Here is a 72,089-nt window from a genome sequence, read left to right as displayed (position 1 = left end):
CTTAAAACTAAGTCACCCTTAACACACATGCGAAAAAGAGAAGCTGTGGTTATGTGACCATGTTAGCACACACAGCTCTGCATGCACTGCTGTAAATGTATCTGTCTACCTTTTAAGCAAAGTAGCTGAAAGCCCCTCAGGGTGTTCTTACGAAATGTAAATTCACTGAGTTGGAGACCTCAGCATAAAATCTCTGCTTATACTAGATAGTAGTTTAACACTATCCTTGCCTTAAGGAAGAGGAAAAGAAATACAATCTCCTGGTTGCTACAATTTTTTTTTTGGTTGGTTGGTTGTTTCTTTTTTATAAAATAGAAGCATTTTAAGCATCTACTCAAAGTTGGTCTTTTTCAGCAATAAATAATAAATCCTTAATGCCATTGTGAAAGAGCCTGCCAATAATTCATAATTGATAAGTTAAGATGGAATCACAAGGAAAGGGGAGATCATGTCTTTAAAGACAGACCAGGATTTAGACTGAGGTGGACACATCCAGTCAGGACTATCAATATGCAAAAATATGGACCAACATTTTCAAATCTGGGTGCTTAAATCACTGCAGGTCTTCTAGTACATATTTTAAATAACGTACTTATTAGACATCCCTCATTATGGTGTAAGTTTTTAGATATCTACATAGAAATGGCCTGACTTTCAGAGCAGCAAAGCACCCTCTTTTCTTACTGATTGCAGTAGAAATTGTGGGTGCCCAGCCACTTGAGAATGTAGATTTAACTGCCTAACTTTAGGCACCCAATTTTGAAAATGTTGGCCCATAATCATTTGTTCTTTCCTAAGTATAGATGCCCTTGGAGTGAGGAATGATTATTTGGAAATAAGATGCTAATCCTGAAGGCAGGAGACAATTATGGTGTTTATGCACCTATTTAAGTAGCTTTTGCAGAGTTAAGACTAGATATATTTTGCATACTGTTTATTTTGTTTTAATCTGAGTCCCTCTACTTATTCTTAAGAAATAATTGTTTTTAATGAGACCATCTATACCTTAGATTATTTTCTGGCAAAGTTGCTGTGGTATATCCTTGATAGGAGAACAATCTTCTGACCTCTTATGAAAGGCAATTAGGGAGAACATGCTATCTATCCTAGAACACTCTGTTGAGCCAAAGACCTAAAAAATGCTTCCCAGACTCTGGATGCAGTCAATAATGCCACTGCCACTGGAAAGCCAATGACCAAGAGGAGTGACAGGTATAGAGAAAACCTTCTTTAACAGTGTTACTGGCCTAGTGGATGGGAGGAAGCAGTAGATATCATATATATTGATTTTAGTAAGACTTGACAGTCCCAGTGACACTCTCATAAACAAAGTAGGGAAATGTGGTCTAGGTGAAATTACTATAAGGCAGATGCAGAACTGGTTGAAAAGCTGTATTCTGAGAGTAGTTATCAGTGATTTGCTGTCAAACTAGGAGGGTGTATCTAGTGAGGTCACACAGGGGTTAATCTTGGGTCCAGTACTATATTTTTATTAATGACTTGGATAATGCAATGAAGAGTATGCTTATAAAATTTGTAGATGGCATCAAGATGGGAGGGGTTTCCACTTTGGAGGACAGGCTTAAAATTCAAAATAAATAGGAGAATTGGTCTGAAATCAACAAGATGAAATGCATTAAGGACAAGTGTAAAGTATTTCATCTAGGAAGAAAAACAAATGTATAGCTACAAAATGGGGAATAACTGGCACTGCTGAAAAGTATCTGGGGTTCATAGAGGATCACAAATTGAATATGAATCAGTGAAGAAGGGTCATATTGTGGGGTGCTGTGATGGGGTGCTCTACTCACCTCCGGGATAGTACCTCCTCCTGGGGACTAGCTTGGTAAGGTTGATGTCATCTCTGCCTCTTTCTCTCTTCACAAGCTGCGGCCTGCTCTTTGTGACTCAGCCCTCCAGCCAGGTCACTACACACATTTTCCTCTTCCAAGGTAGCCCTTCAAAATCTTTCCTCAAGAATCTTAGGCAGTCTTCCAATTCACTGCCTCATAATGCCACTCCCCCAGTGACTGGCAGGGGCATCTAGGCCCACCCTCTATTCCAGGGTTCCAGCTCAGGGACTCTCTAGCCAGCAATCAAGGTCTGTTTCTGTCCAGACCTTGCTGCTACTTTTCCAAGGCTTTCCCTAGCTATCTGGTTAGCTCCCCACTGGGTTTGCCAGCCTTCTCCCAGGGAGTAGCTCTGACTATCTGCCTCTGTAGGCTCCAAACATACCTTCCCTCTCCCAGGGAGAAACTGCTTCCCTACAGCCTCCCTCTCCTATCAGCTTCCTGACTTTATAAACCCAGCCCAGCTTTTTCCTCTTCAGCTGGGGTCCCTCAATCAATCAGAGGATTTATTCAAGCCACCTATCTGGTTAATTGGCCCCCTTTCTATCCTACATTAGCACTTTCAGGGCAAGAGTGAAGGGAACACCCCATCACAGGTGTAATAACAGGAGTGTGACACATAAGATACAGGAGGTGAATGTCCTGCTCTACTTAGCACTGGTGAGGCATCAGCTAGAGCAGTGTGTCCAATTCTGGGCACCACACTTTAGGAGGTATGTGGATAAACTGGAGAGAGAGTCCACAGGAGAACAAAAATGATACAAAGTTTAGAAAAAAACCTAACCTGTGAGGAAAAGTTAAAAAACTGGGCAAGTTTAGTCTTGAGAAAAGGAGGAGGGGAGGGGGAGACATGATAGTTTTCCCAATAGGTCACAGGCTGTTAAAAAGAGGGCAGTGATCAAGTGTTCTTGACGTTAAATACAAAGCTGACTGAAGGTTTACAAAGGGATCTCACTAAACTGGTCAAAAGGTACAAAAAGGCAGATGAAATTAAAATAAAGTACACCAGAAAAAATAATCCCAACTACACTGTGATAGGACCTACTCACTGCTAGTGGCACCACCTCCTGGTCACTCTGGAGATTAGCTTTAGCCCAGCATTGTGCCTCCCTCTAGCAGTGTCTCTCCCATCATCTTCTCACAACTTCTGCAATGCAGGGTGTTCCCTCTTTGTGACTTGGCCTCTAGCCAGCTCCCTATGCATGTTTCCCCCTTTCAGGGTAATAAAGAGTTTCTTGACAAATGGGCTCAAGTAGTCTTCCTGCTCACTGCCCAGCTGGTGCTACTTCCCTAGTGGCTGGTAGGGGAACCTGCTGTCTATTCTGGGTTTCAGCTCAAGGGCCCCCTAATCAGCAGCCAAGGTCAGCACTCTTATTCCTTGCTGCTTTTCCCCTGAGCCTTTATCTTTCTGGCTCTCCCAAACTCCCAGGTAATAACTGTAGGCTCCTCTCTATAGCCCCAAACACACCACCTTATCCCAGGAAGTGACTGCAGTGTAGACTATTTCACTACAACCCCTTTCTGCTCTCAACCTCTGGGCTTTATACAGGCCCCTCCTGTTCCTGTCCAGCTGCGCCTCATGTCTAATCAATCCCTGCTCCCCGACTCCTCCTCCAGGTGCAGCCTGGGGAGTTAAATGGCCTACCTGGCCACCTTAACCCCTTCAAGCCTTGTATGGGGTGGACACCCCATCACATACATACAAAATGATGGTTTCTAAATTAGTTGTTACCAGCCAAGAAAGAGATCTTGGCATCATCATAGATAGGTCTAGACAAACATTTGCTCAATGTGCGCTGGCAGTCCAAAAAAGCTAACAAAATGTTAGGAACCATTAAGAAAGGGATAGATCAGAGGTGGGCAAACTACAGCCCACGGGACCATCCTGCCCAGCCCTTGAGCTCCTGGCTGGGGAGGTTGTCCCCTGGCCCCTCCCCTGTATCTACGCTGCCACATGGGCAGCATGGCTTGTGCCCACCCACCTCCCAGACTTTTCAATAAGCCAGTCCTGCCACTCTGAGCGGCATGGTAAGGGGGCGGGGAGGTTGGATAAAGGGCAGGAGTTCCCGAGGGGGGGCAGTCAGGGGACAGAGAGCAGTTGGATGGGGTGGTCAGGGAATGGGGAGCAGAGGACAGTTAGATGGGATGGAGGTTTAGGAGGTGGTGGTCAGGGGATGGGGAACAGGGCAGGTTGAATAGGCGTGGGAGTCCCAGGGGGCCTGTTAGGGGGCGGGAGTGTGGATAGGGGGTCGGGGCAGTCCAGGGACAGGAAGCAAGGGGGGTTTGATAGGGGGTGGGACGGTCAGGGGTGGGGGGTCCCAGGACGGGGCGGTCAGGGAACAGGAGGGTTGATGATAAGACTTGAATTCTGCATACAGTTTTGGTCATCCCATCTCACAGAATTGGAAAAGGTGCAGAGAAGGGCAACAAAAATAATTAGGGGTTTGGATCAGCTTCCATACAAGGAGAGATTAACAAGACTGGGACTGTTCATCTTAGAAAAGAGATGACAAGGGGCAATATAATAAAGGACTATAAAATCATGAATGGTGTGGAGAACATGGATAGGGTAGTGTTATTTACCCCTTCATGTAATAGGAGAACCAGGGGGTCACACAATTAAATTAATAGGCAGCAAGTTTAAAACAAACATCAGAAAGTACTTCTTCACACGATACAGAGTCAACCTGTGGAACATTGCCATGGAATGTTGTGAAGGCCACAATTATAATGGGTTTAAAAAAGAATTAGATAAGTTCATGGAGATAGGTCTATCACTAGCTATTAGCCAAGATAGTCAGGGAAGCAAGCCCATTCTCTGGGTGTCCCTAAACCTCCGACTGCCAGAAACTGGGTGTGGACAACTGGGGATGGATCTCTCAATAATTGCTCTGTTCTGTTCATTCCCTCTGAAGCCTCTGGCCATGGCCTGGGCTAGAAGGATCATTGATCTGACCCAGCACAGCCATTTTTTGTGTCAACATAAGAAATAATGGACTTAATCTGCAGCACTGGAGATTTAGGTTAGATATTATTCAAAACTTTCTATAAAAGTGTAGTTAAGTTCTGGAATCGGCTTCCAAGAAAGGTTATAGAATCCCCATCACTGAAGGTTTTTAAGAACAAGTTGGACAAACAACTGTTAGGGATGGTCTACTTTTACTTGGTCCTACCTCAGCACAGAGGGCTAGATTTGATAATCTTTCGAGGTCCCTTCCAGTCTTACATTTCTATTATTCTAAGAATCTAATATCCCCAGTCATTATTTTTATAATGCATACAAACATTACTGGGCAACAAGTAAACATACAAGAATATTAATTGCATGCAACAGTTCAATCCTCCATCCCTTACTCATGTGAGTAGATCCATTGTACTAACATATTTCAATAAAATGACTCTCTTTGGGGAAGTATGAACTGTAACCCTGAAACAAATATAGAAATCTGAAATTTAAAGTGTAGTTGTACTATGTGTAAAAATACCATCCTGGGGTCCCGTGTTTATTGCCTCACAATGATCTACAGATCATTTGTGCTCCATTTACAAGGAAAAAGATGATTTCCCCAATTTCAGTCCTGCAAGCTCACTAAGAGCTCTGAATCTCAAGCCTAGGTTCTTTCCATCTCATGGATCATCATCATTATTGCTGTTATTGTTCATTAATTTGCATTATGGTCATGCCAAGCGACCTCAACTGAGATTGGGGCCCTGTTGTGCTAGGCACTGTACAAACACAGAGTAAGAGACAGTCCCAAAGAGTTCACAGTCTAAAAGGAGAAGACAGACAAAAAGCAGTGCGCAGGTGGTAATAAGGTTCTACAGGGCAAATTATGGGCTCTCAGTGACACCTTGTGCCTTCAGTATATTTTGCTGCTATAGCTCAACAGTTTAACAAATAATTCTGTTGATAAGGCACCAGATGGAATAGAATCTGCAGCTTACTCAGGGCCAGATTGAAGCTGGCACTTACATGGAAGGCACATCTCATCCCCCTAGTGTCAGGGCCCACATAAAGCAGCTACTCACAATTGCAGTCCCTGCACTCAAGGTTGTTCAGGGACTGCTCCTTCTGTGTGCTCTTAGGGATGCACAAAGCCCAACAGGGTGTGGGAGGCTGAGGTAGGAGAGAAAGCACCAAACAACCCACCATATTAACATGCAGCATGGGTCACATGAAATGGGGGAACAAGCTGAACCAGCCAAATGGACCATGCAGCCTTCACACCTACATGTACACCAAGGAACCCCACCCCCCTACAAGAGCCATTGCATATCATGCACAATCTGTTTCTCAGCCTGTGCAGCAGGACTTTTGTCTCTTAAGCCAGTAAATATGACTGAATGCACACAGGGAGCAGTGCATGGAGTATGAGGATGCCATCTTTTATGTGGTCACTTTTCAGAGTTGAACTATTCTTTAAGTTGATAAGCACAGAGAGATATCATTAACTAGGGTGTCTGTTAATACCCATTAAAAATACATGGATACAATAACGTTTTCTTGTATTTCAGTCACAAAACTCTACTCAATATCTGCACTCGGTTTCCAAACACTGCACATTACTCATTAATTATGGCCACAATTTGCAGAAATTATTCTCTGTTTGGCCTTTAAAACATTCTGCTTTGTTGCTATCACATTTGGATAGTGCTACTCTAGCTTCTTATTTTTCATACAAGTTCTGTGCATACTTTGCCAAAGACCTTTGAACTTGTCATCTTGGCAGATAAAAACATGACTTGGGAGCGGCTACAAGAAATGAGATCACGTGAGACGTTTTAGAAGAATGAAATATCACTGTTGTATGTAAAATTAATGTGGCATTTCTATCTCATAAAATCTTTCCCACCAAATTATAAACCAGTTATACTTTAAAAAGCTAGAATGAAGATTACTTAATAATTTATGTAGCAATTGAGGAGTTTGGGTCAACTCCTCTAGAAAGTAGAATTTATTTGAACCAAATTGAACAATAACATAACAATAACTTGTGCATATATAGTGCTTTTCATCAGAAGGATCCCAAAGCACTTTGCCAGCCACTGAAATGCAGCCACCACTAGGGTGGAATGCAATGCCCATTCTGGGCTAGCTATTCACTATGGAGCCAGTCCTCCCGAGTGCTTCCTGTGAGGTGTTGGGTGCCCTCTGTCCCCACTGAAGTCAATTAAGAACTGAGGACACTCAGCACTTCAAATGATTGGGCCATACATTTATAGGAAAAATGAAGACTTATATTCTCCATGAAGAACCACAAGAGAGATTTAGGCAGGCAGAATGTTGTTATTCAAGTTAGATTATTTTCAGTGGGATCATTAATAACTACAAATGGTCAGGATATTTTAAATCTCATCTGAAGACACATCAGTCACAGCAAATAGCATCATGCCCCAATCACAGGGCCAGATTTCCATAAGAACTCGGTGCCTTATTTTCAAGTGCTCAGCATTCATATTTGGAGCCTGATTTTCAAGAAAGCTCAGCATCCAGCAGCACCTCTTTTCACACTTAGCTCAGCAGCCAATATGCTGAGCTCTTTGAAAATCTGGCCATTGTTCCGCTGCCTAAATGGGAGTTGAGCTCTTTGGAAAATTTAGACCCAGCTATGGATGCTGAGCCCTTCTGTAAATTCCAGCCACTGCCTGTTAGCATCATACCCCAGGGTTCAGGGTACTACATAAAAGAAGAAGAAAAAAACCCCACCATTGTTCCCATAGCTGAATTGTAAAGCTAGAGATGACAAACCTTGGGATAAAACAGTACTATTCCCAGGCCTAACCTATGCCTAACCCACAACCTGGGGGGGGGGGGGGGAAGCCCTTAAGCATTTATGACATTCCAGGGTGCATTCTGTCACAACATTACATTACACTAATGCAGAATTTAAGAAAATACAATTGCCATTCTCTTGAGATTCAATCTGTTCTGACTAGGGTACTGAATGATAACTTCCAATGCACAACTAAAGGCTGTGAAAGAGAAGTTTCAGGAATGGAAAAGAAAGCAGAATAGGAAGGGCTTTGTAGAGATCGGGGTAAAATGTTAAAAAAATGCCTAAGTTGCTTAGGAGCCTAAGTCCCCTTTCAGTGGCACTTAGGTGCTTTTACAAATTTTACCCCATATGTATGCCGGAGCAGAGTGAAGGAACTGAACACACAGAGCTATGAAATAAACCACATAATTCAATAAATATAAGTCACTGAATGTTCTGTTGACAGCCAGAGAGTTACATCTGATGAAGTGAGCTGCAGCTCACGAAAGCTTATGCTCAAATAAATTGGTTAGTCTCTAAGGTGCCACTAGTACTCCTTTTCTTTTTGCGAATACAGACTAACACGGCTACTCTGAAACCAGCCAGAGTGTGTTTGACCCATTTTTATGACTCCCCATTGGCTGCCTCTCCTCCAGCACATCAGACACATTTGCCTTTAAAGCACTTTACCATTTATAATCACCCTGTTTATCGGATCTACTATCTTCTCAAGCCACCAACTCCCACCTTCACTCTGCCAGGGATGGCAGCCTTGATCACCTACCTACTTCTTCAAGCACCTCCTCACTTTTTCCTGTGCTGTACACTATGCATGGGAACAGCACCCTATCAAAATTATAAAACAGCACCTTATCTTCCTTGAAATCTCTCCTAACAAACCTACCTGTGCCGTGATGCCTACAAATTACTGCCACCTGGCATTGCTTAGGCAAGTGACAAGCTGAGTCCTATGCTTTTAAGCTAAACTGCTCTCCAGTCCTCCCCGTTTGTTTGTTTTGCCCACCTGCTGACACCTAGATTGTAAACCCTCTAAGGGAAGGGCCATGTTTTTTGTTACATGTATGTACAGCACCTAGCACAATGACTAGGGTTACATTATCCTAATAACGAGGCTTTGAGTTATATAGTAGATACAGTAATGACTGATTTTGGCTAAAACTTTCTTCTGCATAATGATTTAAAAAGAAGCGTCAGAGTTGGGGCACATTACACAGATAAATATGGTGGAAGCTTGTACTGTTGCTGACTAGGCTGCACCTGACTTCCACCTCCTCGATCCAGCCCCATTCCACTTTATTTCATTTAAAAGAGAAGCTTTTCTGACAAATCTTTTGTAACAGACATGGAGGGTTGTTGAGCATTACATTGAAGTAAAACTGGATTCCAGCACAGAAAATCTAAACTGACCCTGAGGTGCATTAGGATTTAAGCTTTGGAGGTAGTATTTAATGAAAACAGGATCATCACACTAATTTTTCCAAACAGATCATTAGGATTGTAGAATAGCGGGTATGACTTCTAGGTGGATAAGCTTTGTAAGTTCAGGTCTATCTCAAAAGTTAAACATCTGAATTTTTGGATATTACAATAAAATACAGAGCTAGCTATTTGATTAACATACCTTTATATGTGGACATCTTTAATTAGAAACTAATGACAAATGGTGATCCAGGCTGGAAGACACAGAAACATACTAATGAACGAAGAACTGGAGTGACTTCTATTAATACTGTGATACTCAATGTAGGAAAAAGAATGTTTGTCCCCACTAAATTCCCCTAATGATTTTGGCAGTAACATTGAACTCAGTATTGCAAAGGCAGAAGTGTGGACTGAATCTGGGAATGATAGTTACCTGAATAGCTTAGCTGAAACATGGGAACACTGTCCTTTGTATTAAGTGGCAAAACCATGATTTGGGGAGACATCAATAAAATGTTGTCAGCTGAAGAAACGAGGTCAAAGTAAAAGAAATGTACTTTCTTCTAATGTTTAAGGAAGCAGAGCCAAAGTGGAGTTTCAAACTGGCAGGAGGAAAAAAAAAACAACAAAAAAACGAGGGATATAAACTGATACAGGGAACTGAATGAGGCTGCAGCTAAATCAAAGAGGTAGGAATTAATGATCTACCCAGAGGTATAATACACATGGCATAGTTTCGGTGGCCTAGCAGAAACAGAAAATCAAGCTTCGTGAAGGATTTGGAATCCAGAAAAGTGAAAAAGAAAAAAGTGAGATGGTCAATGTACTGTTGAGGGCAAAAAGTTTATAATAAATGGGCATTACATTATGGTGCAAAAGAAAATCAGTAGGATTAATTAAATAGACCATTTTCTCTTGGATAACATGAGTACCAAACATAAATAGTGTTGTAACGGCCCCCACTGCAAGATGCCATAATGAGTGTTGTGAAATACCAGGCCCCTCTGGCAGTGTGGCCCCATGCTCTGTGCACTGCAAACTCAGAGGCAAGGTCTGTCTGTGCTCAATGTTCTAGACTCTTTAGGCTTCTGCCCTCTACGGGCTCTAGTTCATGAACACCCACATATTTTGAGTAACAGAGGATTACTTTACTAGGGCTGCCAGAAGCTAAAATGGGCAAGGGCCTAAGCACAATAACCAGTGGTGAGCTGGAGCCGGTTCGCGCAAACCGGTTGTTACATTTTGAAGCAGTTTTAGAACCGGTTGTTAAAATTGTTACCACTCCCTGAGCTTCCAGACGGGGAGGCTCCCCCTGCCCCTCCCCCGCTTTCCCCCCCTCTCGCAGAGCCTCAGCCTGCCACACCGCCAGCGCCTGGACCGCTCCTGGGCAGCTCGGCAGCTCCTGCAGCTTTGAGCGGCTTAGTAAGGGGGTGGGGCTGCGAGCTCCTGCGGGCTGCGCGGCATCCATACTCGCTGTCCTGAGCAGCATGGGAAGGGGGCTGAGCCGGGGCTAGGAGGAGGGGTTGGATAAGGGGCAGGGAGTGGTTGGAGAGGGCAGAGGTTCTGGGGGGGCGGTCAGGGGACGGGGGGGGGTTGGGTAGGCGTGGGAGTTCCGGGGGTCTGTCAGGAGTGGGCGGTCAGGGGACAAGGAGCAGGGTGGGTTGATGGGTTGTGAGGGGGGCAGTCGGGGGCAGGAAGTGGGTGGGGGTCAGATGGGGGCAGGGACAGGCTGTTTGGGGGGGGGGGGGGACAGCCTTCCCTACCCGGCCCCTGATACAATTTTGCAACCCCGATGTGGCCCTCGGGCCAAAACGTTTGCCCACCTCAGTCTAGTTTATTATTTTATTAACAGGGGTCGCACTTGCCTCGTTCATTATGTTGATATGCAATTAATAAAGCAATATTTTGTTTCTATTGTAATAAACATGTAAAAATGTTTTTTATTTTTTTTGTTGGTAAGTCTGACTCCCAGTGACTCCATGCAGTGCCACTTCTTATGGGGAAAGGTACAAAAAATACACACTGTGGCACATCCCTTAAACCAGAACTTTTTATAGGGAACCGGTTGTTCAGATTTTGGCAGCTCATCACTGACCACAACTTCTCACACACTGTTATAATAAAAGATCAACAATTCTTAAACATGCCCCTATGGGCAACCCAAGAGCATAAATGTAGCAGAATCTTGTTGGGGGCCTCTCAGCACTGCTAATAAGAGTAAGAATGGATGAGGTGGCCTCTGTGTATTACCATAGTGCCTAGGAGCCCAAGCCACGCATCAGGATCTAGGATCATTGTTCTAGACACTGTACAAGCACAGTACAAAAAGATGGTCCGTCCATCTCACTGAAACATGTCAGAGAAGAGGTTACAGCTGCCAATACTCTAGTATTTTCATAATCCATTAACAGCTGTGATAGATTAATGTCGCCTCTAGTACACAGCAAGGTGACGGCCAGGTTCGTTTGAATAAGAGTGGGGTTTGATGTTAAAAAGTTTGAGATAGACAGATGGAAACCTGCTGGTATGGGAGCCAGTTGAGAGCTACATGGGACTGGGATGCAGCACAGAGACAGAAGGCCTCCACCCCAGTGGCCCTTGCTTCTACTGGATCTTAGGAGATCTGAGATGTCTGTAGACCAAACCTCCTGCCCAAAACATGGGGGTAACTCTGTCCCCTGCAGAACGATTTAGGCCAAGGGTTCTGCACCTTTTCCATACCATAATCCATGTTTCAACAGAAACATGTTTTGGGACGCCCTGCCTCCCATCTAGCTATTAAGAAAACTTAAAATCTGTTTGTAAATCCCACGGCGGTTGTTACATGCAGATTGAGAACACAGCACGTAGGGAAACCTCAGGCATCCTGATACAGGAGTGCCATACTGATGGGTTCTGAATGAACAGAAAGATGATCATAGTCAATAGAGGAAAATATGGAACAAGAAGCTTTAATTGAGAGGGTAACAGAACTGAAAGGAAAACACAAATTAAAATGGTCATCTCTTCTTTCAAATACTTAGTGATGAGTATTTCTTAGATATTTGATGAGTTTCATTAACTGAATTATGCCTCCCACCCCAACTGAACAACATACAAGAAGAACTTAAAGAATGGAATAACCCTCTATCCTCTCTGGGTAGAAATAATTCATTAAAATAAATATACAGCTATGTTTTCTATTCTAGTCCAACTTATCCTATGAAATTCAACTCCTTTAAAAATGTCCTCTCCTTTCCTATATATTTCATATTTCAGTATGAAGATATCATGTCTTTCTGATCATCCTTGGTTGTTTATGACCCAAGGAAATATTATATACACATACTTTTTCTTGGGTCATAAACAACCAAGGATGACCAGAAAGACATGATATCTTCATACTGAAATGGTAGTATTAGGATGCCTGACTTTTATAGCTATTATGGAGCCAGCAGGCTTACAAGATCAATCCTATTGGCTTAAAGCTCTGGAAGAATTAAGTGGTATTGAAGACATAGATATATATGCAAATTCAAAAGATGCTACAGCACCCCATGTATTCCAAGACTCTTTCTTTCAGTTTTGAAAACCTTCTACTATGATGCCTACAAGAAAGCAACCAACTGATGATGCCTGGGTTGAACAGCAGTCCAGGACAGCTGACTTTATTTATAAAAGAGAAAATATAAAATAGATACAAAATAACAAAAACCATTTTGTTTGATTCAGAACCACTAAGCAACCTATGTAACCACAAGATCTTACTGCTATTACCCATATTTATTCCCCACCTTCCCTATTATTGCTCATTACATTGCACCGTGTCTTAAATTAGACCACTGCTATTCTAGTCAATGCTCCTATGTAGACAAGCCCTAAGTTTTGCAGAATTGGGGCTTAAACTGTAAGTTTTTTGAAGCAGGGACTGCGTCTTCCTGTGTTTGTACAGCACCTAACGCAATGCCTTCCCAATCCCAATCGGTGCCTTTGGACACTACTACACTATTACTACTACTAACACACAACTACTAGAATAGCCACACACCCTATTCAAGCATGTGTGCATCTTCACTCGTGCTCTGGGAAGCAAAGGTTGATTGTGAGACTACTGATAATTTAAGAAAAACGAAAAAGTGTCTGATCACTTTGTCCTGAATAAGGGGAAGAACTGACTGCCTTGTTACTGAATGAGGATTCTGAAGATTGATTGGTGTAAACTGAGGTTGAAGAGGAAGGAGGCGCTGCAAGCAAAGCTACTAATGGGGCTGGACCAGGATTCTGGAGGCATTACAAGAAGAGGATCGTTGAATAAAGTACAATAGCCCCATGTTTGAGACTGGAGGGAGCAAACGCATGTTAAGGTACAGAGTTGATAACAGGCATTTAAAATGAGTTGCTATTCTCCAAAAAGATCCGCCCCCAAAACCCCTTTATATGGGATGCAGCAGGAAATCAAGAGGACTGATATTAATTTTAGGTGGAAGTAGTGGAGATGATGAATCTTACGTGGTATGAAATGACATGTAAACTTGCTTCCTACGGTTTAATATTTCTGAAAATATACATCTACACTCAAAAAGCTACAGTGGCACAGCAGTAGTGCTTCAGTGTAGACACTACCTCCACCAATGCAGGGGGTTTTCCAGTCAGCATAGGTAATCTTTCTCCCTGAGAAGCAGTAGATTGGAAGAAATCTTCCATTGACCTAGCATGGTCTAGAAGGGGACTAAAGTCATTTTAACAACACTATTCCGGAGTGCGAATTTTTCACATCCCAACTGATGTTGTTAAATTAACCTAATTTTCTAGGGTAGACTAGGCCTACATAAAAGTGGAGGAACTCTAAGGGCATGCCTACACAAGGAACACCCAGGAAAGTTTTTAGGAGAATTAACTAAAGGTATGAAGTCAGTGCTCATATGTTCTAGTATGTTCAAGAATGAACTAAGACCACTTTACTCCTCAGTGAGTACATCCACATGGGGATTTAATGCACTTTAATTTATGTGCGTTGACTCACACCTTTAGCTGATTCACGTTAACTTTCCTGGGTGTTCCTGTGTAGACATGCCCTTACAGTTCCACTTCTGTTATGTTTTTTACAGATCTAAGATGAATCTAGATGTTTTATTGTTACCGCATGGCAGGAAAAGGAAGTTTGTCTATTTTTTTTTTCCCCCAATCAAACTTTCTTCTTTCAACATTGCTCTCTATAGCGGTCTGACTTAATCTGCCAGTAACTGGACTCTGGTGAGTCTCAGCAGATAAGATTCACTGGTAGAGCAATGCTGAACAAGGACAACTAGGGAAGCCGTCAGAGTCCAACTCAGAATGATGAAGATGCCTCCTCAGTGATGAAGTCTGAAAATGCTCCAGTAATTAAAGTTCAAATGTTCAGAAGTGTTCCCTAAAGATGAATTTTACACCTGGGCCAGAACGAGGCCAATGCATCACTAAACCTATGGTCTTAAGTAGGACTTGAGTGGAACACAGGCCTTGGGCGGGCCCCTTGCAAAGAAATATATTTCCCCCAGTTGTTTGCGCCTTAATATTTAAAGGCCTAACTTGAGACAGATAGAAGACCAAAAGCTGCCGCTGACTTCAGTTACATGAAAATAGTTTGATTTCACAGAAAATGCGCAACACTTGCTGTTTCTCTCTCTCTAATGTGCAATAAAAATGGCTCTAAAATTGTCCAATTTTTGAGAAAAAATGTTCAACATTTCATTTGGATAAGGACATTTTCTAATTTTGCTCAGCTCCACCTGTATTTTTAAATATTTTAAGTGCCTATTGACTGGCAATTACAGTGAAATTCTGAATAATTTTGTGGCATGAATTGAATGGCGGAAGGACACATTTATATTTTTGAGGCATATTTTGTTCTTTCTTCCTTGGTTGATGTATAATCAATAGACATATTTTAAGCAACTGTTTATACACACAATTATAGGTGTCTAACAGTAAAATAGACACTAAACAATAATTAGGTAAAATTTGTAATTTGTCTAAAAGTATTAACTAAAATAACATTCTTAAACAAAATTGTAAATGTCTGAGGCCCTTGAAAACTGTAACAAAATCCTTTCACAGGCTGCACTGTTAATCAATATTAATTTGCACTAAAAATGGGGTTCATGTTTTCTAAGGATCCTCTGAAAATGTTCTCTAAGAAAATATTAAGTGGTAACATTTGATGGGAGTACTAACTTTTAGGTAGACAATTTTCTCAGGGTTTTTTTTGTAGACAACAACAATTCCCTCATAAATAGCTGTATAATGACTACAGTCTGCAAAATTCAAAGTAATTTAAAAAAAATCTGCATGCAGAGAACATAGTTCTCACTTCTTTCAAATACTGTTTCCTTATTATGACTTTCTGCATTTTGATTGAGACAGATGCTGGCAAATTTCTTTTGGGGTCTATTCTTTAAAAAACACAGAGCAAATTATTACCAGCAGCCAGCAGCAAAACAACATAACAGACTACAGTTTACTATAATCATTTCAGAAAATTGCTACCAAATTCCTTGTACACCCATACGTTATCCATATTTTGGTTGCTGAAAAACAGGGACAGTATTTTAAATGCAGACACCAGGGCCCAGATCTTCAGGTATGCCAGAGCTCAGTTCAGTGCAGCTATGCGTGGGGCATAGAGAGATGGTAAATTTAAGACATATTTGTGCTGCTGCAATCCTGGGGCTGTTGGAGACTGGCTCAATCCCCAGTATAATTCAGAGCAGCTTCAAGGTTGCTCCAAATTACATCTGGCTGCAACAACCTTCCAGAGCTGGGGATCTGCCCTCTAGCCATGCCCAGTTGTGGCCCTCAGTATATCAAATAGATCAGACCTTTTGTAAGTCTAAACCAGGTCTTGTGAGCAGGGCCAAGTCTCTTACATGTTACAACCTTATTACAACTGGTAAAAAAAAAAAAAAACAAAAACAAAAAAACCCCACAACAATAAAACCCAAATAAACCCAGGCATGGCCACAAAACAAAATCAATCATTAACACAAAACTTTTCCAAAATTGAGTGTATGTTATAGTAATCACTTACTGGCAGTATCCTCTCAAGAAACCCATCCTTGCTACCACATAACATATACTAATTTTTTCTAAATATTTTGATATCTTAATTATTTAAAACACAAGGTTTTTTTTTCCATTAGGGCAATCTTTTATTGGAGGGGTACTGCCCTTGTGAAATGACAAACTGCAGCGATACATGCTGAGGAACCTGAAAGTACTTTCGCATATAAAGCAGCAGCAGAATTTACTGCTTATTACTTTGTTAGTTGTCAGCTGAAAACTTGCGGACTACAGAGCATTTAGGCTAACACTTTAAAACGTTTCTAAGTCCATTAATTAACCGTGTACACTTGTGTAACCCTGTGTAAGATGACACTACTGCAGACTTGAATCAAGTGGCTCCAACATAACATGGACAACTACAGGACACGTTATTTCTTTAAAATTGATACCATCTCCTCGTCTGCCAATAGCATGTTTTAACAGGATCCCTGTAGTTCAGACATGGTTTCCTGCATTCTGCAGATGTAGTGTAAAGTAGGTGTATATTTGTTGTACATAGGTAAAGTTACACCAAGAAAGGGTTTGAGTGCAACCTGGAATTCAGTCTTCAGTCAGCATGTATAGCAAAGGGAACTGCACAGCATGCGAGTTAGTGAGCGACGTGTAAGAGGACATCCTATGGGGGGCACCTCTTAATGGTGTAGCAATGGATACTGGAACAACGGCGTTGGCATTAACCAGCATGGCGGGGAGTGGAAGAATAGTAGTAGAGCAGGTAAAATTATTTGGGTGACCATACATCTGAGACAATTAGCATTATGAGGTGTGCGACTCTGTGAAGGGGAGGGGGGGATATCTTGATGAAAAATAAAGTTCACTTATTTTCTGAATGACATTTTGTTATACATTTGTATGTTTGCTCTGATATCCATGTTCTTAAAATTCTTCATGGTGTAGTGTGCTTATACCTCCTCCCCTGCTCTTCCCAGCTCCTCCAAATACTTACTTTTCTGACCTCCTTCTCTACCGCAGCACCTCCCCTGTGGCTGAATTCCGGGCACTTTATGTGTCCTGCCTACCATCCCTCAGGATCTAGTGGACTTTATTATGACTGTGTTATTTACCTTCTGAATCAACTCTTCATTGGACATTTGCTGTGTGGGTGCCCCGATTGTGGCCATGCGGACGGCATTCAAGGAATTGCTGCGCCACATTTAGACATGACAGGGCTTAGCTTTATCTCAGATGTAGTGGTTACAGACTTTTTCATGGGATGAATGCCAGCATTTGGGTGTCCCATCTTACACAGGAGCGGCTCCCTTGAAGACTTAACCACACACCTATTAGGCATCGCAGTCTCAGCATCTATCCGAACGGAACGCCTTTTAAACCACAAGTTGAGGATGCAAATGGTTTCCACACCATCATTAGCCTGCTGAAGCCCTTGTCTGACCTCTTATATTGCTACAGAAATGAGATCTGTATGTCTGAGTACATAGGCTCCAGTATTTCCAGCTGATCCTCAGCCAGGCCTGCATATGCAGTATGTGGAGTCCCGTTTTTATGCCTTCCGATAGCAATGCCAAAGGCTGATTAACGTGGCTTCAGGGAACGGAAAGGGAAATGACCATCCTCTGTTCTCGTGCTAGCTGCCAGTCAGAAAGATGGCCTTTAAAAGGATACAAGTAGTTCTGGCACCAAGAAGATATTTAAATTGTGAGAATAATTGTAATTCTTCCCAGTAAAGCCTTATCCATAAATCATACTACTGTGTGGAATTAACTTTTTGAAAACCAGAAGTTTATTCCAGCCTAAACCACGTCTTGAACTGTAAAAAGGTAGCAACAAAAGAAGGGACAAGACTTTTGCTAAGTTGGATAGTAAAATGTGTATACCTTTGTCACAATGCTTATGAAAATTGGTAAGATTTGAACAAAATCTCTGTTTCCGTAAGAAATGCTATGTGGCCTCACAGCTACAGAGAAAATATATTTCTCTAGCGAAAAAACTCATCCATATTGTCTTTCTCTGGGATTTAACTGAAGCAGATATTTTTCTTTCATTGTTTTATGAGGCATTTGCACATTGTCTTTACTTGCTACTCTAGATTTCAGTAGTATACTTACAAAGGCTTTTATGGTCCAGCTGCCATGGAAATCTCTGAGCCAGATTCCATTGTCTGGAGAGGAGTATGCTCTAGTGATTATTGCCCCCTCCTCAGCCTCTCTCTTCCCCTCTATACTCTTGTCTGACTCACACTGTTCCCTTTTCCTGTTTCACTATCCTCCTTGCACTCCACAACTTGGCTCCTGCCTCCTCCCCGGCTTCTCCTATTCACACCAGCTTCTGAGTCTGCCTTCTGTGCTCCTATGCACACCCCCAATGCCCCAGCTCCTGTCCTACTACTGCCCTCTCTCCAATCCAACTCTCCTATCCTCCAGCTCGTTCCCTGATTACCCTCTGCTCCTTTACAAGCCCTTCATGACTCAGCTCCTGTCCTCTTCCCCCATTGTTGCCCTGCTGCACCACACCCTGTCTCCCTCTGCTTCCATTCCCTCCCTGACCAGTCAGCTGCTATCCACCCTTTGGCGCCTGCAAATTCCAGTGCACCTGTCCAAACCCTGGCTGCTCTGCATTCCAGTCAGTCAGCTTCCCCCTTCTCCACTGCCTGGGCTCCAGCAGGAAGACATTGAGAGCCCAGGAGTGACGGACTCTCTGCTTTCAGTTCTGGTGCGTGAAAGCCAGTTTCCCTAACTGATAGGAAATTCCTTGTAAATTTAAGTCCTGCTCAGTCCTTGCATCCCCATGGTAGAGCATGCCTAGTACAGATGGAATCTTCAGAGATTTTAGCTGCTAAATTCCAACAAGTCTCTACTGATTACATGTGAGTAGAGATTTTTCAGAGACTCATAATTTTCCAAATTTGGGTGAATTTCACCAGTCTGGCATCGGACACACCCCTGACACCATGGCAACCCCCTGACCAAATTTCAAGTCCCTGTTTCAGTGCTTGGGAGGAGTAGGGCTTCTCAACAAAATGGCTGTAATTTTTTTTAATATGGGTAAAACAATGTATTTTTGCTTCACCTTGTTGTGAGAAACAGGTGACCCATTTTAGCTGAAACTTTAAATAAATAAATAAATAAATAAAATTCTGCCTTTAGCAGACATTGAACATGGAAAATTTCAGGCCAAACGGTTAGTCTGGGAAAATTATAAACAGCTGAAAACAGGGTCTTATAATAGGATGTGTTGAACAACCTTAATTACAGATGATGGTACCAGTTCAACCTTTAATACAGCCTTGTGAGGCAAACAAGCCACACAAAGTCACAAGAAGGGTTTCTTCAGGTATGTTAGCAACAAGAAGAAAGTCAAGGAAAGTGTGGGCCCCTTACTGAATGAGGGAGGCAACCTAGTGACAGAGGATGTGGAAAAAGCTAATGTATTCAATGCTTTTTTTGCCTCTGTCTTCATGAACAAGGTCAGCTCCCAGACTGCTGTATTGGGCAGCACAGCATGGGGAGGAGGTGACCAGCCCTCTGTGGAGAAAGAAGTGGTTCGGGACTATTTAGAAAAGCTGGACGAGCACAAGTCCATGGGGCCGGATGTGCTGCATCCGAGAGTGCTAAAGGAGTTGGCGAAATTGATTGCAGAGCCATTGGCCATTATCTTTGAAAACTCATGATGATCGGGGGAAGTCCCGGACGACTGGAAAAAGGCTAATGTAGTGCCCATCTTTAAAAAAGGGAAGAAGGAGGATCCGGGGAACTACAGGCCAGTCAGCCTCACCTCAGTCCCTGGAAAAATCATGGAGCAGGTCCTCAAGGAATCGATTCTGAAGCACTTAGAGGAGAGGAAAGTGATCAGGAACAGTCAGCACGGATTCACCAAGGGCAAGTCATGCCTGACTAATCTAATTGCCTTCTATGAAGAGATAACTGGGTCTGTGGATGAGGGGAAAGCAGTGGACGTGTTGTTCCTTGACTTTAGCAAAGCTTTTGACATGGTCTCCCACAGTATTCTTGCCAGCAAGTTAAAGAAGTATGGGCTGGATGAATGGACTATAAGGTGGATAGAAAGTTGGCTAGATTGTCAGGCTCAGCGAGTAGAGATCAATGGCTCCACGTCTAGTTGCAGCCGGTATCAAGCGGAGTACCCCAAGGGTCGGTCCTCGGGCCAGTTTTGTTCAATATCTTCATAAATGATCTGGAGGATGGTGTGGATTGCACGCTCAGCAAGTTTGCAGATGATACTAAACTGGGAGGAGAGGTAGATACGATGGAGGTTAGGGATAGGATACAGAGGGCCCTAGACAAATTAGAGGATTGGGCCAAAAGAAATCTGATGAGGTTCAATAAGGACAAGTGCAGAGTCCTGCACTTAGGACAGAAGAATCCCATGCACCGCTACAGACTAGGGACCGAATGGCTCAGCAGCAGTTCTGCAGAAAAGGACCTAGAGGTTACAGTGGACAAAAAGCTGGATATGAGTCAACAGTGTGCCCTTGTTGCCAAGAAGGCCAATGGCATTTTGGGATGTATAAGTAGGGGCATTGCCAGCAGATCGAGGGATGTGATCGTTCCCCTCTATTCGACATCGGTGAGGCCTCATCTGGAGTATTGTGTCCAGTTTTGGGCCCCACACTACAAGAAGGATGTGGAAAAATTGGAAAACATCCAGCAGAGGGCAACAAAAATTATTAGGGAACTGGAACACATGACTTATGAGGAGAGGCTGAGGGAACTGGGATTGTTTAGTGTGCGGAAGAGAAGAATGAGGGGGGATTTGATAGCTGCTTTCAGCTACCTGAAAGGGGGTTCCAAAGAGGATGGATCTAGACTGTTCTCAGTGGTAGCAGATGACAGAACAAGGAGTAATGGTCTCAAGTTGCAGTGGGGGAGGTTTAGGTTGGATATTAGGAAAAAAATTTTCACTAAGAGGATGGTGAAACACAGGAATGCGTTACCTAGGGAGGTGGTGGAATCTCCTTCCTTAGAGGTTTTTAAGGCCCTGCTTTACAAAGCCCTGGCTGGGATGATTTAGTTGGGGATTGGTCCTGCTTTGAGCAGGGGGTTGGACTAGATGACCTCCTGAGGTCCCTTCCAACCCTGATATTCTATGATTCTAAATACAAGCATGCTATTTAAGCAGCAAGTCAGCCTGTCCCGGAGAAAGAGTGGTCTGATGCAAAGGCCCAGGAAGAAAACTGAACCCCACTAAGCACTGGAGAGCATGAAGTTGCTTTGGTGAGCATATACAGTAAACAAGATTTCACCTCCTGTGTCCAATGCTTTATCGTTAGTAGTTTCTTTTCCTTGCACGACACCACTGACATGTAAGAAAGATTCATTTCGTGTTCAAAGTAAAATCCATTCCAGCCATAGAATAAGAGACAATTTTTTAGAATTTATGAACAGGAACAAGAGATGGAACTTTGTCTAGGGCTAGTGTCTGGCGAACGATGGACCATACACCAAAGCAATCTTGAAATTCTTAGTTTAAACCTACCCACCTCTATCCCAGAACCCTCTCATTGTCAGATTTTGTAATGAGGATTTCAATATTTTTAAATTTAAAATGTGCCATGTGAGAGTTACATGGATGGAAAAACTCTGCATACACCTATCCCACTGTTAGTAAAAGGGCCAGATCAACAGCTTGTATAAATTGGCATAGCTCCACTGAGGTCAGTAGGACTATGCTGATTTACACTAGTTGAGGATCTGGCTCCCTTAATAATGATCTCCAATTTTGTCAGCAAACTAGACTTTTGCCTAGGAAGTGGCTGTCTTCTGAAACCAGAATCATTAAAATTATGAAGGTATTTAAGCAGTCACCTTTTCTGAAAATTGTTGGATTCATTTTTAATATATTATTTTAGTAAATATTATCTGTAGATGCCGCGAGTAGTAGAGATAATTACTGCATTTTCCTTCCAAACAAAAGCAAGGAGAGTAATTTAATTGCAATTTGATATGAAAAGCTATTTAGAAGTAATATTTTGTTTTTGATATGTTCTAAACTCACAATCAGCTCTGTTAAAAAAAAAAAAAGCCCCCAAAATTCTTAGTTTTACATTTGTGTATTGTCTAGTTCACTTTACTGTGGTTTCTTTTAGCTCTATTAATCGAGCACAAGATAATTATAAACATTGTTCTGAGGTAGATGAAACCTTGGTATAGGTTTGAGTTCAAACCCCAGTAAGATTGGTAAGTGTGAACTCACTCTTCAGTTAACATAACTATAGGCATACGCTCCACCTAAGGCAAAAGGTGGGTGTGAACTCACGCAGAAGCTTTTGGCTGAAAAGTGTTTTGGGTAGAGGGGCATTTATGCATGTTTGAGATCTCACAGAAACTAACGGCAGACAAGAACAGATGGAGTGAGGGACAGCCTCAAGGAGCAGCTAAAAGGGTGTGGCTGACCCTGGAAGAAACCGGGGAAGAATTTTTGGGCCAGCGATTCAGACTGGGAAGAGTGTTCTTGGTGCTGTGAGCCAGAGAAGCTATTTTCTGCTCTTTGGTTCCTTCTGTGCTCAGACACAGGACTTTGTACATTGTGATAAAGTCAGGACAGACAGCTGCAAGGTGGGGAGGGTTGGAAAACAGTCCCAGAAGGTTAAAAGGCCCTCCTCCCTATCAACTGAGGAGGGATAACTACAGGTCAATCAGGTTCCACTGAGAAGGAGTTACCAGAGAATCAGTTAGGATCAGCTGACAGGGAGTTACCTGAGGTCAATTAGGATCAGCTGGTTCCAACTAAGGGCTGCCTGAGACCTTTTTAAACCCTCCCTGTTGGGAGGAGAGGGAAGGATGAGAGAGAGGAGGAGTCAAGCTGCCAGTAGGCTAGGAGCAGCAAGACAGCAAGCCTCACCAGGAGGGGAGGCTGCATTTCCTCCCATAAGGGAAGAAAAACAAGCCCAAAAGACTGGCTGAGAGAAGAAGTGGACTGCCCCTATGCATCTTAGGACTGTTTTACCCAAGCCCATCTCACTAAGGCTAAAAACAGCTGAGGCTGGCGAGACCAAGAAGGTGCCTTGCCACAACATTTATTATAAATAAAATTACAACAAAGAAAAATACCTGACTACCACCAATTTCTACTCTCACCTGGACCACTGAGAGGACCCCAACTTTTGGGTCAAGAATATCCATGTAATGTTTATTGTAGAGCTCAAACTCTCCTAAATTTACACAGCTTTGTGTATGTTTGGGGACCTTCTGATGTGATTTATTTAAAGTTTTGCTAAATCCTAGTTGTGTTGTCTCAGAGCAACTGGAGCTCAAATTTCTCTTTGCTTGATAGCCTTAAGTCTTTTTTTGTTGTTAATACTAACTGGTGGAACAGGGGAGTAGCTGAACACCTCACTAAACTGGACTAGTCAACCATCTATATTTATGTCCAGTTGGTCACAGTATGCAGTTGTAATCACCCCCTGCCCCCATAGTCCAGTTTAAATCCTAGGCCTTCAGCATAGATTTTTTTTTTTACTACTAGATCTATAGGACTCAACCCATTATCAGGAAGTAGTCGCAGGCAGTTATCCTCACTAATTTAGGCACAGAGAGGGGATACAGCACAGATTGTGCCATAACGTGTGTCATCATCATACTACAAACCCAGATTATACACAAGATGGAATGTGGCTGGAGCACATAAGTCATCTTTTTTGATGGGAGTCTGACAACTAAAAACATAATGCTAACATCAGCATTGTCACTGACTTGTGTCCAGATTAAAGGTAGATATGATTAAAATATTTTATTTTTGTCAAGGCTGTCATAGGAATGGTATAATCAAATAGTCTCACGTTGTGATAGATATTAGACTTGCACATTTTGGCACAAGTGCTGCATGGGAAGTGAGGAGAGCAGGAACTTAGCTACAACATGGATAGGAAAGAGGACCAAGCTGGACTCCTACTTTGAAATCAATGGAAGTTAGTAGCCCCAAAAAGTGTCCACAAAAATAAAATTTTAACAAAGAACAGAAATGAAATTACACAAGTGTTTTTTGCAAATTTGTTTTTGACCAGCCCTAGTATTTACAAAGGTAGGGCATCTTACACATTCATTGTTATTGAAGTACTCTTTTTATTTGCACAAGACATAATGTAGTTTTCTGGATGAAAAAGATACCTGTGATTTTTAATCTTTTGCTTTTCCATCAAAGTGTTTGTCCTTTTCCACTTAATCTGGATTTTTCCTCTGAAGTCGCTGTGACAGGGCCCACTCACCACAGTGGCACCTCCTGTTGGCCATCATGGGAATTAGCTCTGCCAGCCAGCACACTCTCTTCTGGTGGTGCCGCTCCCATCATCTTGTCCACCTGCAAACCACCTCAGTGCAAGTACCACAGCATCCTCTTTGACTTGGCCCACTGGCCCTGTCACCATCTGCATTTCCCCCTTTCAGGGATAGGCGTTGTTTTCCAATAAGACCAGTCAAGCTACTTTCCCAGTAGCAAATGGGAGAGGAGGGAACCCTACGCCTACCCACTGCTCCAGGTCCCAATTCACAAACTTTGTATTTAGCAGTCTCCAGATACATCTCTAACTTTGTTCAATGTTGCTTTAATTCCCTGGACCACTTCCCTACAGCTCCAGCATATTCTTCGCCCTTACTGCAGGGTATTCAGCTACCCAGGCCCAGAAGCTTGCTAGGAGCCTCCTATTGCTTCCCCAGTCCCTGACAGCAACAGCTCTGTCCAAGGTGCTACCCTTGCTGTAGCCTGCTAGGAACACAGTCCTCACCCCTTGGGCTCCCTGCAGTAACTAACTCTGCTCTGCCCTGCAGCTCCTTTTGTACTAGCCTGCTGGGCCCTGATTGGCTGCTTCATGCCTCCTCTCTCCAATTGGTTGCTTCCTGAGCAGCCTGTCTAGGCTGCTTGGAGGACTCACCTCCACTGCTCCTTTCTGAGATGGGCTTAGGCAGGCCCATGGGGCCTCCATTAGCCCCTTTCCCCCTAGTGTGGGGTAAACACCCAATCACAATTGTCATGAAAAAACGGCAGTCCTAATGTTGACTGGTTAACTCAGAGTTATTAAGAATTTTCCAGTATTCTACTCCTCCTATATTCTTACTCTAACTGTGCAGAGATAGGTAAGATATGATATACTCAAATATGAAAACAAAACAAAAGAAACAAACACTGAAACAGGGTTTTACAGAGAATCCTTAAGAGCTGAACCGTTCCAAAAATATTGAAAATCTTTCACAAAAGAAACAAAAAAGTTACATACTCTGTTGTAATCTACTTCATATGACAATTAAAGGTAAATGAAATGTTCCTTTTTATGCATGAAAAAAGGTTAGCTGAGTTTTTCACTTTTCCTATTTGAGGTTATTAAAAAGTGTAACTCATTCAAAGTACTAATTTAACACACAAATTTATGTTTAAGTGAGATCCATGTTGTGATGCCACAAAGTGACAAAAGCAAGTACATTCAAAATTAAGGATGATACTGTGCCTGAAACATATGCTGAATACTGATCAGATATGGCACATAACTTTGGCTTGAGATCCTTGTAATACCTAGAAACAAAGTGACAAGGACTGAGAATGAATCTTAACACAAAATCTTAACACAAAATGCCCGAGTTTGTCTGTTCATGTCAATATTTAAATATCAATATAAATTGTTTTCATTTATATTCCTTTCCCCCCAAAAAGTAACATTGACACAGCCACTGCTCACACATACAAAATCCATGTGCTATCATTCCTCATGAATTTTTTGTTGGAAAAAAGTTACTGTGCACGTACAACTTTTCTAAATGTAGTTTTTCCCATTAAGTATCCCAGAGCATTAGTTCATATTAAAGCTGAAAAGACTAAAAGATTTCAGTTTGATAATAAAGCCTTCATTTTCTTATATGAGCACAATAAAGCAAATGAAATGATTTCTTTTCCTTCCTTTCCCACGATGTACAAATGGCTAAGATGTTTTTCTGAAAAATTTTAAAAATAATCATGCTCCATCCCCATTTATGAATTAACTCTTTAGTTTCTATGCTCCTCTGCATTAAACTGGGCAAGGTTCCTTTAAGTGCCAATGTTCTGTTAGAATGTTAAGAAATTCAATATGGCTGAAACTTGTGATGCATAATGTATTCCATTAACTTAGCCCTCTTTTGTGTTTGCAAAAAAATATACAAACAGGCTGTGTTTTTACAGATATGTTAGTTTTCAAAATTATTATGATTTGTTCAGATGTATTTCAGCCTGTGGATTCCTCTTGAATAGTGTGTTGAGACTATTATTTTTGCATTTTCCATATTCCAATTCACTATCCAAGCTATTTTGATTGGACACATAGATCAAATGGTCTATGTCCGTGGCCTGTTTGGATGACTGACTCAGAATCAGGTTTCTGGTGGAAATACTCATGATTACAAAATTAAATTTTAAGTAATTCATTTTCCATGACTGCTGAAACATTTGCTTAAAGCCCTCTATTTTGCTGACTATTTCAACCAGCAAACTTTCCCTAAAATAGTCATGAAAAGCAAACATTAAAGTGGTAGGAACCCAGTTGAAACAAATTGGTTTAAAATTTGAACCAGATATTCATGACATAAGATATTGAAATTTATTAAATATTTTTGGATGTTTTTCTACATTTTCAAATATATTGATTTCTGTTACAACACAGAATACAAAGTGTATAGTGCTCAACTTTATAATTGATTACAAATATTTGCACTGTAAAAACGATGAACAAAAGAAATAGTATTTTTCAATTCACCTCATAGTACTGTAGAGCAATCTCTTTATCGTGAAAGTGTAACTTAAAAATGTAGATTTTTTTTGTTACATAACTGCACTCAAAAACAAAACAATGTAAAACTTTAGATCCTACAAGTCCACTCAGTCCTACTTCTTGTTCAGCCAATCACTAAGACAAACAAGTTTGTTTACATTTACGGGAGATAATGCTGCCAGCTTCCTATTTACAATGTCACCTGAAAGTAAGAACAGGCATTTGCATGGCACTTTTGCAGCCAGCATTGCAAGGTATTTACATGCCAGATATGCTAAACATTCATATGCCCCTTCATGCTTTGGCCACCATTCTAGAGGACATGCTTCCATGCTGATGATACTCGTTAAAAAAATAATGTGTTAATTAAATTTGTGATTGAACTTCTTGGGTGAGAATTGTATGTCTCCTTTCTGTTTTACCTGCATTCTGCCATATATTTCATGTTATAGCAGCCTTGGATGATGACTCAGCACATTTGTTTTAAGTACACTTTCACTGCTGATTTGACAAAATGCAAAGAAAGTACCAATGTGAGATTTCTAAAAATAGCTACAGCACTCAACTCAAGGTTTAAGAATCTGAAGTGCCATCCAAAATCTGAGAGGAACAAGGTGAGGAGCATGCTTTCAGAAGTCTTAAAAGAGCAACACTCAGATGCGGAAACTACAGAACCTGAACCACCAAAAAGGAAAATCAACCTTCTGTTGGTGGCATTTGACTCAGATAATGAAAATGAACATGAGTCGGTCCACTCTGCTTTGGATCGTTATCGAGGAGAACCGTCGTCAGCATGGACGCATGGCCTCTAGAATGGTGGTTGAAGCATGAAGGGACATATGAATCTTTAGCGCATCTGGCATGTAAATATCCTGTGACGCTGGCTACAACACTGCCATGCAAATGCCTGTTCTCACTTTCAGGTGACATCGTAAACAAGAACTGGCAGCATTATCGCCTGCAAATTGTAACCAAACTTGTTTTTCTGAGTGATTGGCTGAAGTAGGACTGATGGACTTGTAGGCTCTAAAGTTTTACTTTATTTTATTTTTGCATGAATGTTTTTTTACACGTAATTCTATATTTGTAAATTGAACTTTCATAATAAAGAGATTGCACTACAATACTTGTATTAGGTGAATTGAAAAATACTATTTCTTTGTTTTTACAGTGCAAATATTTGTAATAAAAATAAATATAAAGTGAGCATATACACTTTGTATTCTGTTGTAATTGAAATCAATATACTTGAAAATGTAGAAAAAATCCAAACATATTTAAATAAATGGTATTCTATTATTGTTTAACAGCACGATTAATCACGATTAATTTTTTTAATCACACGATTAATCGTGATTTTTTAAAATCACTTGACAGCCCTAGTTTTTATACTGCACTGTTAACCAAAGTATCTGAGTGTCGAATACCAGATACATGGGGTAGCACTCATGGAGCAATCTCCTGCAGTATTTAGACAAAGTCTGAAGTGAATGGGCTTTTTCCTAAGTAAAGGCTGAGTAAAGACTGCAGGATTGGTCTTAGATTTGTTCTATACCCCACAACTGGAACATTAGGTATCACTGATGTGGTTAAATTTCAGATCCAAATAAAAAATAGCCATGCTGTAAACCCCAGAGAAAAATAAAACTGGTTAATAACCCAAACACTGACACAACCAGTGCTATGGTTCCCTAAAAAGATACTTACCTAATAAGCATATCTCACACTTTCACTGTTGGAAACCTCATCCCACCTCCCACATTCTTGGTCATTCCTTTCTGTGCTCTGTCTAATTTAGGCCCTGAGATACCTACTGGAGTGTAAGAATCACTTGCATAGATTCCCTGTGCAGGATTGGGCCCTAAGCATGTAAACTTCTTGGGATAGGGACCTGTCAATGTTCTTTCTCTAAGCATGCATGCTGAGGAGGCTAGATACAAATTCCATGATCATCAGTTATATGATGATTCTTTTGCAAACAGGGACCGCTAACAGGGAGTTCCGAGAGAGAGTTCTCCAGGTGAAGGAGAAGCAAATACGGGACCCTTGGGGTAAGTGGCTGTGTGTTTGTGTTTGGGGGTTACTTGCTGCGTGCTGAGCTTGTGTTTGTCTGTCTGTTTGTTTGTTTGAAGGACCATGTGCTGTGGCCGGCAGCTGGAAGCTGTGAGCTTCTAAACAAGGTTTGAAATCTAGAAGCCTCTGTTCATTGGCTGAGCTTTAGTCAGGGGGTGGGGCTATCAAGAAGGCCAGGGCTTTATAAAGCAGTGAGTAACCAAAGAGGGAGCCTTGTGAATAGGACTGCTAACAGGGAGTTTCTAAGGGGAGTGGGAAGGGGGCGAGGTACACTTGCTATTCTTTAAAACCTTTAAACTAAACTATAATCAAAACTTCTTGATTTAAACAAAAATCCTATCATTAACCTAGGTAACTGTAGGAGAAAATGCAGGCAGAAGCCCAGCAGCAGAGTGGGGGCTATCCTGTTTATTGCACTCAGTGTAGTATGTATGATTACCTGCCCTGTTGGTGTATGTGTGCATTCGGTGGAAGGAGCTACTGGTCCTCAGAGACTGTGTACGGGCTTTGGAGGCCAGGGTGACGGAACAGGAGGAGCTAAGGGAGGCAGAGAGGTATGTTGATGAGGCTTTCCAGGACACTGTAGATTTGTCCCACCTCTGGTCAGACACCCCCTGTGCTGTTAAGGAGGATGAAAGACCCAGAGAAGGAGAGCAGTCAATGGGAACAGAGGGAAACCTTCCCATAGTTGGGATCCTCCTTCCAGATGATGACAGGGTATCCTCTTGTACTGAGGTTACCTCTTCGGCGGAGGGAACTCCAGTCATTAGGAAAAGGCAGGTGTTAGTAATGGGAGATTCGATCATTAGAAACAGAGATAGCTGGGTTTGTGATGACCAGGAGAACTGTATGGTGACTTGCCTGCCTGGTGCAAAGGTTGCGGCTCTCTTGAGGCATCTAGATAGACTTATGTGTAGTGCTGGGGAGGAGCTGGTGGTCGTGGTACAGGTAGGCACCAATGACGTAGGGAAGGGTAGGAGAGACGTCCTGGAGGCCAAATTTAGGCTGCTAGGAAAGAGACTGAAATCCAGGACCTCTGTGGTGGCATTCTCAGAAATGCTTCCAGTTCCACGCGCAGGGCCAGATAGGCCAGCAGAGCTTCAGAGTCTCAATGCGTGGATGAGACGATGGTGTAGAGAGGAGGGGTTTAGATTTATTAGGAACTTGGGAAACTTTTGGGACAGGGAAGCCTATACAGGAAGGATGGACTCCATCTAAACCAAAGTGGATCCAGACTGCTGGTACTTAAAAAGGTTGTAGAGCAGTTTTTAAACTAAGAGATGGGGGAGGGGGGAAGCCGATTGCTGCAGAGGCGCACATGGATCGGACAGAGACTTCTCTTAGAGGAGAGTCTATTGATAGAGATTCTCTAGGTTTTAGTCAGGAGGAGGGGATGAAAGAGGATAAAGTATGGGCCAAATCAGATGAGAAACATTCACATAAAGAATCTGACACATCAGAAAAGAGCAGACAAATAAACAGTGACAAGTTTTTAAAGTGCTTGTACACAAATGCTAGCAGTCTAAATAATAAGATGGGTGAACGAGAGTGCCTCGTGTTAAAGGAGGATATTGATATAATAGGCATCACAGAAACCTGGTGGAGTGAGGACAATCAATGGGACACAATCATTCCGGGGTATAAAATATATCGGAAGGACAGAACAGGTCGTGCAGGGAGGGAGGCACTATATGTGAAAGAAAATGTGGAATCAAATGAAATAACAATCTTAAATGAATCCACATGTTCCATAGAATCTCTATGGGTAGTAATTCCATGCTCTAATAAGAATATAACAGTAGGGATCTATTATCGACCACCTGACCAGGACAGTGATAGTGACAATGAAATGCTAAGGGAGATTAGAGAGGCTATCAAAATAAAAAACTCAATAATAGTGGCGGATTTCAATTATCCCCATACTGACTGGGTACATGTCACCTCAGAATGAAATGCAGAGACAAAATTTCTCAATACTTTAAATGACTGCTTCTTGGAACAGCTGGAATAGGAACCCACAAGGGGAGAGGCAACTCTCGATCTAGTCCTAAGTGGAGCGCAGGATCTGGTCCAAGAGGTAACTATAACAGGACCGTTTGGAAATAGTGACCATAATATAACAACATTTAACATTCCTGTGGTGGGCAGAACACCTCAACAGCCCAACACTGTGGCATTTAATTTCAGAAAGGGGAACTATGCAAAAATGAGGAGGTTAGTTAAACAGAAATTAAAAAGTACAGTGACTAGAATGAAACCCCTGCAAGCTGCAGGGACACTTTTCAAAGACACCATAATAGAGGCTCAATTTAAATGTATACCCCAAATTAAAAAACACAGTAAAAGAACTAAAAAAAAAAGCCACCGTGGCTTAACAACCATGTAAAAGAAGCAGTGAGAGATAAACAGGCATCTTTTAAAAAGCGGAAGTCAAATCCTAGTGAGGTAAATAGAAAGGAGCATAAAACACTGCCAAATTAAACTAAAAATGTAATAAGAAAAGCCAAAAAGGAGTTTGAAGAACAGCTAGCCAAAAACTCAGAAGGTAATAACAAAATGTTTAAGTACATCAGAAGCAGGAAGCCTGCTAAACAACCAGTGGGGCTCCTGGACGATCGAGATACAAAAGGAGCACTTAAAGACGATAAAGTCATCGTGGAGAAACTAAACGAATTCTTTGCTTCAGTCTTCACGGCTGAGGATGTTAGGGAGATTCCCAAACCCGAGCGTTTTTTGTAGGTGACAAATCTGAGGAATTGTCACAGATTGAAGTGTCACTAGAGGAGGTTTTGGAATTAACTGAGAAACTTAACAGTAACATGTCACCAGGACCAGATGGCATTCACCCAAGAGTTCTGAAATGTGAAATTGCGGAACTATTAACTATGGTTTGTAACCTGTCCTTTAAATCAGCTACTGTGCCCAGTGACTGGAAGATAGCCAATGTAACGCCAATATTTAAGAAGGGCTCTAGAGGTGATCCTGGCAATTACAGACAAGTAAGTCTAACGTCAGTACCAGGCAAATTAGTTGAGACAATAGTAAAGGATAAAATTGTCAGACACATAGAAGAACATAAATGGTTATGCAAAAGTCAACATGGTTTCTGTAAAGGGAGATCGTGTCTTACTAATCTATTAGAGTTTTTTGAAGGGGTCAACAAACATGTGGACAAGGGGGATCCCGTGGACATACTGTACTTAGATTTCTAGAAAGCCTGTGACAAGGTCCTTCATACATAAATGAAGTTGTCATGGGATAAGAGGGAAGATCCTTTCATGGATTGAGAACTGGTTAAAAGACAGGGAACAAAGGGTAGGAATAAATGGTAAATTTTCAGAATGGAGAAGGGTAACTTGTGGTGTTCCCCAAGGTTCAGTCCTAGGACCAATCCTATTCAACTTATTCATAAATGATCTGAAAAAAAGGGTAAACAGTGAGGTGGCAAAGTTTTCAGGTGATACTCAATATAGTTAAGACCAAAGCAGACTGTGAAGAACTTCAAAAAGATCTCACAAAACTAAGTGATTGGGCAACAAAATGGCAAATGCAATATAATGTGGATAAATGTAAAGTAATGCACATTGGAAAAAATAACCAAAACTACACATGCAATATGATGGGGGCTAATTTAGCTACAACTAATCAGGAGAAAGATCTTGGAGTCATTGTGGCTAGTTCTCTGAAGACGGTGATGCAGTGTGCAGCCGCAGTCAAAAAAGGAAACGGGATGTTAGGAATCATTAAAAAAGGGATAGAGAATAAGGGATAGAGAATAATAATAGGCTTTCTTCCGGCAGCTCGCAGAAGCTACTAGATCGCACGCCCTGGTTCTCATGGGTGACTTTAATTTTCCTGATATCTGCTGGGAGAGCAATACAGCGGTGCATAGACAATCCAGGAAGTTTTTGGAAAGCGTAGGGGACAATTTCCGGGTGCAAGTGCTGGAGGAGCCAACTAGGGGGGGAGCTTTTCTTGACCTGCTGCTCACAAACCGGGAAGAATTAGTGGGGGAAGCAAAAGTGGATGGGAATCTGGGAGGCAGTGACCATGAGTTGGTTGAGTTCAGGATCCTGACACAGGGAAGAAAGGTAAGCAGCAGGATACGGACCCTGGACTTCAGGAAAGCAGACTTCGACTCCCTTAGGGAACGGATGGGTAGGATCCCCTGGGGGACTAACATGAAGGGGAAAGGAGTCCAGGAGAGCTGGCTGTATTTCAAGGAATCCCTGTTGAGGTTACAGGGACAAACCATCCCGATGTGTCGAAAGAATAGTAAATATGGCAGGCGACCAGCTTGGCTTAACGGTGAAATCCTAGCAGATCTTAAACATAAAAAAGAAGCTTACAAGAAGTGGAAGGTTGGACATATGACAAGGGAAGAGTATAAAAATATTGCTCGGGCATGTAGGAATAAAATCAGGAGGGCCAAATCGCACCTGGAGCTGCAGCTAGCGAGAGATGTCAAGAGTAACAAGAAGGGTTTCTTCAGGTATGTTGGCAACAAGAAAAAAGCCAAGGAAAGTGTGGGCCACTTAATGAATGAGGGAGGCAACCTATTGACAGAGGATGTGGAAAAAGCTAATGTACTCAATGCTTTTTTTGCCTCTGTCTTCACTTAGAAGGTCAGCTCCCAGACTGCTGCGCTGGGCATCACAACATGGGGAAGAGATGGCCAGCCCTCTGTGGAGATAGAGGTGGTTAGGGACTATTTAGAAAAGCTGGACGTGCACAAGTCCATGGGGCCGGACGAGTTGCATCCGAGAGTGCTAAAGGAATTGGCGGCTGTGATTGCAGAGCCATTGGCCATTATCTTTGAAAACTCGTGGCAAACGGGGGAAGTCCCGGACGACTGGACAAAGGCTAATGTAGTGCCAATCTTTAAAAAAGGGAAGAAGGAGGATCCTGGGAACTACAGGCCAGTCAGCCTCACCTCAGTCCCCGGAAAAATCATGGAGCAGGTCCTCAAAGAATCAATCCTGAAGCACTTACATGAGAGGAAAGTGATCAGGAACAGTCAGCAAGGATTCACCAAGGGAAGGTCATGCCTGACTAATCTAATCGCCTTCTATGATGAGATTACTGGTTCTGTGGATGAAGGGAAAGCAGTGGATGTATTGTTTCTTGACTTTAGCAAAGCTTTTGACACGGTCTCCCACAGTATTCTTGTCAGCAAGTTAAAGAAGTATGGGCTGGATGAATGCACTATAAGGTGGGTAGAAAGTTGGCTAGATTGTCGGGCTCAACTGGTAGTGATCAATGGCTCCATGTCTAGTTGGCAGCCGGTGTCAAGTGGAGTGCCCCAGGGGTCGGTCCTGGGGCCGGTTTTGTTCAATATCTTCATAAATGATCTGGAGGATGGTGTGGATTGCACTCTCAGCAAATTTGCGGATGATACTAAAGTGGGAGGAGTGGTAGATACGCTGGAGGGCAGGGATAGGATACAGAGGGACCTAGACAAATTGGAGGATTGGGCCAAAGGAAATCTGATGAGGTTCAATAAGGATAAGTGCAGGGTCCTGCACTTAGGATGGAAGAACCCAATGCACAGCTACAGACTAGGGACCGAATGGCTAGGCAGCAGTTCTGCGGAAAAGGACCTAGGGGTGACAGTGGACGAGAAGCTGGATATGAGTCAGCAGTGTGCCCTTGTTGCCAAGAAGGCCAATGGCATTTTGGGATGTATAAGTAGGAGCATAGCGAGCAGATCGAGGGCCGTGATCATCCCCCTCTATTCGACATTGGTGAGGCCTCATCTGGAGTACGGTGTCCAGTTTTGGGCCCCACACTACAAGAAGGATGTGGATAAATTGGAGAGAGTCCAGCGAAGGGCAACAAAAATGATTAGGGGTCTGGAACACATGACTTATGAGGAGAGGCTGAGGGAACTGGGATTGTTTAGTCTGCAGAAGAGAAGAATGAGGGGGGATTTGATAGCTGCTTTCAACTACCTGAGAGGTGGTTCCAGAGAGGATGGTTCTAGACTATTCTTAGTGGTAGAAGAGGACAGGACAAGGAGTAATAGTCTCAAGTTGCAGTGGGGGAGGTTTAGGTTGGATATTAGGAAAAACTTTTTCACTAGGAGGGTGGTGAAACACTGGAATGCGTTACCTAGGGAGGTGGTAGAATCTCCTTCCTTAGAAGTTTTTAAGGTCAGGCTTGACAAAGCCCTGGCTGGGATGATTTAATTGGGGATTGGTCCTGCTTTGAGCAGGGGGTTGGAATAGATGACTTCCTGAGGTCCCTTCCAACCCTGATATTCTATGATTCTAAGACAGAGTATCTTATTGCCCTTATATAAATCCATGGTACGCCCACATCTTTAATACTGCGTACAGATGTGGTCCCCTCATCTCAAAAGATATACTGGCATTAGAAAAGGTTCAGAAAAGGGCAACTAAAATGATTAGGGGTTTGGAATGGGTCCCATATGAGGAGAGATTAAAGAGGCTAGGACTTTTCAGCTTGGAAAAGAGGAGACTAAGGGGGGATATGATAGAGGTATATAAAATCATGAGTGGTTTGGAGAAAGTAAATGAGGAAAAGTTATTTACTTGTTCCCATAATATAAGAACTAGGGGCCACCAAATGAAATTAATGGGCAGCAGGATTTAAAACAAATGAAAGGACGTTCTTCACACAGCACACAGTCAACCTGTGGAACTCCTTGCCTGAGGAGGTTGTGAAGGCTGGGACTATAACAGGGTTTAAAAGAGAACTGGATAAATTCATGGAGGTTAAGTCCATTAATGGCTATTAGCCAGGATGGGTAAGGAATGGTGTCCCTAGCCTCTGTTTGTCAGAGGGAGGAGATGGATGGCAGGAGAGAGATCACTAGATCATTATCTGTTAATTGCACTCCCTCTGGGGCACCTGGCATTGGCTCCTGTCGGCAGACAGGACACTGCGCTGGATGGACCTTTGGTCTGACCCAGTGTGGCCATTCTTATGATGACATATATTAGATTCATGTATGGTAAAAATGTTAAAAAGTGCTGTACGTTAAATATAAAGACAGGTTTCAGAGTAGCAGCCGTGTTAGTCTGTATCCACAAAAAGAAAAGGAGTACTTGTGGCACCTTAGAGACTAACACATTTATTTGAGCATAAGCTTTCCTGAGCTACAGCTCACTTCATTGGATGCATTGTTAGTCTCTAAGGTGCCACAAGTACTCCTTTTCTTTTTGTTAAATATAAACTACATGCTGATACATTAGTGGATGCATGTTCAAAGTATCAAAGTTTTTAAATAGTTTTACTTCAAGCCACTGCCTAACAAATGCAAAGCAGAGACTTAGTGCCTACTTGCACTTACAGTCCTTGCATATCACAGGCAAATTCTCTACCTACCTACAGAGATAGACATAATATGTTAAAAGTCAGTAAAGAGCAGGAGAGGCAAAACATTACAATATTCATTTTAGACCCCAGTCTAATAGTATTAAGGAGGTTTAGATTCATTTGCGCTGGCAGGGAGCTGAACTGGATGATATGAGAGGTCTCTCCCATCTCTTGAGTTCAGAAATTCAGGCTATGTTCATTTCAATGCAGGTATGAAAAAGCAGACTTCAGTGCAGCTGTTTATCTCCTCCTCTAAAGCTTCTCAAGAGAAAACTGCTCCTTCCAGGCGGCCGCCTGAAAATGGTTAAGCAGGGGGTGAGGTTGGGTGCGCATGAAAAGCATCCTTATAAGAAGCAAGGACCTTCCCACTTCATCCTGCGGCGCGGCTCTGCCTGCCTCCAGCAGACAGCACAGCCCCACACGGCGGCAAGTTTGCTGGGGAATCAAGGGGCTGGAAGCCTCTGCCAAGTGCCTGCTCCTTACAAATGATGCTCCAGGAGCCCCCCCGCCCTCCAGCACACCCACCCACCGTGCGAGCCCTCCTGTTCAGCGGGGATGGGAGGCGAACGTGGCTGGCTCCCTGCGCTGAGCAGGGGATTTGTGCAGAGAAGCAGTGGCCCGTGTGCGCCTCCCGTTCCCGGTGTAATTTGCAGCCAATCATCAGTAGGTGTCCACATCCCTGCATCCTCCTCACCTCGGAGCCAATCACCCCCTCCCCTCCTTTTCTCTCCCCTCCCCCAGCCACCACACACCCGCACACACACACACAAACAGAGGGAGAGAGAGAGACTCCCTGCCTGCCTCCCTCCCTCCCTTGCACACAGCGACTGGAGACGGGCGGAGAGCAACGCGCAGCGAGAGGAGACCACCGAGCACACAGCCAGGCGCTCTCACGCACACACATACTCACCCAGTGCCTGCTCTTTCCTCCCCCCCTTCCTCCTCCTCCTCCTCCTTTTCTCTCTGCAACAAGGGGGGGACGCCACTTACAGGTATTTGTTTAGTGGATCGGCGTTTTTATTTTTTCCCCACCCACCCCCCTTCACAGTTTGTTTACAAGTATCAAAGTTGTAATTGAGGAGCTGCCAAGACACATCTGGATATTTCTTCTTCTTTGTGGTAGGGAGTGATGTGCAACTAATTAAAGGCAGACAGGCTGGTAGCGTCTGCAATTTCCAGCCCCCCAAATAAAGAGACTGGTAAGTGATTGTTTGGTTCCCTTGCTCTCTCTTTTTGCTTTTCCCTTCTGGGTTTTTTTATTTTTATTTTTATTATTATTATTATTATTATTGGGTTTCTCTCGGTGGGTTTTGGGGAGAGGGAATTGGTTTTGTTCCTGTCCTCTAGGATCGTAAAAGTAGATTAATGCGAGACTTGGGCAATAAAAGGCGCCGCTGTATTAATTTATTAATTAATCTGCACCGGCCCCTCCTCCTGAATGTTAAATATGACCTTTGATCTCTATGTCTCTGGCAGACCAGACATGCAATATTGAACATGTACAGGCACATTGGCTTAAGCAGGAACCAAATCATGCAGTCTGGAGAGCTATTTTTATGATTATTTTAAAATGTGGACTATAGTTAAGAAAAAATCAGTAGCTGCGTCTTAGGTACCCTTTTCATGCTCCAGAGATGCATCGATTAAACAATAATGACCTGGCTGGTGGGCACCATCATTTTCTCCTTTCTAGTGGCAATAAACCTTGAACGGGGATGGGGTGGGGGATCGGAGAGGTAGCAAGAAAAGAAAGATTTTATGCAGAAAAGCCACTTTAATACTATGAAAATAAAGCATAAATGCATGTATTATTTAATATCTCGAATTAAAGGCTAAAATATTAACAAATTCCCCTCACCAGTTGTGTGGATTTCCTACACATGGTTGGCAAAACTAGTTTTATTGAGTAGTTGTTATTATGGACATGCGGTTACAGTCTCATTTATTGAAACTAGAGGTTTTGGCTATGTGCAGATTCTTAGCCTTCTCTTCCAAGTCTATGTTTAGCCTGGAGCTTTCGGGGGCACCCTTTTTTATTGCCATCAGACTCCTGAAGGGAGCAATAGTCTCAGTTTTTCCTGATGTGAAAATAGAGGTGATTCATGTGTGATTAGGGTCTTTCTGGGATTGAAAGATGCCTGCTAGTTCCTAATCCAGCCAAGGGTGAGGTTCTTTATCTAGATTGATTCGACCATGATCTGGATTTGTTTACCTAAACCCTGGTTTTTAGAATATAACATCAGTAGCTGATGAAGTTTTTGCACTTGGTAAGTTGGGCTATAAAAAGTTCAGTAATTATGATCCTAATTACTATAATTGATAACCATTTGAACTATACATATTTTAGCCTGAAACAGTAGTGGGCCACATTTGGTGTCCCTCAAGGTTTCTGATCAATATATATATAAAAATCTAAAAAAACGTTAGAAATAAGTCTAAAATAAGTATCCAGGAGAAGAATCTGGAAAATATAGACTGATAATAGAATTATGTTTTTAGTTATGTTTTTCATTGCACTATTTCTGTCTTTAGAAAGTAGCTTTTTCTCTATTATAAACTAAAATATCCCGCTCCACATCATAAGACTGGCCTATGAGAAATAAAAGGCACAAAAATCCTTATTCCTGCATTAAACTTTTTAAAAATTAAATAATAATCATAATAATAAGTCTGTCAATCCCACTAATGGTTAATTCAGCAGGTAACCATATACCTGATGGAGTCTTTTTTATAAACCAATGTATGTTTCTGTAATGCCTGCAGGAGGTGCTTTTTTTTTTTTTTTTTTAAACAGTCTTGTACAGCCCCCATGGCTTGGAGATGGAAAAGAGCCTCCAGGGGAACTGGGGATGTTCAGCCCAGCTGCAGGCTCTGAGGTCAAAAACTGTAAAATTACCTGGCTTAAATATTTTTCTCTCCTCTCCTTTTTCATTTTTTAAAAACAAGCCAAACACCACCCTTTCTACCCCACAAGCAGCACCACCACCAAATGGCTTGTACAATTGAGATCTGTCCTTGGTACATTGAATTAAGACCCTAACAGAACCAGCTGTGCTGGGATTCAAACTAATGACCCTCAGACACAGAAGGACACTGTGGCAGCTGGTAGTTCTTCCCCCCTCCCCATTTTTTCCTGCCTCTTTAGTTCAGCTTGTATGTGGGCAGGCTCTTAGTATTGTGTTTGCTTACAATTTATTCTCTAATACATTGTGGACTTTCTCAGTACTTCATAGCCTAATTTCCTGTTCATTTGCTTCTTCAGACCATCGCTGCTTTCTGCTTTACTTCACATTTGCATGCCCTGGCAACACTTGTTCACACATTTCATAATGTTCAGATGCCCTCTGGTTATAGGTATTAGAGCCCTTCCACCCATCGTTTGCCTGTCTTTAGCACTCCAACTGGCCCCTTTCCCTTGGCATTTGTCAGCAGTTCCTCCCCAGGCCTGCCCAGCTATTAATCCATTTACTCAGGGGGAGGTGAGGCAGGATAGACCGGGAGAGTGGCGGTGGGCTGGTGGCTTTATTGGTTCTGGTGCAAACGCTCTGCGGAGTGTGTCTGTGTGAACTGTTGTCATGTGCCTTGACATCTTTTTGGAAATGACTTTCTTTATTTTAGTTGTCACAGTTCCCGGGAGAATGCAAGCGAAGAGGCTGCCTGACAATTTGCCGTCTGCAGAAATGTACCCCAAAGAGGATTAACACCCGCCCCCCATCCATCCATCCATCCAGCACCCGACCCCATCCAGACGACGGCTCCTGTGGCCCTCCGCCCTGCCCTACCCTGCCCCTCACTGGTGTCCCCCCCCTCCACCCTTTCTCCCCCTGCCACCCCAGCATCCCATTGCCACCATGAACACCAACGTGTGCGTGGAGAGCGGCCCCAACCCCGAGGCCCCGGGGCTGCCCAAGGATAACCACCTGCCCGAGGGGGCCCTGAACAGCCTTGTGGATTACAACTCGGAGATGGAGCGCTACCGCTCCTTCGCCACCTTCTACAAGACCAACGGGGGCGCCTTCCCGCAGGCGGCCAAGATCGCCCGCATCACCACCCCCATCTTCCCCAGCGCCGCCGCCGCCGCCGCCGCCCGCATCGGCATGTCCCCCTGGAACTGCGACAGCGCCACGGCCGCCGCCGCCACCGCCATGCTCTGGGGCAGCGGCGGCGGCGGCGGCGGCGGCGGCAACACGGTCACGGGCGGCGCGGGGGGTGCAAGGAAATCCTCCCCCTCCTCCGCCGCCGCCGCCGCCGCCGCCTCGCTGCACGCCGGCCGGAGCAGCCTGCACCATCGGAACGAGTCCCCCCGGCTGGGCAAGCCCGGCTGCGCGCCCGCCGAGCCGCCCGCGTTGCAAATGGCAAACAATAATTTCCTCTCCACCTTATCCCCCGAGCACTGCAGACCTTTGGCGGGGGAATGCATGAACAAGCTCAAATGCGGCGCTGCTGAAGCGGAGATAATGAATCTCCCCGAGCGCGTGGGGACTTTTTCCGCTATCCCGGCTTTAGGGGGCATCTCATTACCTCCAGGGGTCATCGTCATGACAGCCCTTCACTCCCCCGCAGCAGCCTCGGCAGCCGTCACAGACAGCGCGTTTCAAATTGCCAATCTGGCAGACTGCCCGCAGAGCCATTCCTCCTCCTCCTCGTCCTCCTCCTCCCTGGGAGCCGCCGGAGGAGGGGGGGCGGGAGGCGGGGGAGGAGGCGGGGGAGGAGGGGCAGGCAACCCTGCCAAGAAGAAGAGGAAAAGGTGTGGGGTCTGCGTGCCCTGCAAGCGGCTCATCAACTGTGGCGTCTGCAGCAGCTGCAGGAACCGCAAAACGGGACACCAGATCTGCAAATTTAGGAAATGTGAAGAGCTAAAGAAAAAACCTGGCACTTCGCTAGAGGTCAGAGGAGATGATTTCTTTTTCCCCAGCCTCCCTCCGTCCCTGCTCAACCCCCTCCCCCCACCCCTTCAGTGCTTCTTGTCTAGCTTCAAGATGCAGCATCCCTTTTCTGAAGCCTCATTCAGGTTGTAAGGGTTCCTGCACATGTGACACTGGCTTCCCTCACTGACACCTGGTATGAACCCACCCTGAAAGTAGAGGGTGGGGGATGCTCTGAAATAAGAGTGTGAAGGAAGTGGGGGGAGGCTGCTTTTGACATTCTTAGTTTGGTCCCTGGAAAAATCACTATAGTTTCATATAGTAACTAACCTCACAGATGATGAATTAAAATCTTCTTTAAGAGGTTCCTTTAACACCTCTGCACAAGCTGGGCACATCCACATTGATGTGAACAATCTCTGTGTGTTTGTCTGTTATTTTAAAGAGTTCTGTCTGGTGACATGGAACAGATTTTTACTTATATGAAACCAATGGTGGAGGGGCAACACTTTTAAACCTGAAAGCAAATGGGGTGTTTATTTATTTTTTCTAACTTAATTGTTGCTATTATGAGATCTCTGTGCTTTATCTACTGGGTTTTCTATCTGACTGGTAATTATCTGTGATTTTTGGTGGAGAGGAGGGGGAAGAGAGAACAGGGAAAGAATGCAGCTGAACACCTGACTTCTTAGTGGTCAGCAGTTCAGAACAAAGTAATAGCTAGTTATTTTCAGGGTGACTGATGGCAATTTGATTCAAGAAAGACAATTAGTCACAGAGTTAAATAGTTTGGTGAAATGTGCTACAAATCCTTTTTGGCAATGCATTTTACAACATAATCCTTTTATGGTGTGTTAAAATGTGATGTAAAAATAAGCACAGGTCTGACTGAAATTATGTCTGATGGAACTGTATATACATTTATTTTTACAATGTGTCCTCAGAACTGACAATGTATTGAATATCACAAAGCTGTAAAGACAGGTTTTCAAGTTTGCTAGACATACAAAAGACAGACAGATATGATGTTGTGGAAATTTCAGTTCATGTATTGAGTACAAGAGACAATGATAAAAATACAAAAATATATGTAAAATGGCTATTAGGTGATATTTTTAGACAAAGGAAAACAAGACAGAGGAAAGACTAGTAATCATATGTAATCCCTTGTCATTATTAAAATTATAGCGTTGCTGGTTAGATGCACATATCAGACATGTCTGAAGGTGTCGGGGGGGAATGGTAGATTTAGTACAGAGGAGTACTGTGTATATTGGGTGACAGATTAAGATTTGCAGTCACAGAAAATAGCAACAAAGTGAGAAACTGCAACTTTCCAGTTTGCATGTGTTTTGTGGTTATTTTCTAAATCATTGGTTGCAGGAGTTTTCTCCAACAAGGGGTGGGATCTTGGTTTAAAGAAAAACAACCCTTCAGTTTCTTTGACACCAAATAAATGGATACAGCCTTACGGATATTAATATTGCCATTGAACTGAAGGAAATTTTGTTTTTTTATATTAAAATTTTGCCATCATGATTTATTGTACTATATTGAGTCCCATCAAAAGATCATGTTCATTCCTCCTTGCAAGAGTGAACTATCCTTGTTGAAAGTTTGGTTACTAGCCCTTTTTTATTACATTTTCTTCAGCTGCTTTTTTGTAAGTAATCCAGAATCACAGAAATACAGCAAATTATATGGATTTTTTCTGGTGCTAGACATCAGCTGTTAACTTTTGATTTCACTTACTGTTTTTGGTCAACAATATACTTCTGTTATATTTGTAGAAAGTTTTCAAAGAATGTTTATAATCACCCACTCTGCAATAAACAGATAACGCTGAATTTGAATATCGATCCACAATTTAAAGAGAGATTACTTTTTTTCAGTGGCACTTTGTTCATTCAGCGATGTTGAACTTTGTTATACTACTTAGGCAAAAAGTTCTTTTTCATTAGGCTTGTAAACCAAGATGCCTCTGTGATTTATTATTTATGATAAATGATAGATCCCGATGGATTATTGATTTGTTCAGAAAGTGAGATATTTCTAGAGGAGACTAGTTTATATGTTATCAGACCTTTGTATGAATTTGTGTGCATTTCTAAACACATTTCATGAATTTCCTTGCTCCTGACAAAGGTGTTCTACAGCCTTCAAAACTGTTCAGGCATGTTATGGAATGCTACCCATTAAAATTGTTTAACTGCTGTGGCTAGTAAAAAAACCATGGTTTTATTAGCCACTTGTGTACTTTCATAACCACCTGCCTTCACTGCTTTTCTCCTTTTTTGTTCTCTCTTGTTGTCACACACACCTCTGCTCCTATATTATGACTGGAAGGAAGCAGATTTCTCTCTCCAGCTGTAGAGATATCACTAGATGTTCATTCTCCGTAGGTCATATCCAGTCACAAAGCATGTCACGGCGTGTGGCTAATACCCTTACAGGCATGTTATTTGTCAGTAGGAAAGGAAAAGTTCCCAAATTGGATAACTCTCTATTTTTCGTCATTTTTCTTCTTTCTTCTTCTTCTTTTTTTAATTAAATAATAAAGAATGACAGCATGACTGCCTCAAGCACATGTGCAGCAACACTGTTCTGGTTGTAAGGCAACCAGCTGGAAGCATGTCAGAGAGTGACAGGGCCTACATGACTGAACTGAAACAGCAGTAGTGGTTGCAGGTGGGTGAGAATAGTCTGCTTGCTGAACTGGCTTCTCAAGCTGGCTTGTCTTGTGGTCTTTGTAAATCAACAGATCTCCTTAGGGGATACACTATGGCCTAGGTAGGCATCTTACTGAGACAATATAATAAGAATCAAGGGTTCAAGTTCCATTATATACATATGGAAATCGTGGTTTTCAGTTACATACAAAATATAAAGGATGTTGTCTCCAAAATATGGAAATGACTAAAGATTGGAAGTAAAACTATGCAAAAAAGTCAGTAAATTGGTTGAAACCACTGAAACCACTTTCTTTTTTCCCCTTAAATCTGTTCTTGTCCTGGTGCAATGAAGGCATATGATATAACTCTCAAGGTTAGTACACTGATTTTAAAACGGATTCTCATTAATGCTTTCAGATTACCTGACCCTTACATTTTTAATTAAATGCTTCCCTTCCAGCCTTTTTTTCAAACTGATTTTATTTTTCCATATTTTTCTTATATTACCTTAAAAGCATTCCTGTGCTCTAGTATTTTTAACAGAATTTTATTATTACTAAGTGATTTTATGTATAGTATTAATAAATGTATGAAAATAAGATTGATGCCATGTATCGCTCTGCATACTTGTGTATGTATGCACTGTGTTCATTTACATTCACAGTTAAAGCGGCATAACCATTTTTAGTCCAGAGAGATTACTTATTTTCCTCCCATTAGTACACATTTATATAACTCTTACTGTAAATTATAAAGACTAAGAGCCAAATTTTACTTTGCGCCTTTCTCACTCTTTGAGGTCAATAGGCCTGATTATGATTTCACTAATCTCAGCTTTATGCTGGTGTAACTCCATTGTTGATTTCAGTTGCACCACTGCTGATTTCAACCAGTGGAATATCAAAATCAAGCACAGAGTCACTCAACTGAGTAAGAGTGGGATTTGAGCCCAACATTAAGTACCTTTCCTACTTGGGCATAGTGTTACAATATTCAGTGTAACATACTTTATTTGTAAAAGATACATGTTAATTAATTGAGTTACTATTGAAAAAAATAAGCATACTTATGTTCCATTCAAAATAAGTTTTTAATATTAAAATTTAAATATTAAGGGCCTAATCCTGTTCCCTTTGAACTCAGTGGGGGTTTTGAGATTGAGTTAACTGGGAAAAGGATTGGGTCCACTGATTTCAATGGAAGCAGCATTTGACCCTGAAAATGTAGCAGCATATGGCATTGCCACTAGGGAAAAAGGGGACCAGTGAGCAACCTCAGCACTTTTGCTCCTTGTTTTGGTAGCAAATGTGAATATTTTTAAGGTAACACTATGGAGCTCGGTGGGTAGGGGTCAATTAGTGGCGCCTCAGAGGAGGCATTTTTACTCATGTCTTTCTAGCTTTAAGTTACATATTGTGATGGGAATCAATAGTGTAAAGGAAAACTGGAAAATTGAGAGGGAACAGGCAGCTAATGTGAATGTCAGGATGACTAACTGGAAAGTCAGAAGGAAGCACAAACTACTGTCTGTGTTTAGTGATCAGCTCACTGTGTTCGCTGTTGTGTACTGGATTAAATATTAATTATTACTATTAGTTACTATTTGTGTTAGCATAGTGCCTAGCAGCCCTAGTCATGGACCAGGACTCCACTGTGCTAGGCTCTGTACAAACACAGAACAAAAAGACAGTTGCTGCCCCAAAGAGCTTACAATCTAAGTAATTGCATCAGTCTCTTATGGGCTCATTTCAAGAATTTGGTTGTCAGCCATAAAGCCCTCACCAGTCTGGGAGTTTGCAGTTTCTTCCTTGTTGTGCAGTTGCATTCTGCCACAATGCTCTTGTTTTTCCACCTCCATGACTGAACTCTTAGGAGAAGTGGTAGAACATTCTTAGGGAAGGGTTCTTGCCTCTGGAATTCACTTCTTCTTGCAGTGTACTAGAATCGGAATCTGGTGATTTTATTTGATTGTTTCTTTGTTTTTTAGAAACAGGGCAAGATGCATTTGTTTCTCTGTGTTTTCTTGTTTTCTGCTGCTGCTTCTTAAATTGAGCATGTAGCCAAAGAGGTATTTATCTTGTCAGTGGGTGGAGGAGACAGAGGCAGTTTTGCTGAAACTTTGCAATAGCTTTTTTAATTAATTTTTGTAGCATTCACCCGGATATTACAATGATGGGTGTGATAGACATGAATTAAATAATTAGTTCCTTTTGGCCAGCTGAGGTCCCATTGAAGCAGTGTGCATCACAATGACGCCTGCTGCTGCTCCAAGGTATAGTCTGGAAGAGCTGCAGGCATCTTCACTCACTTTGGCTGACACATGGCTTAATCTTGCAGCTGCTCAGAAATCTCATTGAAGCCATTTGCAGTTCTACATATGGGATGGGGTTCTGCAAGGTGTGAAGTGTCTTCATCTTTCAGTTAAGTCATGGGAGTCCAGTGAACTGAGGATCTTGGAGAAAGCATTCAGCACCTTTCCAGATCAGACAATTTACTGTCCCTTTACTGATCAACAATTCTAAGGGATTCTTGATCTTTAAAACTGCAGAGGAATTGGTACCTTCTTAAACAGAGATGGTATTTAATCTTTTTATTAAATTTCATATTTTCTTACTGTCTTTATGTAATTTTTAGAAATACAAACCAAACAAAAACCACACAAAATATCAGTGTACAATTCAACCTATTAATATAATAAAATCCCCAAATTTTTAGTTCACCTTTGATGGGAGACATTCACAGACTACTGTTGATGAAATGCACTAGAATTTTGTGTTGTGTGAGACAGGAAGGATATAGTTGAATACTTTTTAAAATGAAATGGACCACCACTAACGAAATCTAGCACCACCAAAATTGGGTACTAAATTGAACCTAATTTTAGGGAATCAGACAGACAGACAGACCTGGTTAAACTTTTTTTTTCCCCCAAAAAACTCTACTTTTTACTCAAAAATCTTTTGTATTAACTAGTCTAGTATTGTTCATCAGTAAAATGTCTGAATGATCAGAGATTAACAAGTCATGACAATTTTTTAATTTTCAGTGCATGGAATATTTCTTTGCATACCTTTTAAAAATATTGTAGATTAATCAACTGATGAGTCAGGATTATGGATCAGATTCAGCCCCAAATTACAGTCTTGGAAACCCCATTTATTTTAATAAGGTTGCACATTGTTTAAGTCAAGATTTAATTTGGTTCAGCGATCTTACATAAATACAATGGGTGACATTTTGGCCCAATTGAAGTCAATGGGAGTTTTGCCATTGACTTCAGTGGGGCCAGGATTTAATCTAGTATTGTGACTGATTCATCACTTCATTTTTCCAGTTTTACACTGGTGTAACTCCCCTGAAATCAATGCATATTGATTTGGTGGGGTTGAACTGATTGGTTCACAATTTATATGGTAAATAAGACCAAATATTTGTTTGGCAGAAATAAGCGTAGTAAGTAAAATTTTGAAAAGCGCGTAAGTGTCTTAGGAACCTAAACCCCATTTTCTAAAGTGACCTAGGCACTTAAAGAAGTCAATTGGAGTATGCTCCTAAGTCACTTAGGTGCTTTTGAAAATTTGATCTAGTGATGTATTTGTCCAATGCTTGGATCATACAAATAACTAAATTGTGTAGGCTGTGACCTGCTTGCCAAGCAGTTTCATTTAAGTCAATAGGACTCCTTGTCTGAGTATGTCACCATACTGTTTATTCAGTGTAAGAGTTGCAGAGTTAGGGTCTAAATATTTGCATTTATACAAAGCATTAATATTTTATTTTCATCGGCCAGATCCTGAAGTTCCCACTCAGTTTATATTTATTACTTAGTCTTCCAAAACTCTTTCTGAGGTCAGTGGGAGTTTTGCTTTAGTAAGGAATGAGTGAGGACTTCACTGTTGGCACACTATGAATAGCAAGTATGTGGAAATGCTTTTAAAATATATATATTTATATTTTAAAAGTCTGCTTCAGAGACTTTGATAATCCCAGTTGATAAAAGACAGTTACTAATTTCTGTACTACCATTAATGTATTTGTTGTATAGTGACTGTTACGATACTGATAGTGCGGTAAAACTAGGAACAAACCATGTCAAACTATACTAAAAAAAGTATCAATGAAAGGAAAGTTGGTACTCTGAATGCGTAGGTTTTAAAGTTTGCTGAATAAAATATCCCTATGCAGGTAAATCTAGAACTCACAACTTTAAGTCTAATAAAATATTACAGAATCTGTTCAATCACTGGTTTAAATTTTAAATAGTCTTTGTGTAGGACATGTTGTTAAAGGGTTAGGTTAAAATTTTCAAAAGTATCTAAGTGACTTAGGCTCCTAATGCCCAAGTCACTTTTTGAAAATGTTCCTAAGTCTCATAAGTGACTCAATGGGACTTAAGCGCTATTGAAAATGGGGCTCCTAAGTCACTTACATGCTTTTGACATTTTTTCCTATAGGCACAATTATTTTTGAGGAATAGTTTTGTCCTCAAAAAGCATTCTCTGTTGTTGTAATCTATATATTTTGGGGAAAATTAAATTTATCCACTTGTTCTTGTCCACTTAAATCTCTCCTTTGAGTGCTCACACCGAACAATAACGTTTTGAAACATACAGTTTCATTTGACGCTATTCCGCTATTTGGAAACTCAAGCCACAGTGGCTTATTTTTTCTTTTTTTGGGTTCATTTGTATTTTTCACAAGTCATATCTTGTTCCATCACATGCAAACACCTGTCCTAAAATTGCATTATTCTGTAGGGTAATCTAAAGCCTCCCCCTATTCTGTATCAGATGTGTTCTGTTGTTTATTGAGTTATGTTGCACCATACTTCAGATGCGACAGCCATTTAATAATGTTGAAGCCTTAGCTCTGCAGGGGCTAAAAAGATCCCAGCAGGCTTGTTAACTTCTACTCTCAAACATTATGGGAAATATTTTCTCCTACCTGGAACTCCTAGGCTTCCTCTTAATTTATTTTAAAACTATAAAAATCCATAGCCAGGTATGTATTAAGCCTACTGGATTTTTGCAGTTTTCTAAAGTTTCACTGTTACTTAATATTTAACCAGGTGCTCAGATACTACAGTGATGAGTGCAATATTATAAAAACCTACAGTAGCTCAAATCTAGGTCATACTTTGTGCCTTGTTCTTAAAGGGTAACAAACTTGTCAAATACTTGCTTATTTAGCTACGTTAGTGTTTCTTTTTTCTGCTGTTACTGAGTGTTTTTACTGAGATTACTGAATTCTGAATATTTCAGAAACCTTCCTTGTTTATTGTCTCTGGACAATGCATGTTTCAGCTCCATACTGATTTGTAGTGAGTTACAGTTTATTTTATGTAGCATCTTTAATACTCAATATCATAAAACACTTATTAAAAGAGCCATTTGTAAGGTAAGGAGAACGGAGAGGTTTTAGAGGGAGGAAATTATTCAGTGGCTTAAAGAGTGGGGAAGAGAGAGAGAATTCCAGATGGAGGGGGCAACACAATGAACTCAAGACAATTACAGTGAATTTTGTAGGGAGTGGACACAAGGGAGTTCAAAATAGGCTGGAGTCAAAAGAGTGGAGATGAGGACAGATAGGTAGGGTAGAACACAGTTACAGAGAGTTCTCACAATCCACAGTTTGATCTGGATTCAGAGCCATTAGAAGCTCACAAAAGATAGGAATGATACAAGCTTACTTTTTATAGAAAAATTATAGCCTATTGCATTCGGACCATAAAGGAGAGAACTACTGTAGTCTGGACAGGAAGTGACAAAAATTTGAATAAAAATTTCAGCAGAAGCTGCATCAAGGTAAGGATGAATTCTTGCAATGTTTCGTAGCTGATATTAGAAAAATATACACACAATCAAAATATCAGAAAATATTATCAGTACCTAGTATGATGCTTGAGGTCTCTGGTTGTGGGCCAAAGAACAGATCTGATTTAAGGAAAATAAGAGCAAAATTAAAAACATGAGACAAACGGGACTTTTCATCCAGGAGGAGCAATGCTGTAGTTGATGTATTCTGCAGCAGAACATTATGGTGAAGCCAGGGGCTGACAGAGTCAAGATAGGCCAGTGAATTAAGTGAGATGGAGGGTTGATCTGCAAGGTCTTGATGGGGAAAGTGGTAGTCTGACAGCCCAGAGACAGTTCAACCAGGGGAGGACAGTGCTGGAGATGATCATGGTTTAAAGAAGGGCAAAATTATTGATAATACTGAAAGCTGCATTGAGATCAAATAGTGTAAAAAGAAAGAGGAATTTGTGGTTAGGGGCAGAGCGTTTATTGTAAACTGCCCAAAGAGGCACATTCTTAGAGATGGTGAAAAGGTTAAAAACCAGACTGAAAGCAGTCAAAGAGTGTGTGCTGGGAAAGATGCTGAAAGAGCTCAGAGGTTCCTGCTTTCTCCATGACTTTGCTGAGAGAAAGGGAGGGAGTGAATAAGGAAGAGTCAAACGAGACCTTTTCTGGTGTGTGGTGGTGGGGTAGTCTGCAGCTTTCAGAGCCAGAATAAAATCTCCAGTGGAGTCAAGGGTAAATTATGCTAATAAATGCAAATGTGACATCCTTTTTTTGGGGGGGGGGATCTACTGCGGAGGTGATTTTGTTCATAGACCAGTGATGGTTATAACTGGGACAGCAGTGGCTATTAAAAGTGCTGTGGAAGGGGTACCAAGTTGTAGGGTGGAGAGACGAAAAGGTGGTTGAGCTAAAAGTAGTGATGAAGTGATACAACATTTAGGCCACGTCTACACTACCCCTTATGTGGGAAAAACTTCTGTTGCTCAGGGGTGGTGTAATTATGTCACTTTTTAGGTGGTTTAATTATGTTGCTGCACGAGCCATCTTACAGCGGCATGACTGCATCGGTACAGCTGTGCCACTGTAAGCTCGCTAGTGTAGACATGGCCTTAGATTTTCAAAAGACAGATGGTAGCAAACACCACCTCAGTGGAGAAGGTTTGCAGGGAGAAGTGTCAGAATGGAAAAGGGATTTGGATTGACACTGAATTCCCAAGACCCTGGATGATGATTGACAAGAGACAGTCAGTCTTCACACACTCCAGAAGCTGATTTTAAAGGTTGGGAACTGGGCTTCCACATGTCCCCGTGGAGAGTGAACTCCAATTTATTCAACTTCTTTTTCCAGTGGAGATGATCTGGGTACCAGGGTGAGCACGTGGCATGGGAAGCTATATAAGGTCAGAGGAAGACAAGCTGATCAGGAGCTAAGGAGATGATGAAGTTGTTAGTACTGACAAGCTGATAAATGGGAGGAAGGAAGATGATGCTAGCAAACAGAGGACTGATATGATTCATTGAGTGGGCATTGCTTGGCCTGTGTGTTTTAGGTTCCTAGAGGAGAGTATAGGCTCAAGGAGAGCAATTTTGAATTTGTGGAAGGAGTGATCATCCTGATGCAGCATCAGAGAGCTAGAGATGAAAAAGGGGAGCTGGAAGTGGATGATGTTGAAGGTGTGATCTCCTGAGTGGATGACAGTGACAAAACAAAGACAAAATGTATTAGGGAGGGAAAAAGTCAGAGGCAAGAAGATGTTTGGAGAGGTCATTAATATGAATAGTGAACTCACCAGTGATTGAGGGGTGGGGGACTAGATGACAGAAGGGATTGGTAATGACATATGAAACTTGTCCCCTGTAAATCACCAGTTCAGCCCAGCCCAGGATGATGATGCCTATAAACTGTAACATGCCAATGATTGTTTGGTGGCCTATTGTAAAATGAATTGGAAGTCTAAGTCCCGTGAGGGTGGCCACCTCACAAAACCATGCCCAGTTGAGTGTTAACTGTCATTGTAAGGGGACTCAGAAGGGAGGCCAAGGACTGAATGGCCTTGGAAATGATATACAACCTTCTAATCTCTAGAGGTGATCCTTCCAGTTGAGGAATTTGGGTTAAATACTGTCGGGAAGATTGTGCTGCTGTTCTTCTTGCTGGACCTGATCTGTGGATATGTTGAGTTCACCAGGCTTCTGGACTGTCAGTCTGGCACCTTTAACAATCACTACATTGATTAAAAACAATCCCTTTCTCCCGTAAATTGAAGATGTCACAACTAATTAGAGCTGGTTGACATTTTTTGACAGTTTTGCCACAAACAAGGAAGCCGTTTTGTGACCATTTTTTGACTAACTCTGCTACTTACACAGTGTGAGAAATCCTAATGGATTAATTGGTCATGATAGTCCTATTGATTAGATCATTTTAGGTTCAGCAGAGTGGGAAGGAGGAGCAAGGGTTGCTCAAAGGCAGTGTAGTTCCAGGTCGAGAGAAAGGAGATATATATTTAGATTTGGTGATGACAACCATACCTCATCTATGCCTTGAGATAGAGGTTTCTTAGAAAAAAGGTAACCTAGAGGACATTAAAGAGATGTCAAAGCTTGAGTGCTAAGTCGTGTTCCAGAGGATGATGTACCAACGGGGATTTCTTATTAATGGATTGAATGTTAACCAGAATGCCTGTTGGGGGGGCTAAGTAATAGGGACTGATGGATGGTGTTCCTAGGGATTAAATTACTATAGTGACAGACTGTGTGTGTGGAGGGAGAAGGGAGTTTATAGCTGTTAATTCATAGCAGAGTAGAATGAGAAGAAATAGCAAGATATTTTAGAAGGGAACAGGGACAGAGCTGGAAATGGGTGATGAGTGCTTTTGATTTTTAGTATTTTTTGTAATATAACTTCTTGATATTTATATTAAGTTGATGTGAAATAGCCAAATGCAGTCTTTATGATTACATTTTAAACTGTTCTTAATATCAAATGAGCTAAAGTAAATAAATTGGATGCTACCATATTTTAATTTGAACTGTGATCCTGAAGGTACTAATTCATATCTCCTCTAGTCAGGTTAACATTTTTCCTAGCTCTCTTTACTACAGGGCTTCTATATGTCCCTTCTGCTTCCCTGAAAAAAAAGTAAATAGAGTGTCAGAGGCCAGTCAGAACAAACAAGAAACAATCCCTGATCCTGATTGAGGCCTTTGAGCTCTATTTATTAAATAATAAATATATAGTAATAATGTCATCATAAGCAGCTTGGAAGCTGTCTTCAGCAGCTGATCAGCTTTGTCCTCAACTTCAGGTATAGATGAAAATCCATAGGAATTAAAAAAATTTGAATGACATTCCTCTGATGTTGATTTCTTCTGATTCACCTTTGACAGAAAGCTGTTAATTAAGGACAGATCATGGCTGCTCAGTAACATAAAGGGAAGCAAGATCCCCACCACCATTTTGCACAGCCTTTCCAGATCACTGTTCTGGGTGCAGGGCAGTGGGGAAAGCAGGATCTACAAGCCTGCTACTCCCCCTCATGAGCAGATGGGTGGGGAGACGCAGAGACTTGGCTCCAACTCTCAGTTTTTTGGCCAGCAGAGCTGAATTGGCAGAAGGGAGCGAGTGTGCTAGAAAGGGACTGTAGCAAATTATTCCCCAGTCCAGAAGAAGAAGGGCAAAACTGTTCCTTTTCAAAGCTCTTCCTGCTTCCTGGAGTGACACATATACATGCCAGTCTTCAAAGAAGGCTCTGCTTAATGGTGCAATCTAGCCCTTAGGGATTTCAGACCAGATGGTGGAGCACCTATTGATGTTGGGGAGATCTTACTTATGTGAGTAGTCTCCTTGAAAGCCAGTGAGACTACTCATAGTAGTAGGTGCTCACCAACATGATTAGGGACTCCACGACCTGGACCTTAATATTTCACAGCTGATATTTTTCTCACCACGAGTTCTGGTTCCATGCAGTTACTGATCTGTATTTACTAACTGTTTTCCACAGTGATACTATTCACTGATATTTTTAAAATGTTAAAATTCTTTACACATTTCCCAAAATTTAATCTCATGCTTTTAAAAGATGTTTCCAAGTAAATTCAAGTAAAAGAAAATGAATATATGAAACAAATAATGTCAAATACTGAATATAAATAAAGACCACATCCTGTTATCCGTATTCCCATCGAGAAGTACCTTACTCCATGAGTAGATCCATTTATTTCAATTGGGGCTACTTGCTACTGGCTACTACTGACAGTGAGTACAAGTGGAGAAATCTGCCCTGTACAGACAGGTCTTTAGTTCTGTAATTACCACCAGCCAATTCTGATGCCTTGAGTTGTACTTCACTCCTCAAATAGCCCCTTTGAAATCTGTGGGACTGCTCACTGCGTAAGATACTGAAAGTGAGTTAGGGTATTAGAACCTGGTCCTGAATCAATGATTCAGCTTTTGTTTCTATGTAGTATCCAGTGTAGTGGTTTACGTTCTGCTGTACGAACTTGGTGGCAGAGAAAGTCAAATGAGTTTCCTAATCTGGTCTGTTCTAAATCTGGTTTGTGTCAAATACAGCTTGGAAGATATGCAGTGCAAGTGGAAAAATAACTGCCAGTAAAAAGATTCACGTCCTCTCAAAGTAAATAAAATTGACTTTTAACATAAATGTTAAATCTCATCCCTGGTATGAAGGAAGACAGGAATGTGGCTCAGGTATGGTAAGAGATATTTTAACTCAGATAGTTAAAACAAGCTCACATCTGAGTTTCTGACCTGAAGTACTTGTCCCACTTAACTGACAAGTCCAATCATAAGTTGGTTGTTAGAGGACGTCTGTTACAGTATGGTATAATTTATAATAAATAGAAAGACAGGGGGTCTGTGGGTGGAAGGTAGCAGAACCAAGCACATCCTGGCAGAAATGGAGAATGACAGCTCCATGGCATGTTTCCATCTTTGTCCAGGTCCTATGGAAGCTCTTTTATGGGGTTAGGGCTCCGCAGGATTTTGTCTAGAGATGCCAGGGTTGGAGGGGGAGGAGCAGCTCCCTGTGGAACCAACCCCCCTCCCCTCCCCTCCCTCTGTTAGTCAGTGGATATTCATGGCTAAATTGTATTCATGCCTACCTGAGACACAAGAACTTGTCTCTGTGCCAGCACATCTAGCCTGTTCAATGGCAGCAGAGCTCAGCACGATCCATCAGGAGGGGTTGGGAGCAGGGCAGAGAAGTAGCTTGAAAAGTAGCTTGTCCACTGGACTGTAGTTTCTCTTCTGTGCAGATTTCCAGGGCATGGAAGGTTAGGAGTTCACACACTCCTCTATGGTTCTCCAACCTCTCTAGCCTGAGGGAGAATTTCAGAGAAACTCTGTGAGTTGAATCTGGCATTTATTAGGTACCCCAAAGCCACTCCTATATGTATAAGTATATTCGTGTGAGGAACAAACTGGCTGCAGAGAAGGTGCAGATAGGGACTTCACACAACATGTGCACAGCACAGCTTAACTCTATGTCAGCTTCACCTAGCCACTTTGAAGGGGACATTGAGGTGTATAGATTAGGAGGGTGTGAGCCACAAATCCTTGCAGAAAGCATCACAAGGGTTATGGCTTTATATACCTGCCCTGCACCTCACGATGGGCTGGGAAAGGGTTTCTTCTTCCCAATCCTTGCATAGTTTCCTGCACAAAGGTAATTTATTCTGGCTTTGTGTGAGGGAGAGAAGGAATTTCACTCCATGTATTCATCCCTATGTTGTCCGTACTCTTCTTGGATCTGCTCCAAGGAGAGTAGCATGGGGAGGAGGTCTAGTCTGTGGGAGAGTGGGTTTGTTTTGGAGGATATGGACTTACACCCATTCCTGGTGAGTAGCAGCCATCTTTTATTAGCCTTAAAAGAGGAACCTCAGGTAAAATGAAGCCTCCATCAGCTCGCAGCACTGCAGGTAATAGGTCTGACTTAGTGAAATAGGAAAGGGGGACGCCACATGGCTGGACAGAGCTCCCTGGCCTCCTCCAACGTTCTGCTGTTTTCTGGCTGTTTTGTGGATTCTGTAGAGTTTATTAGTCCTTTAACGAACTAATGTTGTGCTGTTCATTTACACAAGAAACCTACTCAGCTAGTTACTCAGGCAATAGTAACTGGCAGTCAGCCCCACATCTTGGGCTGGTATTGGATGCAAAATGCATTACATGCAGGAATTATGAGCATCTGTCCTTGGCCTTGAAGACCAGTTTCTCTTTATCCCTCCAGTCACACATCACACGGCAGCAGACTCTCCAGCTTGTGCTAATGTCTGGTAGTAATTACATACATCTCACTGGGCCAGTTCTCCAGTGGCTCAAGTACAGAACTGCACCAGTGACTTGGGGATTTCCGGGAGGGAATGTCCCTCATGGAGAGACACTCCTTTCCCGAGCTCCCCAGTACACAGGGCACTGTGCAGAATGATCCAGCCTGCTTTTTCTATGCAGGTGGCCCACTGCACCAGTTTGTTTGGGGTCAGGAGAGGACTCAAGGGCCTCCATGTTCCATTTATGATACTTGTGCCTTTGCGGCATATTGAGGGAATAGTCCATGCACTCCTCCAAGTTCAGGGACTCTAACTGTGATAGACCTTTGCACAGGCCATGCCAGGGAGGGAAACAGCTTCTTGTGTGCACCCAAAACTCTGTGCACCCCATAAGGGCCTCTCATGGCCTGGCGTGTTTACTTCAGTGGTACTAGTCATGTCAGTATGTACTATTCAGCATGAATAAGGGGTTCCGAATCTGGCCTGCAAGTGTCTGGGTGTGTGTAAAAGCCAAGATTTTAATTTGCTACTGTGTTTAAAGGGTTTTCCTTTAAAATTTACAAATACTCAGGTCATAACTATGTACCCTTCTCAAGTACATTTTTTTTTATTTCCATATGCTACTACAAAACTGTTTCCCTAATTCTCTATATAAAATAATAATAAAAATATGTAATCTAGCATCTGCAAGGACTTGTATAGCAACACTGTATTAGAGCTACAGCCCCAGCAACAGTGTATACAGAATACATTTTTAAAATGTCTGAATTCTTACACCAAAAAAGTAGCTGAGTTCAAGTTAAAATAGGCTCTGTGGTGAAGAATTTAAAGAGTCTGTAATTTCAGTATATTTTGCTGTTTTGCTGTATTGGAAGCGTGTGTATGTGTGTATTTGTACAAAGGACCTGGTCCCGCTAAAGTTAATGGGCATTTTTGCCCACAGGAACAGATACAGGCCCAATATATATAATTTTTAAAATGTTATTTTTTGGTGTGTGTTTATTTAAAGGGATTTGATTGTGTTTCTCTTATCTTAAGGCCAAAAATGTAATTCTCTAGGCCGTTTATGTGAAACTGACTTTAAAAATGCAATTAAAATATAATATTTCAAATGTTTGAGCTACTTCTTTTACTTATGTAGAAAATACCTTAGTTAAAGCTGACCAAAAGAGAAACAGAATTGAAAGTTTTAAGCTTGAAGGTCATTTCATATCAGGTCTGTTTAGAAATAAATTATCTGGAACACCATGCTTTATAGCATTACCTGTTAGGAGAAGCTGGGGCTGCAGGTTTTTGAGTTCCCTCCTGGGAACAAGGCTTCTGTTTGTCAGTATTTGCACCTGCATGAGCAGTGAAGGCTGCCTTAAACAATGCTGATCAACTCCAATTCTATTCCTTACCTTCCCCTCCCCCTAACTTCCAGGGGGAATCTGTCTTTCCTGTCACTCAGGATAATGATTCCCTGCAAGCATAACCGAGATTCAGAAACTCACTGTAATCTCATCAAGAGTTTGATTCCCCAGCTGGGACTCTTGAATTTATATAACCAGAAGGTAGCTGGTCATTGCACTTAAGCTTATGATTTGGTGTGCTGAGCCACCAAACTGGCTGAAAGATCTCTTTTCTCCTGGATATAGTCTTGTCTGTTTTGAGAGTAAGAATCAAAGCATTTCATCCCATAAATTGGGTTTGAGCTAATTTGATCCATCTATTCAATCCTCATTTTTTGTTTTTTGTTTTTTTTGCGTGGTTTAATGATTTAAAATAGTCACAGCTGATTCCCAGGTCAGTGGCTAGTGCAATAGATATTTAATTATATGATATATGTTTAATTATAATTTCCTATACTGATGCAAAAGACCTTATCTTGTAGTTTTTCAGAAGCTCAGATATTAAACAGCAGCTTTGCCCTTCAGAAATATTATTCTGTGCATTTAAAGGTCTGATTGACCTTTTAATCAGACACTTCATCTTTACTTCCAGTTGATACGACAATGTCTGACAGAGTAACTCAACTTGATGCTGCAAGAAAGTAAATAAAGGCCAGCTCAACCCCAGATATATAAAAAAGTATTCATAGTAGAATATTTAAATATCGCTTTCAAAGATAATATGTAAGTGTAATACTTATACGTGATTAACCATTCTTCTGAGGTTGATGAGACATATGGTTGCTTGCTATTATTCTAAACTCAAGCTTCTTTTATAGTCAACATCTTTATAAATTATAAATTATATTATCAGCAGCCATCTTACAACCTACACAGAACTCTGTGGATGGTGTAGCAAGCATATCGGCTCTCTTCGGTATACCTTTGAAGGAAGCTTTGCTTTGTCATTACAGGTACATGTCCTGTATGTACATGTGTGACAGAATAGAATAGGAATTGTTAAAGGGGACATAATCAATACCTATTTTGGCACATACTAACAAAGAACACTCATATATTCAGAGCATATTTATACAACAACCAAACTCATTTTTGGGAGCTAATTTTCAGATGATTTATTAAACTTCAACATTCATAGATAGAAGTAGGATATTGAATAGTTTAGAATTCTGATTACACAGCAGAAATTCTTTCTTCTCTGATATTTCTGTGGGAATGAATGATAAAGATAAAACAAGAGGAATTCTGCTTCCTTTTCATTCCCTTGCTATATTTATTAAATTGATTAATTTTAAGTATTTCTGCAAGAGGACCTGCATACTGTTTGAGCCTGGTTATTACAACTGATTACTTTTATGGTATAAAATGTTTGCCATGGTAATTATCAGTTTTATAGAACTCTGAAAAGATGTTTTAACTGATATACTTGATTAGCGATGCCTCTAAGCATCTAGCACTGCGTCCATAAAAATTTCTGGGTTTCTGATTTATTAGCTGTATTTTGGAATGGAAACATTTAAAAGACCTCCATAAAAATATAGCTTAACTGCTTCTTTTCAGTGGCATTCTTTAATTAAAGCTCCAACATAATCTACAAGAACTATTTCCACACAAACATATTTATCTCAATTTCCTTAAGACCCTATATTAGGTTTTTTAGTTAAACTTCTTCAGATATGATATTTGCTTATGTGGATATTTCTTAATGAACCAAATACAGCAGGATGGGATAACTGATGTGAATTGGCATGTAGTGATTTAAGGGTCTGATCTCGCTCTCACTGTAGTCAGTGTAAAGTCATTAGCTATAGTAGGAGCAGAAATAGACCCCGTGGTCTAATATTTTGGGATGCTGAGCACCATCAACCCACACTGAATGTAGAGGGAATTGAGGGCACTCAGTACCTTGCAAGATCATGGTTTAAGTCCTTCCCTGTATGTTCAAACATGGGTGCCAAAAGCGGGGTATCCAAAGGCTGATTAGGGCACTTAAAAGAGAGTGGTGCACTTTTCAGAAGTACTGAGTGTTGCCTGCAGTGGGAGTTGTGGGTGCTCAACACCTCAGGAAAATAAGCCATTTTTATTTAAGGCCCAGATCCAGGAAAGCATTTATTCATGTGTTCAACGTTAAGCAAGTCGCTATTCTTGTCGAAGTCAGTTGGACCATTCACATGCTTAAAGGTCAAGCTCTAGCGCTTTGCTGGATCAGAGCCTAAGTGCCAAAATGTAGAATGAGATAAGCCAACTCTAGGTTTGAAAATGTTGCCCTATTCTCCCAAGACATTAACCCAGGTGTATCAGTTCACAGTGCACATTGTGATCATTAGATCAATGTCTTCATTATTCTTACATTAAAAAAATGTCTTGCCAAAGTATGTGTCTGCAAACCCACTCAACTATAAACATACACCCAATAAGTCAGTGGATAGTCAGAAACATTTTCAAAATGGTATGGTTATTCCATTTTCCTGCGTATACATCCTAGATTTTTATAATTATGTTTTCATTTCCATGACTTTATTGTTTAATTAAAGAGGAAATAGATAGTACATAGTGTCTGTATGTAGGTATAAAATCCTGAAATGGCACATTTTTAGAAGCAGGAGGTTTCTATTAATTGTTGAGTTTTGTGAGGCATCATGTTATATCTAGATACTAAAAAATATGGCTGAAATATAAAGGAAAAACAAGAAGAGGAAATCTTATTTTATAATGCCACAGAAAGAAAGCTTAACTTGTTTTCTTGCTTTTTTTTATAGAGAACACCTGTTCCCAGCGCTGAAGCATTCCGATGGTTCTTTTAAGCAGTAGTATATCTTATTTTCAAGGCAGTCCGAAGTGAATGGCAAACTAAAGTCTTGTTTTAAGAAACTGCTTAGTCCACCATTGAAGAATATACTCAGATACTATTTTCATTTATGTATAGGGGTTTCCTCAAAAACAAAATGTAAACAATCTGGGAGCCTGGGAATTGGCCAGTTTATTCACATTCAGTACACTGAATCTTTATTTGATGTAACTTAGCTATACTAGTGAAGTTGTTGTCTATTTTTAAAGTGGCTGTAAAAAAAAAAAAGAGTTTGGGTAAACCCCTGCTATAAAATCATGTATCTTTGAAAAGTAACATATCTATACTTCATTTTCAAATATATGTGTTTCAGTACTGTAAACTGTACAGATAGCAGCTTGTATTTTGTGTGTTTAGACACAAGGAGACAATCATGTCTGAGCATCTATGGAGATTAACGGTTTGTACACAACAGTGTGGTTCTGCAAGTTAAATCTGGAGCAATAAATTCTAGCTTTAAATATTATTTTGCTGGTTGTTTAGCAGCAGCACTGTTTTACCATGCATCCTTCCATAGAGACTTGATGTTAAGTTTTACAAGATTAAAAGATTAGGATGCCCCTAGGAATTACCTTCAGCTGTATTGTTGCAAGAGGGGAAGACATCAAATCTAAAATTAATCTTTTTGAGGACTATATTAAAGTAGTGGTTGTGCACTTGCATTGGTTCCAAAAGAGCTTTACAGAAGGGTATCCCTCCAAAGTAACACACCATAGCTGACTTGCTTCTGACTGTGCTGTAAGGTGAAATGCACAGCATAGATGGACATGCGGAATCAGCCATTTATATTTAGCATGTTCTAGCACACAAAATGAAAAGAGTACCATATCTCAGAAAAGTCTATGACTCAATGTATTTACCTTCCCACTAAGAGTTGCTCTGTAGGTTTTTTCAATAGATGGAATAAAAATTTTATAAAATATATGGAAAATATTTTCGCTCCATGTGCAACATTTAGAGATTAGACTAGCTCATAAATTTAGACAGGCTTGGATCTCTCCTGCAGTTGTGCAGGCCAAGAGAGCCTGCGTATTTTTAAAGTATATAAGAAAACCCCACATTTTTGTCAACCAGTGACTATTTGTCCCCACACATGTTTCTTTGTCCACTGATTTTGGGCTTGCTGAATCATTGGTCCTGTGGGCCCATAGTGGAATGCTTCACCATTCTTTCTCCTGTACTAGCTATGTATACAGAACATTTACTCCTCATAAAGGCAGAGCATGGAGTTATATAATTCAGAGGTAATACAAGGATGTGGAGGATACTGAGTTTACGTACACTTCATACAGATGACCTCTTCACCTATTTATAGCTTGGCTTTGTTTTTGCTCATGTGAAAAGGCCACCCCACGAAAGTAAGAGAATGCTGTTATGCCACGTACTATATATGTTTAGTATTTTTTACAAGATAGGCTGATAAATGCTAGTAGCGTCACAGAAAAGCATGGAAATAACAGGCTAATGATGCAGAGAGTGTGCCAGTAGCATACTATTTCAGCACTTTCTCCATTATCTGCTAATTGTTTCATACTGTTGGCACATGGCCACACTCACTTGCTTGACAAATATTGGAGGGTTAGGTGAGCAGCAGAGTGTGTCATCAGCTATCTGTGGAGGATCAGAGTTCTGGGAAAGCGTGAGGATTGATGAACCACGGCAATGGTCAAGCAACCTAAGAGCAGCGGATGGGAGGAGACGCATCCTAGAACTGGCTGTGTAGCAGCAAGGGTCAGTAGCATGTAGAAGAGCTGGGACACAGTAGAAGAGCATCAGAGGACTGGTGTGTTGAGCTGGAGGAGACTGCATTCTAAACATTAGGGCTGACACACATGTCCCAGGTTCTGTGTAGCATGACATCTTACATGTAATTTCAGAAAATAAATGCCATCTTTAACGTGCTCCCAACATATGCCCCCTCTTATATTTTATAAAAGATCATTAATTAAATAATCATCAAATAAGCTTTACATTCATTTACTTGGCAGCTTTGTATCTGATTTTATTTAATTTAAGACTTTCTGGTTAGGGCCTCGGTTATTTACTGCTGGACCAATGAGAGCTACGTAAGGTCTTCTTTACCAAATTGTTAATTGATTTAAAAACTGACTGAAGCCTTATTTGCTCATCTGGCTGGTGAGTTTGCGTTGCTTTCTGGAAAATTGTGATTGCTCTGACAGAAGTAGAGACAAAATTCAGTTCAGGCTACATTAGGTGTACAAAGATATTCATTGCAATGTACTTACTGTCTAATACCCTAATGTTGCATGTCTTGATGTGGTTTCTTTTTTTGTTTTGTTGTTTTGTTTTCAAGAACTGATGGATCTGTATATTGTAATTGTGATGTTTTACATGTCAATTCAAAATTGTTAAGAAAAGCAAACAAACCTGTTAATTATTAGAAATGAACAAGGATTGATTTTCTTTGATTCCCACATATTTTTTTTTATTTTTTTATTTTGGACATTGTTTCTTTATATCATCAAGTTTTTTCCATTTTGGTAAAACAATATTTATATGATGTTGTGCATAGACAGCATTTTGGTTTTTTATGTTTGAAGAAGGAAATCCCTTTTCTGGCCTCTCTCTTTCTCTCTCCTGTACACGGTATACACATATTTATAAATCAGATTGTTGTCATGTTCTGATTACTGAATTTATGCTTTTCACGAGATCCTAAAATACTTTACAATATGAAATTTTTTATCCCTTTTCGTGTTCTTCATTTTCACAGTGCAAAAACCGCATAAAATAACTTTGAAGTCTTCTAGGTGTGAGCACTAAGCATGCCTAATAGAAAAAATTCTCTCTCTCATACCCCAGATAAACCTATTAAATAATAAGGCTGTGAGGGAGGCACACATACCCATTATGTGACTTAATAATAGACACTCCCTAAGAGAAAGGAAGTATTCCCTTTTGTCCAGAACCCCTGGTATGTAACTCATACAATTAATGCTAAATAATATAAGGTCTCTAAACTAGCTATATCTGTAATCAAATAATGAAGAAAGAAAGTAGTGAAGTGAACATACCATTCAGGGTCGAATATATTCAGCAAAAAGCTGTAGTGGGTCTTTGATCATGGTTAGATGCATAGTGATATCAAACAGTTGGTTCTCATGTAGCAGCTAAATGTTTCAGATTTTTGTTTTTATTAAATTTGGCAGTTTCACACAGAGATCTACTCTATTCTTAGTGAATAAAAGACAGCTCCTATGTTAGAAAGTATTCCATTTTCACAACTGCAGGGAACTAGGAGATTTTTCAGAAACATGGGCCACAAAAAATGTACTCCTTTCACAGTGTTCTCCTATTTCTGAACTGTGCAGTTATCTATTAAATTTTCTAAAAGATATTTGTGTAAGGTGTATGTATGCTTGTGCAATTATGAAAAAAGCAGTTTTGGAAAACAGTGTATTTATTAAAAAAAAAAGTCACTTAAGGGGCATGTACAAAACTGTATAAAAACATTCAGTTTGCCCAGTAAAGTTGTTTTTGTGATATTTCTGTGTTGTTGAATAAAGGACTTTAGTATTCAAAAATCTCTCTCTTTTTCCATAGACAGATTTTTGTTTGTGGGATCTTAAACACTGAAAACATTATCCTTAGAAAACTAATCTTCAAAATAATCAAGAAGATGCAAATGCTGTAGCTGAATGAACGCCACAAAGCTTCAGTACAATATCGGCATAAAGTTTTTGTTCTCAATTGGCAGTTGATGGAAAAGTTGCATACATGGAGATGACATGGTACAATTCATTTTTTATGACAGCAAAAAATACATTTTTTAATTTGAAAGATTGGAAATGTTATATTAGACTTTTGAGAATATGAAAAAAAATACTGAAATAGAAGCAAAATGGATCAAGGAAAAATAACTCATTACTGAAACATGTTTGTATGATGGAGGAAAGTAATGAGGTTGATACTTGACAGAATTATCTACATAGGAGAAAGTATGCACCAGTGAAATTTCATCCATAGTCATTAAATCCATCAGTAATCCCTGAGATTAAAATATACCATTTTGTTGCTGGAATATTTTGGACTATGGTTTCTTAGAGTGGCAATAGCACTTTACCCTCATTTTACTACTTCTCAGTACAAAGTTCTGCTCTTCAGTTGCCTCATAAACTACAAGAAGTAGAAGAAACAGTTTCCTGCACATTGTAAATCCTTATTGTGGTTACAGACATTGGAACAACTTCAAACATTTTAAAATGTTCTTGACTGCAGAATTCAATGACAACATATAACCAGGTTTTTATGAAGTTTGGAATCGTATTGTTTTGATAATATATTCTGATAAACATTATGCCTAGGCTACGGCATCAAAAACTGATTGTTAAAGGTGCAGAAAGAAGAATTGGATAATTTGGTCTCTGGGATTCTCTGAATACCCAGCAATTTTGCAGCTAGATGTCAGTGTACTTGTTGGTTTTTTAAGTAAGCAACAAAAATGAAAGGAATAGAAGCAGATTTTTCACTGAGCCAGCTTTCATTCACTGAAATCTTTAAGGATATATGCTCTTGTGAGATTTATAACTCTCATTAAACAATACAGAGAGTGAATCTTGAATACGATTTGAATACAGAAAGGGCTGCAGGTTACTTGCAATAGGCAGTGGTCTCTCTAGATTAAATCTAGGATTCTGGTCGGGAAGGATACTCATTTGGTGAGATGGTTGATTTGGAACTGGGAAAAGGTCCCTCTGTTCCTATCCCCTTAATGCTGTTTGTTTGAATTTTAAAAAAATGTTTATGGCAGAGATGGACATAATCAAAAACATCCCTGAACTCCGGGGAAATGTTGAGCTTTGCTGTTCAGAACTGTGTCTACTTTTTGTAGTGTGTTTGTTTGTTTGCTTGCTTTTTTAACAAAGAAAGAGTAATGTTTCAAAGTAAAATATAAACTCATTCATGATCCCAGTAATATCCTGTTGTATGAAAGCTCCATTCTTATAGTAAGAGTTGACCATAATTTGCTTTAACCACTAGCCAGTTCAGCTTCTCACATATTTCTCCAAGGAACAATTCTAGTAATTATTCAGAGCCTGATCATGCAAGTGCCTGCTGTGAGGTTCTAATCATTCTCAAACTCCCAATGACTTCACTAGATAGGTTGCATGATCAGGTCGTAATTACAGATCACTTTCACTTAAAAGAAAATGATACATATTTTACTCATACTAACTCTAAGGACACACACTGTCACCAATGTGAAGTAGAGCTCCCATTCATGCCAGTGAGAGTTGTATGTGGTCCTAAAAACTAACAAGGTAAGAAATACTTCTCACGGTCAATAAACTGCACAATAGATAATAAAGATTGAGATCAGTGGAACTACTTGAGGGGGGAAGGTAGTATCCAGCATGAGAAAGGTGGCAGACTTAGGCCCTAAATTAGTTTTCAGCCTATTGGCTATGCAGATACTATGGTGATAACGAGCATGATAAACAAAGGCAACTGGCTAGCTAGGTCCTTCTGAAAAGTAATATTACCTGAGATACTATCACTGTGGGAAACCTGTTAGCAAACTGTAACCATTTGCAGGGCTGATTTAACAATTCTAAATGAGCTTTAATGTTCAAAAGTCAAACATTCCAATTATTTTTCTAATTGTTAAAACAACATTAAAGCAGGATGGATATTCTTTTTCAGTTTCATAATTTGAGGGCTATATGTGGCCTGTGATACTTTTTTCTTTTCAGGAAAATGGTTGTGTTGGAGCATTTCCCTAAGGGGTTAATTTCCCAATAAAACTTGAATATACATCCTGACCTAACATAAGAATTTTTCTGTCAAGGGTGAGCGAAAGATATCCCATAATTGGAGCCCATGGTTTCTATAAACCTCCTTTAGTTTGTAAAGTCAAGGATTGTCTTTGCTAGAAAGGAATTCAAAACAATTCCAGTGTAAAAGTGTGCAGATACCGTGATGTAAAACAGAACCTGAATTAATTATTCTGTGTGGTTCTGCCTCATAAGGCATAAAAAGTTCATCCAACTTTAACCTATACACCCTTATTTCCTTATTCCTTTAACTCTTCCCTCTTAACAAAGTTAATAACAGCTGATTACACTAACTGTCTACACCTCTCCCAGAGAGCACAATTGGGAGAAATATAACTCTTATTTACCAGTAAGGGAGACAATTTATGTTGGGGAGAAAGAGAGAGAGAGAAATTAACCCAGGTTGGGAACTTCTGTTATTTGTCTAAACCTCCTGACATGAATTCCCTCTGCAACAGATGTAACATGTAAGTGAAGCCTTAGCCAGAGGATTCAGAGACTGTATACTGAAAAAGACCAGCACTGAAGTGGAAAGGAGCCAACACACATTCCTACCTCCATCCTCCTGACTGATACACATTCATACACATTTATCCTTGACACCAGTGATAGACATCCTCAACCCCCTCTCACACACACACTTTATTCTGGAAACCTGGAAGAAAGAGTTATGGATCAGGTCTGCAATTCACAAGATGCAGGAAAACCTCCCAAAACCTGATGACCCATGTAGAACACTAGATGACCTTGATCTGGAAAGAATATACATTGCATTGATTCATAAAGTAAAGCAAGTTAATGACCTAGGGCATTATCCCATTCAACATCTTTTGCATAACCCCCACATCCGACTTCTGCACCTCTGAGCCAAACAGGCTGTATGAGAAACACCTTGGATTATAAGTATACTTGGTCTTTCATGTGCCTACATTTTGCCACCCACACCCAGAATTTAATTAATAGTTAATCTGACCAGCTGAAATACTATATGAGAATGTATTGTTCAACATCTAACTAAATTAGGAGAAATGGTTCCATGCATCTAGTTTCCAACTGCACTGAAGGATTACTAAGTAAATAGTGGATTTAAAGAAAGTTATCACTGTGATTTGAATTATTGCTAGCTGATATTCTGCTCTTACTTGTTTAGCCTTTTATGCTGATTGTTGGCATTGCTTGAACTGATTTGCCTTTTTTGATGCTGTGTCATGTGATCTGCTGATTGATTTTTGTGAGCAATCATAAATTCCAGCCTATGGCTAAATTGGTATATTTTTATGTTAGACTCGATAATCATTCATTCATTTCTTATGATTAGCTTGTGGAAGAAGAGCTTTACAGGTTAATAAACTTGGACTTGATCTGGATTAAAAGTGTGTGTGTGTGTCAATTCTTTCTTGATTTTAAAACCCCACAAACATAAAGGACATAAATCTGGTGCAGACTTCAACTCAATTTAACCAGATTTCTGTAATTGTCCCCACAGCTGCTACCAGTGGTAAACTCAGAAATACCAACCATAATTGAAAACCTTACTTTCAAATTCATTTCACACTTTGTTCAGGACAAGGAGTGTTTCTTACCTTTTTTTGAACTTTCAGATTGCAGGGCTGAGAAAACAAGATTGGAGTTTGTTTTTAATAGGCTAGCCTCACACCTGTTTCATAGATCTTCTTTTTTAAATGCTATAACATGCAAAGAGCAACTTCCAGCTTAGACAAATTTAGCACAGCATTTGCCTATCATATATTTTGGTTCAGCTCGTAGAGCTGGACTACAAGAGTTCTGGTTCAAGTATCACTGTAATGTAGAAGACACACACAAGAGGGCCTCATTTTCAGAAGGCAAAGGCACAAATTAGCGCACCCCTCCTGCACCTCTGAAGTCAGCAGGACTTCGTAAAGTCAAGTAAAATTGTTGTACTGTAAAACTATAGTAAAAAAATAACTGCAGGAGGACTGGACAGCTCAACCAGCCAGTTTTGGCAGGTGTAGCTTTTCTCTCCTAAAGAGAAAAGGAGTACTTGTGGCACCTTAGAGACTAATTAATTTATTTGAGCATAAGCTTTCATGAGCTACAGCTCACTTCATCCGATGAAGTGAGCTGTAGCTCACGAAAGCTTATGCTCAGATAAATTGGTTAGTCTCTAAGGTGCCACAAGTACTCCTTTTCTTTTTGCGAATACAGACTAACATGGCTGTTACTCTGAAACCTCTCCTAAAGAGCTGGTTCAAACTCAGTCACCTTTGTAGTAACCAAAATTAATTACCATATAAAGGCTGTTCAGTGCTCAGAGCATTTCTTACTAGACAAGTATCTTAACAGATAATGATTACTACATCTGGGAATAACTAATCAGAGAGGCTATGGTTGACTGTTCATAGAGATTAAACAACTTTCTCCTCCTTAGAGGTAGTGCCTCTAGGACAAAGTTGGCAAGGCAGATATGGGGAAATATGGCCTGACACCAATTATGCTGTATTTACTGTACCAATTCAGTGGATAAATAGATATCTTCATTCTCTATATCTGTCAAGCTGGCGGTTTTATAAATACCACATATGAAAAACTTAAAGGAATGTTAAGATTGAAAAGTCAACCACTCAAAAGTTAGGAAATGCCCAGGCAACCTTAATTTGGGCCCACTGAGACAATGCACAATAACAGTCTTGCCCAACATCACATAGGAAACTTGTGCAGAACCAGAACTTGGTTCTCCTGGATCCCAGTCCAGTGCCTTAAATGCAAGAGAATGACCTTTCTCTTCTTGAGTGATCTTCCTCTTCCAATGTTCATGCAGTGCACTGTAGGAGGCAGGGTCCTGTAGAACACACTGATTAAAGATAGTATCATAATGCACATGAACAAGGGAGCAGTATTAGGACTACACAAGTAGCCTTAATTCTGGCCTTTTCCAACTTTAGAATATTAGATTTTACTATGTTAATGTTCTAGCAACAGGTTTTATTTTTGATTTCTTAGGTCTTTTAAAAAGCAAACAAAAAACCCCAGAAATTCCAGTGTGTGAAACTTTGTTATCCCCTCCCCACTCATGGCATGGGCTACCACCAGATTTGAATCCAGGACCTTTAGATGCACAGTACAGGAGCTCTATCACTTGAGCTTCAAAGAGTAATTGATAGCAGCAATATGTTGTCCTTTGTATGCCATCCAGCCACTACAGGAGAATGCAATACACACTTTGCCAGTGGTTTACACAACTCCTCATGCTAGACAGCACAGGAATATTGGGAATCAGTATTCCTGGATTTTGGTCCCTGATCTGGAGGAGAATGTGATCCAGTAGTTATAGACAACAAAGGTAACCGCATAGATTTGGCACGTTCATTCTGCAAGGCAAGGTGTCTAAGTGAGTGCCATATTAGAGTCCTGGGACCAGATTTTGGCCCCTTTTTTTCTGCTCCAGAATTATACATTAGCCTTAAAGTAGGCAGAGGGCCCCCAGGGGGATTCTGCCAGCTCAGAAGCAGCATAGGTCTGGTGTATGTGGCTATATAACATTATCCTCCTACTCCCAGCCCTTGCCATAGCAACATACTGAGGGTGGGTGTGGGCATGTTAGGGGCAGAGTGGGCAGTGGCTGACATGCTCTGTCTTTTCTGGGCCCTGGAGTCTATTCCTAGAGTTGCCAGAAGTGACCTGGCAAAAGCTTTCACTCACTCTGTTTCTAAACTGGGAATGATACTAAGGTATCATGTCAGGTCTGGCTTGATAATAAAGGTTGTGGAGGGCATAGAATTATTAACACCTGCGAGTGGAAGAGCTACGGCCAGAATTCATGGTCTCCATCTGGTGACCCAGTACACCTTCCTCCAGTATATTTACACAAGAGAGGGTGCGCTCCCTACACCAGGCCAAGTGGAGGAAGCTGTGGAAGCGTGCTGCTCCCCCACACTAGGGAATGGAAAGGGAGCCTTTCTTTTGTGTCATCCCCTCCTCACTTTAACTACTACCTTCCTTAGGCTGAAGAGGCAGCAGCCATGGCTGCTAGTTGTGCTCCCATCTGGACCTCCAGCTGCTGGCACATGCTCAGTGTGGCTCACAGGTTGGGGAGCTCTGTGGAGCTGCAGGATACCCAGAATGATTGGTATGTAGCAAGCTCTCTGAGGCTGTGCAATGCAGATGTACTGCTCAGAGGTTTTACCAGGCTGGCTCTACTAAGCACCAAGCGTGTGAAAATGGCACTGTTCTGTGGCTAATAACTTAGCCAAACCTGCGTGAATTTTCATCCAGACAACATAAGGAATATGTCTGAGCAGAGGACTGCCCCCTGCCAAACGTCAACCCTGGAAGCGTTAGAATTCTGGAAAAATTAACATTGTACAAAATTAACATTGGCAAAATTATCTGTTTTTCCCCAATCTCATTCTTGGAACTAACTGCGTTCACTGAAACTTTGAAAACACATTCAGCTTGAGTCAAACAACTGTCATGGAAAACTTCAGCACAAAGAGAGACGGTTTTGCTAAGTTATAAACAAATGAAAACAGGGTCTTGTAATGGACCATGTTAGGCAACTTTTACTACAGGTGTCACCACCAACTCCACCACTTATTAAGTTTGCTATCAATAAAAGAAAGGAATAAAAATGAAAGTGATAACTTTAAGAGAACCTTTAGTGTAAGAGATTGTGGTAGGTGGGGTTTTTTTTAAATAAAATTAAAATTATTATTACTTGGCACTAAAAGTTCTAAAAATTCTTACCTCTGTAACGCTACACTGCACACACAATGCTCCCTTCACCCCTCGAAGAAAGGACCAGACAGAATGAACAAACCAACCACACACAACAGATGTTGGTCACATTGCTTATTGTGCTACTGGAAGGCACTCAGATACCACAGTGATGAGGGCAGTAATTGAACCTGTATAGAATAGAGCAGAACCTCTTTTTACCCTTGTGGCAGCTAAATAGCTACTGATAACTGTTTAATCGAACACCACCAAACATGTGGGGTGGGATGTTCACACTGCAGATATGCTAACTGTTCTTTTACTATTGCCTACGTCTTGCTCATTTTAAATGGCACGGTGCTTCATCCCTTCACTTTCTCTCCCTTGTGCTATATATACAGAGGCAGATTACATCCAAGATGGTTGTTTGAAGAAACCTCCTGCAACTGATAGTCACACTGCAGTGTGAATTGCATTGTAGCACATCACAGGCCCTCTACTCAGACGTGACATGCTGCTATGTTTTGATGTGGTCTTTCACTGTTATTCTGACACATAATGGTAGCCTCTGTAGTTATTACTCTTTTCTTTAGCTTTATGTTAAAACGAGCAATATATTTAGGTGTTTACGGTAGCTATTTGTATAAATTACTGGGATTTTTTTCTCATTATCAGTAATAATTCACGTATTATTATTTTAATGGATTTTTTTCCTCACTGTGTATTTTGGCTTCCACAGACTTCATTGCAGCCTGTGCAAATTACGGTGAGGAGGGGTTAACGTGCTGCATTGTGTATAAACTGCTTCTTAATTCTACAGATTGTCACTATTCATCCAAAAAGCTCACACTGTAAGGAGGGTGGGATTGAAATATTCAATGTCATCATGTGCCCAAGGGGTGATTTTCCCCACAAATATGTATCTGTGAGTACGTTCTACTGTCTTCTTATAAATTGTGGAATAATGGGCCTGCTTCTGCTCCCATAGAAATCAATGGCAAATTCCCACTGATTTCAGGGCTGCAGAATTAGCCCATTTGTCACATCACTTGACCCACCCTGCGGCATTCTTCCTACTTTTTAAGTGTTTCTATTCAGCCCATGCTGAAGGGATTTGAAAATGCACTGGGCTGTGCCAAGCCTCAGTACTCCTTAGTGCAGCCTCAAAGCACCAACGTGTGGCCTGAAATAGAGAGCTGTTCAAAAACAATCTCACCAGCAGTGACAGCTCAGTTTGTTCTTGGGTTAGTGGGAATGTAACATATCGTTTGCTTTCACCTAATATATTTTGCAGAAACAAAAAACAGTTTCCACAGACAGAAAAATGTCCTTTTAAAAGGAAAATGCTGAATTTCTGTCTGAGCAAACTCATGATTTTAACCCAGGATATAGATGCATTTTCTACTTTAACTTGCTTCTACCTATAGTCTCCTATTGCTTTTGCTGCTGCTTGTTCCTCTTCTGCTCTCTTGGTATGTAAATTACA

The 72,089-nt window shown here is 41.1% G+C and overlaps 1 protein-coding gene across 2 annotated transcripts; it reads left to right on the top strand.

Moving 5' to 3' along the window:
* Positions 1 to 36,983: 36,983 nt before the first annotated feature.
* CXXC4 (CXXC finger protein 4) lies at positions 36,984 to 63,637 on the top strand. 2 transcript variants are annotated; one of them, XM_073340823.2, is made up of 4 exons: positions 36,984 to 37,240; positions 37,372 to 37,447; positions 39,867 to 41,134; positions 60,025 to 63,637. In XM_073340823.2, exons 3-4 carry the CDS (start codon positions 40,100 to 40,102, stop codon positions 60,067 to 60,069), a joined length of 1,080 nt encoding a protein of 359 aa, XP_073196924.1. In that variant the 5' UTR covers positions 36,984 to 37,240; positions 37,372 to 37,447; positions 39,867 to 40,099; the 3' UTR covers positions 60,070 to 63,637. The 2 variants fall into 2 exon arrangements, with proteins under 2 accessions (XP_073196924.1, XP_078708579.1); XM_078852453.1 differs by having other exon boundaries at positions 36,984 to 37,447.
* The last annotated feature ends 8,452 nt before the right edge of the window (positions 63,638 to 72,089 follow it).

This window comes from Lepidochelys kempii, chromosome 4 (genome assembly GCF_965140285.1).
Source record: "Lepidochelys kempii isolate rLepKem1 chromosome 4, rLepKem1.hap1, whole genome shotgun sequence".
NCBI lineage: Eukaryota > Metazoa > Chordata > Testudines > Cheloniidae > Lepidochelys > Lepidochelys kempii.
The sequence above is the reverse complement of the archived record's forward strand: the minus strand, read 5'-3'. Positions and strand labels throughout refer to the sequence as shown.

Coding starts and splice junctions, on each gene's coding strand:
- CXXC4 (XM_073340823.2), top strand. CDS start 40,100: ATGAACACCAACGTGTGCGTGGAGAGCGGCCCCAACCCCGAGGCCCCG. Junction 41,135..60,024: donor AACCTGGCACTTCGCTAGAG/GTCAGAGGAGAT, acceptor TTTTTTTTATAG/AGAACACCTGTTCCCAGCGC.